The sequence below is a fragment of the Hylobates moloch genome, unplaced genomic scaffold (genome assembly GCF_009828535.3).
Source record: "Hylobates moloch isolate HMO894 unplaced genomic scaffold, HMol_V3 SCAFFOLD_17, whole genome shotgun sequence".
NCBI classification, from domain to species: domain Eukaryota; kingdom Metazoa; phylum Chordata; class Mammalia; order Primates; family Hylobatidae; genus Hylobates; species Hylobates moloch.
In genome coordinates this window covers 42,543,205-42,615,293 of record NW_026652292.1, presented here as the reverse complement: position 1 = coordinate 42,615,293, position 72,089 = coordinate 42,543,205, and positions in this window count along the sequence as shown.

Here is a 72,089-nt window from a genome sequence, read left to right as displayed (position 1 = left end):
GAGGCAGGTAGATTACTTGAGCCCAGGAGTTTGAGACCAGCCTGTGCAACATGGCGAAGACTCATCTTTATTAAAAAAATAGAAAAATGACCAGGCACGGTGGCTCACGACTGTAATCTCAGCACTTTGGGAGGCTGCGGCAGGCAGATCACGAAGTCAGGAGATCGAGACCATCCTAGCTAATACAGTGAAACCCCATCTCTACTAAAAATACAAAAAATTAGCCAGGCTTGGTGGTACATGCCTGTAGTCCCAGCTACTCAGGAGGCTGAGGCAGGAGAACTGCTTCAACCCGGGAGGTGGAGGTTGCAGTCAGCAGAGATTGCACCACTGCACTCCAGCCTGGGCAGCAGACAGAGATTCTGTCTCAAAAAAAAAAAAGAAAAAGAAAAATGAGCCAGGCGTGGTTGCACATGCCTGTAGTCCCAGCTACCTGGAAGCAGGAGGATCACCTGAGCCTAGGAGATGGAGGTTACAGTGAACTGAAATGGCGCCACTATACTCCATCCCAGGCGACAGAGCAAGACCCTGTCTGAAAATAATAATAATAATAATAATAATAATAATAATAATAATGATGATGATGATGAAAGACATGGAGGAAACAAGTGCATATTACTAAGTGAAAGAAGCCAGCCTGAAAACTGACTGGCTGATTTCAACTCTATGACATTCTGGAAATAGTAAAACTATAGAGAGAATTAAAACATCAGTAGTTGCAGGGGGGATGACGGATAAACAGGTGGAGCACAGGGAATTTTTAAGGCAATGAAGCTACTTTGTATACTATAATAGTGGATACATGTCATTAGAAGTTTGTCCAAACCCATGGAGTGTACAACACCAAAGAGTGAGCCCTAATGTAAACTATGGACTCTGGGTAACAATGATGTATCAATATAGCTTCATCAATTGTAGCAAATGTACCCCCCTGGAGGGGGATGTTGACAATGAAGGCTATGCATGTGTGGGAGCAGGGAGGAAATAGGAAGTCTCTATACCCTCCTCTCAATTTTGCTGTGAACCTGAAACTACTCTGAAAAGTTGTCTTTTTTAATGAGAAAGAATTTTTTTACTTTATACACTGTGTTACCTTTTAAAGTCTGATGTTAATTTTTAGTAGCATGAAGTTTTACTTAACACAATTTAGAGTCTTCATTTTACTTAACCAATCAGCACATAAAATGCTATTGACCCTGAAACTGTTCCCTCATTTGGCTTCCAGGACATCACACTGCGTAAGTTTTCCTCCACTGGCCAGTCCTTCTCAATCTTCATTGCTAGTTCTTACTCTCCCAACTTCATCTTGTTGGATGCCACAGGACTCAGTCTCTGGACCTCTTTTCTATCTATACTCTAGCTCATCCAGCCTCACAGCTCTGAATATCATCTTTATGTATTCAAAATAGATGGATATTGTCAGTTATTCCCTACTGTAACAGACCAACTCAGGACTGCTGTTCATTCTTGGTATTAGTCATGCACTAGCACAATCCAATTCAGGCATCATTCATGCCTGAACAAAATAAAGTGCTCTCAGGTACCACCACTAGCCCCCAAAAAGCTCCAATCATTAAAACTACATACGATACCAATTTTTTACAGAAATTTCAATTTGCCAAGAGTGATTTTACTTGTCCTACCCTTTTGGAGGGTAATCTGAGATTTTTTGTTGTTTTTGTTTTTGTTTTGAGACAGAGTTTGGCTGGAGTGCAATGGCACAATCTTGGCTCACTGCAACCTCCACCTCCTGGGGTCAAGTGATTCTCCTGCCTCAACCTCCCAAGTAGCTGGGATTACAGGTGTGCACCACCATGCCTGGATAACGTTTTTGTTTGTTTTTTTTTACTAGAGACAGAGTTTCATCATGTCGATCAGGCTGGTCTCGAACTCCTGACCTCAAGTGATCCCCCTGCCTCAGCCTCCCAAAGTGCTGGGATTACAGGTGTGAGCCACCACACTCAGACAATCTGAGATGTTTAAAGGTAGAAAAGTAGAAAGAGAATTGAATTAGGACAATGCTAATCTATTATGTAATCAAAGGCAGAAAAGTAGAAAGAACACTGAATTTACAAGCCTTTCACTAAATTCTTATCTAGGTGTTACTTTTCCTAGAAAACCACGTCACACCTAAAAATTGCAAATCCAGAATCAGAACTATAACAATTACAGGTGTGTAATAAGTTCAAAAGGGCTTAGAGATGACTTAGCTTGTTTTTTCAAGCTTTTTTGTTTAAATATTAAGCTTCCATATAATAACTCAAGAAAGGAAACCTGATCAAGTTGAACCTCTTGTTTAACAGATAGGGAAACTTACAGCCCAGAAACATTTGCCCATGGATAAAGCTCTCACTGGTAATACCAAGACCAGAAAGTAATTCTCCTGTTCCCTAATTCAATGCTCTTTCTACTTTTCTACCTTTAAACATCTCAGTAAATACTTGTGTGATTAATTTTATGTGTTAACTTGGCTATTCCATGGTACCCACGTTTGGTCAAACATTATTCTAGATGTTTCTGTCCAGATATTTTTTACATGAGATTAACACTTAAATCTGTAGACTCTGAGTAAAGCAGATTACCCTCCAAAAGGGTGGGTTTCATCCAATCAGTTGAAGGCCCTGATGGAGAAAGACTGACCTTTTCAGAAGGGGGAATTCTGCTAGCAGACTGAATTGCAACTCTTCCCTGGATCTCCACCCTACCCCACAGATTTTTGACTTGTCAAGCCTCCACTATCACTTGGGCCAATTTTTAAAAATTTAACAACTCTACCTTTCCCTCTGTCTTCCCACCACTCCCATACACATGTGTACATGTGTGTGCACTGCACACACACACACACACACACACACATTTTTGGTTCTGTTTCTCTGGAGAACCCTAACACAACCTATGTGAGCATCTAGATGAATTTCTGTAATTAATAGGTCAGTAAATGCATTTATTAAGAATGTTAAGAAAGCCTGTGACCAAATATATAGAAATAATATGAATTAGTAGGGGAGGGGGGTGATTGCTAATGGGTAAGACATTTCTTTTTGGGGGTGATATAAATGTTCTAAAATTAGACATTGGTGATAGTTACACAACTCTGTAAAAATACTAAAATCCACTGGATTGTATACTTTGCAAAGGTGAATTTTATGGTCTATGAATTACAGCTTAATAAAGCTATTATATATCGTTGAAAGGAAGGAGGGGAAGGAGGGAGGAAGAAAAGAAGGTAAGAAAGCCAGTCAGCCTATGAAACTAAGAGGCATTATAAATGACAATGAAAAAAATGTCAACTACTTCATAAATTAATATTTATTCTTTCAAAGTCATTGAGTTACACAGGGAACCCCACAGAAATGTTAGAGAATGGAATCAGAAAAAAACAACAAATAGTTGCATATGCCTGATTTTTTTTCTTTTTCTTAAATCAAAGGCAGCAAAGCAGTTAAATAAAACCTGTGACATCTGAGAGATCGACTATAAACTGCATTAAGGAGAAATGTCTCAGTTAACAGTGACATGTGAAACCAAACTACAGAACTAAAATCTTTCATTTGGGATAACTTCAACTGTTTTAAAAATCCTTCCCATACTTAGTCAAATCACAGGAATCATTTCAAACAACAAAAAGTTTCTATTGTATTTACCATATTTGTGCTATTTACAAAGATTAAAATACGTTTATTATGAAATCCTCAATATCTCCCACCCATAATATAGTGTGAACTTAAGTGACAGGCACTCGATATGAAAAACAGATTAAAAAAAAGAATATGATATTAATAGTGCTTCAGTGTACACAGAAGAAGGCAAAGGATAATAGATGTCCCACTAAATTATGATTACATTGAGAAACTCAGTATAGCTAGAACAAATTGTGCATTTGTAGGGATTGGCAAGAAATAAGGCCAAAAAGCTAGGCTGGAATTTGGATAGATAGTCCAAGAGGGCTTTTAATCAGGGGAGCAAAATCATTAGAATTGAGTTTTAGAAAGATATATACAGTGGCTACTAGTGGGACTGTAAACTAGTTCAACCATTGTGGAAGTCAGTGTGGTGACTCCTCAAGGATCTAGAACTAGAAATACCATTTGACGCAGCCATCCCATTACTGGGTATATACCCAAAGGATTATAAAGCATGCTGCTATAAAGACACATGCACACGTATGTTTATTGTGGCACTATTCACAATAGCAAAGACTTGGAACCAACCCAAATGTCCATCAATGATAGACTGGATTAAGAAAATGTGGCACATATACACCATGGAATACTAGGCAGTCATAAAAAAAAGGATGAGTTCATGTCCTTTGTAGGGACACGGATGAAGCTGGAAACCATCATTCTCAGCAAACTATCGCAAGGACAAAAACCAAACACTGCATGTTCTCACTCATAGGTGGGAACTGAACAATGAGAACACCTGGACACAGGAAGGGGAACATCACACAACGGGACCTGTTGTGGGGTGGGGGGAGGGGGGAGGGATAGCATTAGGAGATATACCTAATGCTAAATGACGAGTTAATGGGTGCAGCACACCAGCATGGCACATGTCTACATATGTAACAAACCTGCACATTGTGCACATGTACCCTAGAACTTAAATAATAATAATAATAAAAGAAAGATACAGTGGCAGATACTAAAGGAAGAAAGACTTAAGAGAGGACAATAATTATCTAGGTGAGAAATTATAAAGGCCTGCCATAGGACAGTGACTATGAAATTGAAAAGGAAGGAAAACAGATTGAGACATTTAGAAGATGATTGATTTAAAGATGTCTAGTGCAATGTAGGTACTCAGTATCTTGGAGTAAATAAAAAATACATATATATGGTGGTTAATTGATTTCCATCAGTCCTGAATTAAGTACAATGTCAAAAAGAAAATTTGGAACCACTGGTAAGATATAAGTTCATTAAAAATCACTGAGGAATGTTTCAAATCAATCAAGCAGCTCCGTACGTGAACAGCAAAGGCACGTACATTTGCATTTCCCACAGGATGGGTCACTGTGGTTAGGAGTCGGCACAGCCCTCTTCTTTAAGGATCTGGATTTCTCTCCTACTAACTGGTCTATTGACAGGTAGCAGTTGAAGAGTCATGCAGTGGTTTTAAAACAAGTCTGCAGCCAGGGATGGTGGCTCACGTCTGTAATCCCAGCACTTTGGGAGGCCAAGGCGGGCGGATTACGAGGTCAGGAGATCAAGACCATCCTGGCTAACTAAAAATACAAAAAATTAGCTGGGCGTGGTGGCAGGCGCCTGTAGTCCCAGCTACTCGGGAGGCTGAGGCAGGAGAATGGCGTGAACCCGGGAGGTGGAGCTTGCAGTGAGCCCAGATCGCGCCACTGCACTCCAGCCTGGGCGACAGAGCAAGACTCCGTCTCAAAAAAACAAAACAAAACAAAAATAAAACAAACAAACAAAAAAAACCCAGGTCTGCAAATTCTTCGACACTCTTTCTACCAAAAGTTGGATCCATGTCCCCTGACCCTGAGCAGTCTGTGACTGCCTCCACAAACAGAATGTGGCAGAAGTGGTGCCAGCTTCTAAGGCAGGTCAGAAAACGCCACACAGCTACTGCTATGCACGTACCTATGACTGCTGGGATTCTAGCTACTCTGAGGCCACACACCATGTAGAGAGACCACATCAAGAGAAGACACTTAGAAAACTCCCAGCTGTTTGACTCTTCCCAGGCCAGGTGCTAGACATGTGCATGAAGACCCCAGCCCAAGCCATGGTCTGACTGTAGCTTTGCAAGACAACCCACATGAGAAATGCCTGGCGGAGCCTAGGCAACTCTCACATTTGTGAGCAAAATAAATGATTGTGTCTTTTAAAAACGACTGTTTTAGGGTAGTTTTTCACAAAGCAATATTGATACCAAGGACAGGCCAACCCCTGGAAAAAGAGCAAAACCCTTCCCTGATCCTACAATGGGCTGGGAGATTGGGGAGAGGAGATCAGTTAATGAGAGAGGGAGGTTCCCTCAAACAAATATATTTCCCCCTCCCCCCAAAAAAAAGATTCCAGGAAGAGAAGTAACAACATTCTTGCATTTGTAATTCATATGTTGAGGACTTAATAAACAAGACAGTACTTGTTGGAGATAATTTTAAAGTGAGTGAGAAGGGGAAAAAATTATCAAAGGTTATTTCCCAAGAAATGGAAAAAATTCTCAAGAGTGAGCATTGTCTGGAAATACTTTTCTCACCTAAAACAAAAACTAGTACTGGTGTAAACAGGATGCCAGGTGTGAAGAAAGCAGGCATGATAGAATATTACTTTTACAATTATTTTATTCAAATTTATGTTTTATTCAGATTAAAAACAATCAATATATGAATTCATAATCTATTTCTTGATACATCAGCAATATGGACTTTACCAAAGATCATCTCATTAACTTGAGGAAAAATAAAATAAAACAGGATGAATCCAATTCATAAAAGTTGTGAAGAATCCTGATAGTTTTTTTGACAAGATAGTTTTTTTGACAAGGTAGGGTTCTACCTCATCTGGCTCCAATTCCAGTTGTTCCCACATATCTTTACAAATCATGTTTTCAGCTTTGGTTGCCATTAAAACAAAAGGGTGAAATTGTTGGGAAATAAAAAAATAACATATGTATTGCTATATCAAAGAAATGGCCACAATCTCAACTTAAACCAGTCTTCCCATGAAAATTTACTCAGAAATTCCATGCTTATGAAACAGGGATAATAAAAGTGCTATTTTAAGAGGGTTTCATGAAAATTCAGAATGTTGCGAGCCCTCTATGAGGATGGGCTTACTTATTTAAAAATACTAAGCATCGGGCCAGGCGTGGTGGCTCACGCCTGTAATCCCTGCACTTTGGGAGGCTGAAGAGGGCAGATCACTTAAGGTCAGGAGCTTGAGACCAGCCTGGCCAACATGGGGAAACCCTGTCTCCACCAAAAATAGAAAAATTAGCTGGGTGTGGTGGTGTGTGCCTGTAATCCCAGCTACTTGGGAGGCTGAGGCAGGGGGATCACTTGAACCTGGGAGGCAGAGGTTGCAGTGAGCTGAGACCACATCACTGTACTCCAGCCTGGGCAACAGAGTGAGACTCTGTTTCAAAAAAAAAAAAATTACTTAAATAAAAATTATATATATGCATCAAATTGGACTCTGACATTCATTCCCCACTCCTGTAAAAATAGAACTCCAAAGTTTTAGCTATAGATATAGCTAGCCACCTGAACATTACGTTTCCCAGCCTTCCTTATAATTGGTTATGGCAATATGACAATGTTTTGGCCAAGCAAAGATAAAAAGTGCAGTTTGGCATCTGGGAAGGAGCACATGTGCCCTCCTGGCCGGGATCTCTTTCCTCCTTTTTCCTCCTTCCTCCTGACTGAACACAACAACTGCCCAGACACGGAAGACACATGTTAACTACATCAGTTATCCCTCCACCTCTCCCCAGCTACAGATGGGAAGTAGATACTTATCTTGTTTAAGCCACATAAAAAGAAAAAAAAATTAAAACCAAGCATCAACTATGTGTCAGGCACTGTCCTAGGCAGTTGAGATGTATCAATGAACAAAACAGATGCAAAATCCTGCCCTCATGAAGCCCAATTGCCAACAGCAGACGACAATAAACAAGATATTATAGTAAGTAGATTGTGAAGCTATCAGAAGAAAAAGTAGAGAAGAATCATGCAGTGGCAAGTGTGGGAGATGGCGTAGGGGTTGCAATTTTTAAGTAGTCAGAATACAAGTTGTCAAAAAACTGACATCTGAACACAGATTGGAAGCAAGAGAGTCATCCAGGTGGACATCAGGAGTAAGAACATTCTAGCCACAGGAAGAGTCAAGGAAGGCCTGAAGTGTAAACATATCTGGCATATTACAGCAATAGCAAGGCGATAAGCAACATCATAACAGATGAGCAAGGAAACGGTAGGGGAAAAGGTCAGAAAGGCCGACAGGGTCCAGCTCAGGTAAGGCCTGTAGACAACCACACTCCGAGGTAAGGAGGGAACCACTGCAGGGCGGAGAGCAGATAATGTGATCCACCATACATTTGAAAGAATCACTCTGGCTACTGAAACTAAGCAAAGGGCAGAGAAGCACAGAAGCAGGGACACCTCTGGCTAAGAGGCTATTTGTGACTTAAGTGTTAGCAAAACTTGTCTTTCAGCATGAGAAATTGGGCTTGGATTCAGCTTAACCCAGCTATTACCTCTGTTCCCCTGGAAACCATACAGGCAGAATGTCAGCTATGTTACTAGGCAACACTGCTTATGGTAAAAATGACCCACTGGTAAACTGCGAAGGGACTGGGAGGAACTATAAATACCTGGTGCTGGCCATAGCTTAGGGCTTCTCTTAGTGTGAGGACTCCTGTAATTTGCCATGTGCCTTGTCGGGATCCTGGAAGCTCATGGCTGTCAAGCGAAATAATGACTTGTGGAGGATGGGGCTCCTAAGCCCTGTTATTGATATACTCACTCATGTGAGCCTCAGTGCTCACACCTGGGCTTCACCCAGAAGCAGGCAGTGGCATAGAGAATGCTCTGGCTGTTCTCTTTGTGGACTGCTACAAGCACCCCCACCAAAGAGAAGACCTGGAGCTTCCCTGACGGTAAGCCGTGTTTCCTGTCCCATATCCTCCCAAGTGAATCTGATGTCAAATGTGGTCTGTGGCAATCCATAGGTCTGTCTAGTTGAGCCCTAAGAAACCTCCCTGGGCCAGGCACAGTGGTTCATACCTGTAACCCCAGTACTTTGGGAGGTCAAAGCAGGAGGACCACTTGAGGCCAGAAGTTCAAGAGCAGCCCAGGCAAAATAGCGATGCCCTGTCTTTATAAAAAAAATTTTAAATTAGCCAGGCATGGTAGTATGAACCTATAATCCCAGCTACTCAGGAGGCTAAGGCAAGAGAATCACTTCATCCCAACAGTTCAAGGCTACAGTAAGCTGTGATCATACCACTGCACTCCAGTCTGGTTGACAGAACAAGACTCCGTCTATTAAAAAAAAAAAAAAAAGAAAACGAAAAAAAAGAAAAAAAAGGAAGAGGCTGGCCTTAGCGGCTCACACGTGTAATACTAGCACTCTGTGAGGCCAAGGCGAACAAATCGCTTGAGTCCAGGAGTTCGAGATCAGCCTGGGCAACATGGGGAAACCCCATTTCTACAAAAAATACAAAAATCTGCCAGGCGTGGTGGCAGTACCTGTAGTCCCAGCTACTTGGGAGGCTGAGGCAGGAGCATTGCTTGAGCCTGGGAGGTTGAGGCTGCAGTGAGCTGAGATTACACCACTGCACTCCAGCCTCAGTGACAAAGTCAGATCCCATCTCAAAAAAAATAAATAAATAAAAAAGAAAGAAAAGAAAAATAAAAGTCTCTGGGTAGGCACTGTTCTATTGCAGTAGCCCAGGCAAGCAATGGTAGCAGCTTGGAAGAGGATGCTAGCAGTGCGAATAATAAAAGTAGTAAGACTGTAAATACAATTAAAAGGAGGAGCCTATAGGATCTTCTAAAGAACTGAATGTCGGATGTGAGAGAAAGAGAAAAGTTACAGATAATTGCAAGATTTTTGGCCCAAGCAACTAGAAAGATGAAACGAAAAATTATGGAGAGGGAGCTGGGGATCAAGAGTTCGATTTGACAAGTTAATCTTGAGTTAAGAGTCATTCTTAATTTCACTTTTCCCCCTATGACCCAAGATGGCTACAGCAGCTCCAGTTATCATGAGCTTACATTACTATATCCAAAAGGAGTATACCTTATAAATTCAAGGAAACCAGACTCCCAGCATACTTCCACTGTGTATCACTATACCTGAACCAATCATTGGCAAGGGGAATGGAACTGACTTCAGGCTGAGCAACACTTATAATTGCCCCTTGGGGCTGAGGAACACGTGAAACATACAAGCACTAAATGCCTAGACAAAATTAGCAAAAGAAAGAGAAGAATCACTAATCGGCGCAATATCTGTTAGAAAGGCCAAGGGTATTAGATGGACAATCCACATAGATACTAAAATCATCCCAAATAAAAGAACATCAGTAATAAAGTACAGGTACAAAATAAGATAGGGAATCAGCTTAAAAATGAATGAGAGGAAATGACCTCCCCTCTATTCTATGAAAAAAAAAAAAAAATCTAGACAATTTCTATGAACTTTCACAATGATGAAGATTTAAAATAATTTGAGAGGAATAAAACACGAATTAAGAATCTGACTGAAATCAGAAACTCTCAACTGTGGAAGACAGCACTGTCTGAAAAATTTCCAAAGTAAAATAATTTGGCTTAAACTTATATATCCCAAATAATTAAACAAGTGAGAAGGCAGAATAAAGGCATGTCCAGGACATCATTTTGGGGAGTCCTTTAGTGAAACAAGGATGGAAACCAATGAAGTCTGACAAGAGATACAAAAGAAACAGTGGAAATAATCCAAGAGTAAAATGAAAAAGAAGTCCCAGAATGGCAGCTGTGCAGCAGGAATAGACAATAATTCATCCCATTAAAGCAGAAAACTAGTGAGTTCCATGAAAGGAAAAAAGGAATGGATTATGTTCAAAAGACAGAATAATTAAGAAGCTGGCTTAATGACAGGAATGCATATTCCAATTAAAAATAAAAGACATACAACAGAAAACTGCAGCAGAATGTTGCTGGTTGTAAATCCACAGCCTTCCTCCCTTAGGCCTTGCTAAAGAGATTCAATTTTTTTTTTTTGGTCACCTGATTTCCTAAGCACCTGATTAGGAAAGGCAGCCCCTCCCCCAGACCCATGGGATGAATCCCACAGGTCTGAAGTAATCCTGAAAATCCCATTCTCCTTTGCCAGTGATTGGTTTAAACCAATGAAACATACAGGAAAGTCATCTGGAAGCTTCTTGAAAGACTTTCCTCAATGATAAGATGAGAGATCTGATAGGGGGTGTGGGGGATTTGCCATAAAGACATTATTGGGCAAAAAGTGAATGTGAATATGGACTATATACTGGACAATAGTATTATATCATAGTGGATATGGAGGTGCACCACTCACATCCAAAAGACTCATTGGCAGTTGTGAGGAGGATGGGTAAACTGAGAGCTCTAGCTGTTAGCTTTATTTATGTTGGCATTAGTTTTCAAAAGACTTGCACATTCTCTGGACAGCCTCCAGCTGTCTTATAACTAAGAAAGGTAGTGGTATAGACCAATTTCTGCCCAATGAGAAACTCCTCTAATGAACCATCTTGACTCCGGATCTGCCCCTGGAGCTGGCAGACAAAGTATAATCACAATCTGACAGCCTCATCTGTCCAACCTGCTTCCTCCTTTTACTTTTGTGCAATTGTAATTCTGCCTTGGCATTTGCTTCGACAATTAACAATGAATGTTACATTTCCTGAATTTAATCATCGTTCCATGAATGATCACATTGATAAAGTCCTTTTTCTCTGGTGATATGTGCTGAAGACTTACAGACATCTGTAAGTCTCTCAAAAGATTCACCAAGATAAAAACTCTAGATATACATCTAGTTATATAGGCAAAAAGATAAAGAAAAAAGCAACATGATAAAATGTTTACAACTGATGAATATAGGTGAAGGCTAGACAAGAGTTCGCATTACTATTGTCACAACTTTTCTGTAAGTTTTAAAGTTTTTCAGAAGTATGTTTACAAAAGGGGAAGATCCAGAAGCAGCAGCCCCCACCTTCTTCTATTCCCTTCTTCCTGCCTCTTAGCACAATGTGAGAAACAGATGCTGGGAGCTGCAGCAGCTACTAGCAAGCAGTAAGAGGCGGCCAGGGAAGTCAGGTGATGCAGATCGTTGGAGTCTGTTAATTGCAGTGAAAAACAACCGAAATGATAAGGTGGTTGGGGGGTCAGGGGGGAGTGAGCAGGGCAGAAGGGGAGGAGGAATTATTCAAGAAAGTCATAATTCAAGTGTGGAAAAAAATATGACATGATTTTTAACAACCGACAGATTGCAGGGAAAGAAAATCCATTGACCTTGATAATACGAGATCTTCCTTCTATTGGCACAGGATCATGACATTAAACAAGTAGAGAAGGATGTGCCTAAAACTTACTACTCAGCTCTACAATGAGTATTTACATAAAAAATTCAGGCTCAACATAAAAATAAAGCACCAGTGACTTCAAAGTTACAGAAGTCATGTTTACAAGCCTGTCAGTATAATAGGTACAACCGAGAGAAGTTAGGGGGGAAGGTGGAGAAAAGAAGGATTTCAATTTGAGTCCCTTCACAAGACTAGGAACCTCCTCTGAACATATTCTAGGTGACTCACTTTTTAACTGTTATTGCAATATAATTCATATACCATAAAATTCACCAATTTAATCATCATTTTAATTGGGCTATTTATCTTTTTATTACTGAGTTGTAAGAGTTTTCTCGGTACAAGTCCCTTATTAGATATGATTTGCAAATATTTTCTCCCATTTTCACTTTCTTGGTAGTCTCCCTTTGAAGCACAAAAGTTTTCAATTCTGATGAAATCCAATTTATGTCTAATATTTAATCTTCTGTTGTCTGTGCTTTTGGTGTCTTATTTAAGAAAGCTTTGCCTAACCCAAAGTCACCAAGATTTGCTCATATTTTCTAAGAACTTCATAATTTTAACTTTCTCATTTAGGTCTATGATCCATTTTGTTCATTTTTCTGTATGGTATGAGAAAAGAACCCAAATTCATTCTTTTGTGTGTGGAAATCCAGATGTCTCAGCATCGTTTGTTGAACAGATCACCCCTTTCCCCCACTGAATTGTCTTGGTGCCCTTGCCCAAAAAAAAAGTTTAGTTAAAAAAAATTCAAGGGACCATAAATGTAAAGACTTATTTGTAAACTCTCAATACTATTTAATTAATCTATATGTATTGACACTTTTTAAAAACTAAGGTAAAATCCACTAACCATCTTAAAGTGTGCAATTGAGTGGCATTAAGTACATGCATTACATTTTACAACCAACACTTCTATCTCTTTCCAAAACATTTTCATCACCCCGAAAGGAAACCCCATAAGCATACTACGCAGTCACCATTCTTCCTTGTTGCTGGTAACCACACCACAAATTTGTGTCTCTATGGATTTACTTGTTCTGGATACTTCATATCAATGGCATCATACAATATGTGATTTGTTTTAAAAGGTTCATGTACTTTATAACAGTCAGTACTCCATTTTTATGGCTGAATAATACTCCATTGCATGGATATACCATATTTCGGTTATTTATTCATCAGCTGATGGACATTTGGGTTGTTTCTACATTTTAGCTAATGTAAATAAGGGCTGCTATAAACATTGATGTACAACTGTTTGTTTGAATACCTGTTTTCAATTATCTGGGAGTATATACCTAGGGTAGAATATTTGAGTCATAAGACAATTTCACATTTAACTGAGACACCACCAAACTGTCTTCCACAGCATGTGCGCCACTCTCCATTCCCACAAGCAATGTGTAAGGTTCCAATTTCTCCATATCTTCACTTACACTTGTCATTTTCTGGGTTTTTTTGTTTTTTTTTTGAGATGGAGTCTCACTCTGTTGCCCAGGCTGGATGGAGTGCAGTGGTGTGATCTTGGCTCACTGCAGCCTCTGCCTCAGCCTTCCAAGTCGCTGGGACTACAGACATGAGCCACCACGCCTTGCTAATTTTTGCATTTTTAGTAGAGAAGGGGTTTCACCATGTTGGCCAGGCTGGTCTCAAACTCCTGACCTCAGGTGATCCGCCCACCTTGGCCTCCAAAAGTGCTGGGATTACAGGCGTGAGCCACTGTACCCAGCCCTGAATCGTTTTCAATTGTGACAACTGGAACTGAACACAATACCCTGGGTGTAGCATTGTGTACAGAACCGTGTACATTGCAGAATAATGTAAGACTAGCACTCTCCCTCTTCTTAACCTCCTCCTTCTATTAGTCTAGACTATGATTCTGTGAAGCCATCTGGTAGTCACATTTTATATCCAAATTGAGTTTATTAATTAAAATGTTGAAGTTGTTTATATTCAGTCGCATCTCTCTCACCCTTGTAACTGTGCAGCTGGTTTTTAACCCATGTATGAAACTTCCCATCCAGCTCCACACTAAGTTATCCCATTAGCCATGGCCCACTATTTCACTCAGAAATACTATTTCCATTAAGTTAACCCTAGAAAATTCATTTCATCCAGAAATTTGATACACATAGCCTTAACATTTTCATTCACATCATTACAAAAAATAGACAGTGAATTTCCACACGCCACTAGAAATTTCTCTCCAGTTGTCACCAATTCATTACTCATTAACTTTTGAGGTATGCCTCAACCAATCACATTTCTACCTAATTGTATGGTCATCCAGCCAACATTATTCAGCTGACAGTATCCCCCTTGTCAGAGAGAAACATTGCAAAATCTCCAGCTGAAATCCAGTTATACTGTACCTTATATGTTCTCCTGACCCACACTCTAATAATCCTCTCTAAAAACAAGGCTAACCTAACATAATTATCTTTATTGAGGCCATGTGATACTTTTCTTTAACAATGTAATCAAAGCCAATGTTTTTAGTACATAAAGCACAATGACCTTAGATTAGCTCATACTAGGCTTCGAAATATACTGAGATTTTTATACCAACATTAAAAAAAAAAAAAGTATGTATTACTCAAGGCAACACAAGGAATTATCTCATGCATTCTACTTGAGACTATCAGACAAATGTGTCAATTTATTGCACTTAAGTTTATAATTTGTTTAAATTCTACAAGTCTTTCCTCAACATCAAAATTTCAATTAAAAAAAAAAAAGAGGCCAGGTTTCGTGTCATGCCACCAAATCCCAGCACTTTGGGAGGCCAAGGGAAGAGAACTGATTGAGCCCAGGAATTTGAAAACAGCCTGGGCAACACAGGGAGACCTCATCTCTACTAAAAATGAAAAATTAGCCAGGCGTGGTGGCACATGCCTGTAGTCCCAGCTGCTCAGGAGGCCAAGGCGGGAAGAATTGGTTGAGCTGGGAGATCAAGGCTGCAGTGAGCCAATATTGCACCACCACACTCCAACCTAGGCAACAGAGCAAGACTTTGTCTCAAAAAAAAAAAAAAAAAAAAAAAAAAAGGTTTCCCCCATGTGTTTCCCAAAATACAATTTAATTGGTAAACTTTTGTTTCCAATAATGTAGATTTTATTAAAACCAATTTCTGTAATTCCTTTAAGAGCACATTCCTCACTCAAATCACTCTCACAACACTGTCAGATATCGTTCCAGTCTAAAATGACCTCTGTTTTGCCCTTCCTGTGATACCTACTGTTTCTACCACTCACTCTGACACTAAGCTATCTGCTGTTTGGTATTTGTTGCTTGTTAACTGTCTGATAATTTGCTAACTGTCTGCAATTGGATCCTTCAGAGAAGTGACTCCTCTCATACTATTCTAACTTTACCACAACCAACATAGTGTTTATTAGAAGACATGCACTCAAATACTTACAGTAATTTATATCAAATATAATAAATCCAATAAAGAATTAAAATTGACAGGAGAAGTAGCTCATGCCTGTAATCCCAGCACTTTGGGAGGTGGAGGTGGGAAGTTGGCTTGAGCTCATTAGTTCAAGACCAGCCTAGGCAACACAGTAAGACCCTGTCTCTACAAAAAATTTAAAAAGTCCCCAGGTGTGGTGGCACACACCTGTAGTCCAACCTACTTGGGAGGCTGAAGTGGGAGGACTGCTCAAGCCCAGGAGGTTGAGGCTACAGTGAGCCATGACTGCGCCACTGCACTCCAGCCTGAGCTACGGAGTGAGACTCTGTCTCTAAAGTGAAAAATCATCTGATACCTCCGAAGACATTTAAGGTTGTCTAGTTCATCTGGGTGACTGTAATGTGGTGACTACTAGGGAAAGCAGGCTCAAGCAGAGTACTCCCCAAGACAAGACAGCTCTGTGCATATTCCAAGGTAGTGGGAAAGAAAAAGAAAAAAAGAACTGAAAATGAGAGGTGAAGAAAAATGTAAAAGAAACAGGCTGCTGCATTCCCTTTGAAAACTGGCACAAGACAGGGATGCCCTCTCTCACCACTCCTATTCAACATAGTGTTGGAAGTTCTGGCCAGGGCAGGAGAAGGAAATAAAGGGTATTCAATTAGGAAAAGAGGAAGTCGAATTGTCCCTGTTTGCAGATGACATGACTGTATATTTAGAAAACCTAATGGGTAGGAAGAATCAATATCATGAAAATGGCCATACTGCCCAAGGTAATTTATAGATTCAATGCCATCCCCATCAAGCTACCAAAGACTTTCTTCACAGAACTGGAAAAAACTAAAGTTCATATGGAACCAAAAAAGAGCCCGCATTGCCAAGACAATCCTAAGCCAAAAGAATAAAGCTGGAGGCATCACGCTACCTGACTTCAAACTATACTACAAGGCTACGGTAACCAAAACAGCATGGTACTGGTCCCAAAACAGAGATATAGACCAGTGGAACAGAACAGAGCCCTTAGAAATAATACCACACATCTACAACCATCTGATCTTTGACAAACCTGACAAAAACAAGAAATGGGGAAAGGATTCCCTAGTTAATAAATGGTGCTGGGAAAACTGGCTAACCATATGTAGAAAGCTGAAACTGGATCCCTTCTTTACACCTTACACAAAAATTAATTCAAGATGGATTAAAGACTTAAATGTCAGACCTAAGAGCATAAAAACCCTAGAAGAAAACCTAGGCAATACCATTCAGGACAGGCATGGGCAAGGACTACATTGAAACACCAAAAGCAATGGCAACAAAAGCCAAAATTGAGAAATGGGATCTAATTAAACTAAAGAGCTTCTGCACAGCAAAGGAAACTACCATCAGAGTGAACAGGCAACCTATGAAATGGGAGAAAATTTTTGCAATCTACCCATCTGACAAAGGGCTAATATCCAGAATCTACAAATAACTTAAACAAACTTACAAGAAAAAATCAAACAACCCCATCAAAAAGTGGGTGAAGGATATGAACAGACACTTCTCAAAAGAAGACATTTATGCAGCCAACAGACACATGGAAAAATGCTCATCATCACTGGCCATCAGAGAAATACAAATCAAAACCACAGTGAGATACCATCTCACACCAGTTGGAATGGCGATCATTAAAAAGTCAGGAAACAACAGGTGCTGGAGAGGATGTGGAGAAATAGGAATACTTTTACAGTGTTGGCGGGACTGTAAAGTAGTTCAACCATTGTGGAAGTCAGTGTGGCGATTCCTCAAGGATCTAGAACTAGAAATACCATTTGACCCGGCCATCCCGTTACTGGGTATATACCCAAAGGATTATAAATCATGCCACTATACACATGAACACATATGTTTATTGCGGCACTATTCACAATAGCAAAGACTTGGAACCAACCCAAATGTCCATCAATGATGGACTGGAGAAAGAAAATGTGGCACATATACACCATGGAATACTATGCAGCCATAAAAAGGATGAGTTCATGTCCTTTGTAGGGACATGGATGAAGCTGGAAACCATCATTCTCAGCAAACTATCACAAGAACAGAAAACCAAACACCACATGTTCTCACACATAGGTGGGAATTGAAAAATGAAAACACCTGGACACAGGGTGGGGAACATCACACACCAGGGCCTGTCATGGTGTTGGGGGAGGGGGGGAGAATAGCATTAGGAGATATACCTAATGCAAATGATGAGTTAATGGGTGCAGCACACTAACATGGCACATGTATACATATGTAACAAACCTGCATGTTGTGCACATGTACCATAGAACTTAAAGTATAATAATAAAAAAAAAGAAAGAAAGAAACAGGCTTCTGGGGCTCAAGTGAAAAGAACATGGACACCTTTTTCTCTCAAAAAGGAAAACTAGATGTGTTGTAGCAGACAAGGGTTAAGGTTAGCAGGTTGTGTTAAGAAATAAAATGTTTATTTAGCTACCAATATGTACGTTGTAGGTACTATACCAGTTTCCCATTGCTGCTGTAAAAATGTACTACAAATGTAGTGGCTTTAAACAGCACACATGTATTATCTTACAGTTCTGGAGGTCGGAAGTCCAAAACAGGTCTCGCAGCTAAATTCAAGATGTCAGCAGCTAAGAATCCGTTTTCTTGGCTTTAGAAGTTGAGAGGCTGCCCACTGCCTTCACTCAGGGATGCCTGCCTGATTTTTTGAATTTATTTTTTTAAGATGAGGGCTCACTGTGTTGCCCAGGCTGGTCTCAGACTCCTGGGCTCAAATGATCCTCCCGCCTCAGCCTCCCAAAGTGCTGGGATTCCAGGTGTGAGCACCCCGCGTCTGGTCTTGCTGGTTCTGACTCTTCTGCTTCCACTTTTCAGGACCCCTGTGATGACATTAGGCCCAGCCAGTTATCCAGGCTAACCTCCCTATTACAAGGTCAGCTGATTAGCAACTTTAATTCCATCCGGTGCCTTCATTCCTTCTGCCATGGAACATAACATGCACAGGTTCTAGGGATTAGGGTGTGGACATCTTTGGAGGGCTCCTATTCTGCCTAGCACAAGCACTATGTTATGTGCATCCTTTACATTTTATTTGATCCTCACAACTCTAAAGGAATTTTTTTTTCTCATTTTATATATGTAGAATCTAAGGCTACCTATGGTATTTTTGGAGACTTTGAATAACTTGACCTGAAGTACAACAGAACCAAGATTCAGAGACTCCACCCTTCATCCGTCTATTTCTGAAGCCCTCACTTTTTTTCTTTTCTGAGACAGAGTCTCACTCTGTGGCCCAGGCTGGAGTGCAGTAGTGCAATCTCAGCTCACTGCAACCCTCTGCCTCCTGGGTTCAAAAGATTCTCGTGCCACAACCTCCCAATTATGGCATGTGTATTAATTTTTGCTTTATATTCTAATTGTTCTTTGCTGTTATATAGAAATAAAATTCACTTTACATTGATTTTATAATCCTGTGACCTTGCTAAATTCACTTATTTGTTCTAATCATTTTTTCTAGATTCTGAAGAATTTATCTTAGGGTTGTCTATACACATTATTATATCGTCTGCAAATAAAGAGTTTTACTTCTTCTTTTCCAATTCACATGCCTTGTGTTTTGTTTGTTTGTTTTGTTTTGTTTGCCTTATTGCAAGCACTAGAACCTCCAGGGCAATGTTGAATACTTTTAGAATAACCTTGTCTTATTCTTGACCTTAGGGAAAATGTTGTCATTCATCATTAAGTATGATGTTAACAGTAGATTTGTTTGTTTATTTATTTATTTAGAGACAGACTCTAGCTCTGTCGCCCAGGCTGGAGTGCAATGGTGCAATCTCAGCTCATTACAACCTCCGCCTCCTGGATTCAAGTGATTCTTATGCCTCAGCCTCTCGAGTAGCTGGGACTACAGTCGTGCACAACCATGGCAGGCTAATTTTTTTATTTTTAGTAGAGACAGGGGTTTCGCCATGTTGACCAGGCTGGTCTAGAACTCCTGGCCTCAAGTGATCCACCCGCCTCAGCCTCCCAAAGTGCTGGGATTACAGGCACGAGCCACCGCCCCCGGCCACCCTCACTACTCTCTATTATTACTCTGTATGTTTGTGTGTGTGTTGAAGTAAAGAGGAAATATACAAAAAGTAAGGATCTTCTTGTTTTCTACTTCAACCAAAACCACTTTCTCCTTCTGTCTCCTTAAATTTGAGATCTCTGTGCATAATTTTGTTTGAAAAAAAAATTTTACATTTCTACTTTTCACCATGCTATATTCCATGTAGGCTTTGGTGAATGAGAAGAGACTATATATTAAGAAACAAGGGTAAAATTATATGAAAAGGTGACACAGATGTGACTATCCAACATATTTATATAAAATCATGGGTGCATAATGATGTTACACCAACGATTGATTATAATTGGTCCCACAAGATTATAATGAAGCTGAAAACTTCCTATAGCCTAGTGACACTGTAGCCATAGTAACGTGGAAAGGCAATGCACTACTCATGCGTCTGAGGTGATGCTGATATAAACAAACCTCTGCACTGCCAGTCATATAAAAGTGTCCAGTAATATCCTAGGCCCTCAGATTCACTTCGCCACTCACTTACTGACTCACCCAGAACAACTTCTACTCCTGTACACTCCATTCATAAGTGCCCTATGTAGGTTTTTTAATCTTTTATGCCCTATGTCTACTGTACTTTTCTTTGTTTAGATACAAGAAAGTATCTAAACATAGAAAAGTATCTAAACGAGTAAGTATCTAAACATAGAAATACTTATTTGTTACAATTGCCTACAGTGTTCAGCACAGTAACATGTTGTAAAGGTTTGTAGCCTAGGAGCAAGAGACTATATCGTACAGCCTAGATGTGTAGCAGGCTGCACCATCTTGGTTTTGAGTAAGTACATTCTATGATGTTCACACAGTGACAAAAGTCACTAAGGACACATTTCTCAGAATGTATCCCCATTGTTAGGCGTATGGCTACATCTCTACCCAAAGTGATGATAGGAGGTGGGGCCTTCAGGAAGTAATTAGGTTACAGCATAGATTCCTCACGAATAGGATTAGCGCCCAGGAGAGCTCTCTTTCCACCAAATGAGGATGCACAGAGAAGCCCAAAGTCAGCAACCTGGAGGAGGGTCCTCACCAGCATCCAACCATGCTGCCATGCAGATCTCAGACTTCCAGCTGACAGAACTATGAGAAATTAATTTCTATTGTTTATGAACTATCAAGTCTAAGGTACTTCATTATTGCAGCCAGAGCTGACGAAGACCTTCCCCAAAGTGTAATATATTGGCTTAGAGATTATGAACATTTTAATATATCTTGACACATACAGCCTATTGTTTTGCAGGATCCCATCAACCATATGTGAATGTATTAATATCCTTCTTAAAAAAATGATTACTGGGGTAATATAACTGACTCCAAGTGTCTCTTCTCCTCTAATAATGAACTCTTGTGTTGCTTCTTGGCCTGTTCCTAAACACTTGGGTAACAGTAAATTATATTTTTAATGTCCCTAAGGAAAGGTTACAGACACAGGATGGAAATCAGGGAGGGTATGTGACAGATGGCAGAAGCTTTGGTGTTGAAGTGATTGGCAAATGTCTTTGATGTTAACTTATACCTCTAAAGGAGCCATTTTTCATCTTTCCTGTGTCCTGGGCCCTGCTCTGAGAATCTGATGAAAACCACAAACCTCTCACTGGAAAAATGCACATGAACACACACTAAAATTTTTCATACAACTTATTTTATTGGATTTTAAATTGATCACCATCACAGACCATATAGAACCAGTCTTCGCAAGGATTTTTGCATGTCTCATTTTTAGTTTTGTGCCAGAAGTTGCTCCATCCAGGAATAAAATCCAAAGTATACAATAAAACAAATCAAACTTTAATTATTTTCAACAAAAAATATATCAAAATAATGATGACTCTAGCTATATGACTTCTGGCATAAAAGCATGGTTCTAGGAAAAGACCCAACCTTTTATACTATTCTCCAGGGAAAGCTAGGAAAAATGCAGGTGTTAAACAGAGACAAGGCTCAGGTCCTAACAGTAAAGAAAGAATTATGTTGACTGAATTTAATGACTTTCCCCAAACATGGCCGGGCGCGGTGGCTCACGCTTGTAATCCCAGCACTTTGGGAGGCCGAGGCGGGTGGATCACGAGGTCAGGAGATCGAGACCACAGTGAAACCCCGTCTCTACTAAAAAAAACTACAAAAAAATTAGCCGGGCGTGGTGGCGGGCGCCTGTAGTCCCAGCTACTCGGAGAGGCTGAGGCAGGAGAATGGCGTGAACCCGGGAGGCGGAGCTTGCAGTGAGCCGAGATTGAGCCACCGCACTCCAGCCTGGGTGACAGAGCGAGACTCCGTCTCAAAAAAAAAAAAAAAAAAAAAAGACTTTCCCCAAACAACAACATTTTATATTTGTAAAGATTTGTAACAACAACAACAAAAAATATGGTTTCAGAAATTGAGAGATTTTGGATAAATTTAAATACTTGGCGGCCAGGCAAGGTGGCTCATGCCTATAATTCCAAGCACTTTGAGAGGCTGAGGCAGGAGGATTGCTTGAGGCCAAGAGTTCGAGACCAGGCTGGGCAGCTTGGCAAGACCCTGTCTCCAAAAAAATTTAAAACTTAGCTGGACATGATGACATGCAACTGTAGTCCCAGCTACTCGGGAGGCTGAGGCAGGAGGATCGCTTGATCCCAGGAGTTCCAGGCTGCAGTGAGCTATGTTCATACCACTGTACTCCAACCTGGATGACAGAGTGAGACCTTGTCTCTTAAAAAAAAACTTGGAAAAAAAAAGTCATACCAGACCTATGTTCCTAATACTTAATCATTCAAAATGTATTAAATTCAAAGTGGAGTACATGTACTCCTTAAAAGTAAGATGATCAAGGCAATGAGTAAAGAAAACACTAGAGGATTACATGTATTTGTTATCTTAAAGTTAAAATTTGAGCTTTACTAAGGCCATATATGACAAGCTCACAGCAAAGGTCATACTAAACACTGAAAAGCTTAAAGATTTTCCTTTAAGATCAGCCAAGAAAAGGGTACCCACTCTTACTACTTCCACTTGACATGTACTAGAAGTCCATATGGGAAAGGCTGAAGTAAAACTGTATCTGTTTTTAAATTATATAATCTTATATATAGGAAACCCTAAAGATTCTACAAAAAAACAATTAAACTAACAAATAAATTCAGGTCGGACTTTGTGGCTCACACCTGTAATCCCAGCACTTCGGGAGTATGAGGCGGGCGGCTCACCTGAGGTGAGGCATTCCAGATCAGCCTGGTCAATATGGTGAAACCCCATCTCTACTAAAAATATAAAAATTAAGCCAGGAATGGTGGCAGGTGCCTGTAATCCCAGCTACTCGGGAGGCTGAGGCAGGAGAATAACTTGAACACAGGAAGCGAAGGTTATAGTGAGCTGAGATTGCGCCACTTAACTCCAGCCTGTGTGACAGAGCAAGACTCCATCTCAAAAATAAATAAATAAATTAATTAATTAATTAAATTCAGTTAAATTGCAGGATACAAAATCAACAGACATAAACTAATTGAAGCCAGGCACGGTGGCTCACACCTGTAATCCAAGGACTTTAGGAGGTCAAGGCAGGAGGATTGCTTGAGTTCAGGAGTTCAAGACAAGCCTGGTGCAACAAAGTGAGACCTTGTCTCTACAAAAAATCAAAAGGTTAGCCAGGTATGATGGTGTGTGCCTATGGTCCCAGCTACGTGGGAGGCTGACACAGGAGGATCACTTGAGCCCAGAAGGTCAAGGCTCCAGTGAACCATGCTCATGCTACTGTGCTCCAGCCTGAACACCAAAGCGAGACAAAAAAAAAAGAAAGAAAAGAAAAAACATTAACTGCATTTCTTTTTTTTTTTGAGACGGAGTCTCGCTCTGACACCCAGGCTGGAGTGCAGTGGCGCAATCTTGGCTCGCTGCAAGCTCCGCCTCCTGGGTTCACGCCATTCTCCTGCCTCAGCCGCCAGAGTAGCTGGGACTACAGGCGCCCGTCACCACGCCTGGCCAATTTTTTGCATTTTTTAGTAGAGACGGGGTTTCACCATGTTAGCCAGGTTGGCCTCGATCTCCTGACCTCGTGATCCGCCTGCCTCGGCCTCCCAAAGTGCTGGGATTACAGGCGTGAGCCACCGCTCCCGGCCATTAATTGCATTTCTATACACTAACAATGAACTATCTGTAAAAGAAAACAATCCTGTTTACAACAACATCAAGAATAATAAAATACTTACGAAGAAATTTAAACAAAGAAAGGATAGAGCTGTACATGAAAGAAATTGAAGATGACACCATTACATAGAAAAATATCCCATGTTCGTGAACTGAAAGAATATTATTTTGTAAAAACGTTCATTCTGCCGGGCGCGGTGGCTCACGCCTGTAATCCCAGCACTTTGGGAGGCCGAGGCGGGTGGATCACGAGGTCAGGAGATCGAGACCATCCTGGCTAACACGATGAAACCTCGTCTCTACTAAAAAATGCAAAAAATTGGCCAGGCGTGGTGACGGGCGCCTGTAGTCCCAGCTACTCGGGAGGCTGAGGCAGGAGAATGGCGTGAACCCGGGAGGCGGAGCTTGCAGTGAGCTGAGATTGCGCCACTGCACTCCAGCCTGGGGGAGAAAGCGAGGCTCCGTCTCAAAAAAAAAAAACAAAAAAAAAAGTCCATACTACTCAAAGCTATCTATAGATTTGGGGCAATCCCTATCAAAATTCCAATGGCATTTTTCACAGAAATAGGAAAACTGATTTTTTTTCCCCCGAGATGGAGTCTTGCTGGGTTGCCCAGTCTGGAGTGCAGTGGCACCATCTCGGCTCACTGTGACCTCCACCTCCCAGGTTCAAGCAATTCTCCTGCCTCAGCTTCCCAAGTAGCTGGGATTACAGGCGCACACCACCATGCCCAGCTAATTTTTGTATTTTTAGTAGAGACGGGGTTTCACCATGTTGGCCAAGCTGCTCTTGAACTCCTGACCTAGTGATCCCCCCACCTCGGCCTCCCAAAGTGCTGAGATTACAGGCATGAGCCACCATGCCCAGCAGGAAAAGGATTTCTAAAATTCATATGGAACCACAAAGGGCCCCAAATGCTAAAGCAATCTTGACCAAAAACAACAAAACTGAAGGTATTACACTTCCTGATTTTGAACCACATTACAAAGCTATACCAATCAAAGCAGTAAAGGATTGGCATAAAAACAGATAGAGACCAATAGAACAAAATAGAGAACTCAGAAATAAATCCATAAATATACAGTAAACTAATTTTCAACAAAGGTGCCAAAAATGTACAAGGGGGAAACGACAGTCTCCTCAATAATGGTTTGGGAAAACTGGATAGTCACATGCAGAAGAATGAAATTGGATCCTTATATTACACATACACATATATCAATTCAAAATGGATTAAAGACTTAAACATAAGACCTGAAACCATAAAACTACTAGAAAAAGCATAGGGGGAAAGCTCCATGACATTGGTCTTGGCAATGATTTTTTTTTGGATTTGACACCAAAAGCAAAGGCAACAATGCAAAACAAGTGGGACTATGTCAAACTAACAAGTTTTTGCACAACTAAGGAAACAACAAAATGAAAAGATGACCTACAAAATAGGAGAAAATATTTACAAACCATATATCCAAAAAGAGGTTAATTTTCAGAATATATAAGGAATTCATAAACTCAATAACAACAGTAAAAAAGCCCAATTTAAAAATGGGCAAGGTACAGAATAGGTATTTTTCCAAAGGAAGACATACAAACAGGCCAATAGGTATATAAAAAGGTGTTCAATATCACTAAACATCAGGGAAATGCAAATCAAAACCACAATGAGGTATCTCACATCCAGAATGGCTAGTATCAAACTATAACAAGCGTTGGTGAGGATGTGAAGAAAAGGGAATGTTTGCATACGCTGGTGGGAATGTAAATTGGTACAGTCATCTTGGAAAACAGTATGGAGGTTCCTCAAAAAATTAAAAATATAACTGCCAAATGATCCAGCAATTTCACTACTGGGTATATACCCAAAGTAAATAATACCACAATCTCAGAGAGATATCTGTACTCCCATGTTCATTGTGGCGTTATTCACAATAGCCATAATGGGCTGTTGTGAGTTCGGTTTGTGAGGAACTACACACGATGGCTACAATCTCTGTTCCCTGAGAAGCTGCAGGGGCTAGTCAGAGTCCACACTCCTGAGACTTTTACCTTTCTTCAAGACACAAATAAAAGAGGTCAGATGACAGCTGTTTCCTTAACAGCCAGGCCCCAGGAATCAGTGACTTTCGGGGACATGCTGTTACATTTCACTAAGCAGAATGGGCCAGCCTGATGCCTACTCAGAGGATCTTGTGCAGGGATGTGATGCAGGAGGGCTCTGAGGCTGTTGACCTTCCCAATATAACCCACTTCCAACCAGCTCCAATCTCTCAGCTAGAGCAAGGCAAACAGCCATGATCCACCCAGCCATGGGGCGCCCTGAGTAGGAGGAACCCAGAGCAGACTCACAGGATGCATCTCAAAACCAAGATTTACCTACTCAACTGAAACAATATCACATACAACACAATTTAAAATTCCTCAAAATAATCAGTGCTAGGAAGTCAGAACAAAGGCTTCATTCTTTTTTCTTTTTTTTGTAAAGGCATTCATCAAGTAGTACAAAGGCTTAATTCTTTATACCTTTAAATACCAGTTTTCAAAGTAAGGAGTTGATTTAAGAGTCACCTTAAATGATGTCAAATAAGCATTTTCTTCTGTAGATTCATGGATTTCCATAGATTTAATGTTTTCAATTCATTAAAATTATGAATTTTGATGTTAAAAAACAAATGAATGGATAAAAAATATATATCTATATATTTTATATACAGTATATATAAAATATATATTGTATTATATAATAAATAATATATATCCACTGTATTAGTCTGTTCTCACACTGCTAGAAGACCTGAGACTGGGTAATTTATAGAGAAGAGATACTTAAGGCTTATAATTTTGCAAGCTGTACAGGTTTCTGCTTCCGGGTAAGCCTTAGGAAACTTACAATCATGGCAGAAGGTGAAGAGGAAGCACGCACCGCCTTCGCATGGCCAGCAGGAAAGAGAGAGGGAAGGGGGATGTGCTACACACTTTCAAACGACAACAGCCAGATCTTCTGAGAACTTGCTCACTATCACAAGAAGAGCAAGGGGGAAATCTGACCCCATGATCCAATCACCTCCCACCAAGTCCCTCCCCCAACACTGGGGATTACAATTCTACATGAGATTTGGGTAGGGACACAGAGCCAAACCATATCATGCACACACACACAACAGAGTATTATTCAGCCTTAAAAAAGAACATCCTGCCATTTGCAACCACGTAGATGAACCTGGAGGACATCAGGCTAAATGAAATAAATCAAACACAGAAAGACGAATACTGCATGATCTCACTAATATATGGAATCTAAAATTTAAAAAGCCAAACTCAGAGTAACAGAGTAGAATGGTGGTTGCCGGAACCGGTGGGTAGGAGAAAAGGGGAAATATTGGTGAAAGGGTACAAACTTTTAGTTTATAAGATGAGTAAGTTCTGAAAACCTAATGTACAGCATGGGTTTTCTCATCTTGGGTGGTGGGAAGCAGTGTGGTAGTGATGGCAGCAGCAGAGGCTTCTTCATCCGACTTCCTAATCCTGAATTGCAGCTACGGGTCCATTCTCCGGTCTGTAGAGTTATCCAGAGGCAAGGACGGCAACAGCACAAGCTCTGGATTCCAGCACAGCCCCAGCAGTGCCCTCAGAGCTCCCCTTGTGGGTAACCTCTGATTGATTTGGAGTCAAATGTGGCAGTCCACCCTAAAACTGCTGCTTGGCCCTTCTAATAATTCGGTAAGCACCTAATACCTTGCATTAAACCTCTTCTAGTTTAAAATACTCAAGGGGGTTTCTTTTCCTGACACTGAATACAGTGTAAAGGTTTCCTAAAGGAAAGATGGCAGTTGCACACCCTGAGGGATGGCTTGTGATGTCCTCTCATTTGTTCCCTTCCAGCATACTGCAACACACTGCAGCTTACAGGTGCCCAACTAAGTAGATTTGCAGATCTCATCTGAATTATGATAGCACTCACAAACGGACAAATGGATTCTTAAAAGATTTTTACAAAGGACAGATTACGCATAATATTAATAAATCAAAATACAAGCAAGCAGAACGAAAATGGTGGCACTGGCAGTTGCCCTGTTACCAATATTAGTGCTTTATCAAAAATTATAAGGTAAAAAAGTGATTATTTTGTAAAACATAAAACTTTCAGAAGAAAACAGAGGCGAAAATCTTCAGGACCTAGGACTGGGTGAAGAGTCCATAGACTTGACATAAAAAGTACAATTCAGCCGGTTGCAGTAGCTCACACCTGTAATCCCAGCACTCTGGAAGACCAAGGCAGGTGGATTACAAGGTCAGGAGTTTCAGACAAGCCTGACCAACATGGTGAAACCCTGTCTCTACTAAAAATACAAAAATTAGCCGGGTGTGGTGGCAGGCACCTGTAATCCCAGCTACTCAGAAGGCTGGGGCAGGAGAATCACATGAACCCAGGAGGCGGAGGTTGAGTGCACCATTGCACTCCAGCCTGGGTGACACAGCGAGACTCTGTCTCAAAAAAAAAAAAAAAAAAGGTACAATTCATAGAACAAAAAATTTGATTAAATGCATTATATGGCTCGGCACAGCTCACGCCTGTAATCCCAACACTTTGCAAGGCTGAGGCAGGAAGACTGCTTGAGGCCAGGAGTTCAAGACCAGCCTGGACAACACAGTGAGGCCCTGTCTCTCCCAAAAACAAAAACAAAATTAGCTGGGCATGGTGGTGGTGCAGGCCTGTAGTCTCAGCTACTCTGGAGGCTGAGGTGGGAGGATCACTTGACAGGTGGTAGAGGTTGGAGTGAACCATGATTGCACCACTGCACTCCAGCCTGAGTAACAGAATGAGACCCTGTCTCAAAAAAAATAACAGATGGACTATATGAGAATGCAAACGTTCTGTTCTATGAAAGATCTATTAAGAGGATAAAAAGACAAGCTTCAGATGCAGAGAAAATGTTTACATACCACATAACTGGCAAAGAACTTCTATCTAGAATATATAAAGAATCCTCAAAACTCTACAATAAAAAACAATCCCATTTGCCCCTTAGGGAAACAGTTACTTTAGGGAAAGGCATATTAAAACCACAACATTATCAATACAATACTATTAGAACAGTTAAAATGTAAAATAATGATAATATGAAATGCTGGAGAGGATATAGAGAAACTTTCATATGGCTGAAATGGAACTTTCCATATATTGCTGGTGAAAACATACGGCCACCTTGGAAAACAGTCTGGTAGTTTCTTACAAAACTAAACATACACTTACAATATGACCCAGCAATTGTACTCTTGGTCATTTATCCCAGAGAAATGAAAACCTAAAAACTGTACATAAATATTCCCAGCAGCTTTTTAGTTAAATGCCAAAACCTGGAAATAGCTCTTATGTTCTTCAGCAGGTAAAGAGTTAAACTATGTACTCTGCTACGTTCATACAATAAATACTACTCAGCAATAAGAAGAAATAAGCTATTGCATGAGACAGGTTGGGTGGTTTTCTAGGACTTTATACTGAGTGAAAAAGTCAATCGCAAAAGGTTACATACAGTATGATTCCATTTATGATATATTCTCAAAATGACAGAGTAAAAAGAGAATTAGTGGCTGCCAGTAAATACGGAAAAGGAGGTAGGAGGGAACCTTGAGCTTCATGAGGGAGTTTCTTGGCAGTGGTAGGACAGTTCTATATCTTGACTGTGGTGGGGGCAGTTATACAAATCTACCTGTACATACACATATAAAGGCATCTACAAAAATTTGATCAAATTGCATAGAACTGTACACACGCATATACATATAAATGAGCACATTAAAAAACATGAAATCTGAATATTAACAATATTGTATCAGTTTCCTAGTTAACATTATTAATATGTTATCTTATGTAAGATGTTACAACTGGGAGAAGCTGAATGAAGGTGACACAGGACTCCCTGTACTATTCTCACAACTTCCCATGAGTCTATAAATACTTCAAAATTTAAAAAAAAATGTTTAAGTGATGACATTCAATCACATTTTTCTTATTTTACAAATTACTAATATTTTAAGTAGGATCAAAAACATGGAACTAATATATTTTAAATTATTTGAAAATGTTTTTCATCCTTATCACATTTTTTTTGTTAATGTCTTTTTTTTTTTTTTTTTTTTTTTGAGACAGAGTTTCACTCTTGTTGCCCAGTCTGGAGTGCAATGGCGCAATCTCGGCTCACCGCAACCTCCACCTCCCGGGTTCAAGCAATTCTCCTGCCTCAGCCTCCTGAGTAGCTTGGATTACAGGCATGCGCTACCACGCCTGGCTAATTTTGTATTTTTAGTAGAGATGGGGTTTCTCCATGTTGGTCGAGCTGGTCTCGAACTCCCAACCTCAGGTGATCTGCCTGCCTCAGCCTCCCAAAGTGCTAGAATTACAGGTGTGAGCCACCACGCCCGGGTAATGTCTTATTATAAACATAATTTATAGTATATAGTTTACAATAAATAAGCATACACATATTGGGAATGAAGACTCGATTTTTTATACTGCTGAAATAAAATTTTTGCAGACCTCTGTTACAGAGGCTACAAAATTCCAAGCTACTATCCATCCCTTAAAATTTTTACCTTGGGAAGAACATTAGAACAGGAAAAATGTTAGAACAGGAAAAATACTAAACTAAGAATCAAAGCACAGTTCTTTTTTTGTTTGTTTTTTGTTATTTCCTTTCAAATCTACACCTGCAGAAAAAGAACAATTCTAAACAAGTCACAATCTCATTCTCATCTATAAAATACAGAAATTCTACTGTATCATTCCTAAGGACATCCTAGCTCCAAAAACATTAACTCTAAGGCAGGAAAAGGTGAAACAATGAAAAATTGCATGACAAACTGTGACTAGTATTTATTGAAAGTATATTAAGGGTTCAATAGTATCAGGAATATTACATACAAGATATGGTCTAAATTGTATCAACACAAATATAGAAAAACGCATCTATAAAGATAATTTTACCTCAAAGAAAACAGACTAAGATCCAGTTTAAACAAAAATATTTAGGTAACAGACACATCTGGCTATTTTATAAGCAATTTCATAGTGCTTTAAGACTTTTAATATCTGCTCTTTGAATTATACTGTAACAAACAATATACCAGTACATCTAAGTATCCTAGTATACATGCTTAGGGTTTTGATGGTTCTTACAAGAAGTAGACTAGCAAGTCATTCTAACAGGAAAAACAGTTCTTCTCCATCCACTTGAGTTAGACTTAACAAGACAATTTTTAGAGGTTTATTATTCAGAGGAAGTTAAACATCCACAAGGTAGTATCTACCATCCTGTTATACCATCCTTGGCTACCCAGAAGCATCACTTGGCCAAAACAGAGTCAAAAACCAGAAAAAGAGCATGAGTCCTCTAAGCAGTAAAAAACAACAAGTCCCTAGCACTAAAGCTCCATGCACGGAGTCTTCTGGTTCCTCACGCAGAAGAACATGCTGTCATTTTTATCCACCATTCAGCAAGTACTGTATCGGGTTCTGTTCCCACAGCACACTGCAAACATCAAATTATAAAGAGGAGAGTACTATGGGCAGGCATAATGAGAGCAAATAAAGAGCAACAGTTAACAATAAAGTAATAAGCAAATCAACCCCTAAAAGCAGACACAATTTAGAAAGGAATGGTTTCACCAACACACAAACAAAATATGATTGTCTGTACCTTGCTGGCTGAGGACACTAATTGGCTAAAGTTCCTTTTGCAAATAAATTGTTGTGAGTTCACTGACATCCCAGACATACGAATGTCACTAACTCTATTGACTATTTAATAAGTAAGGTGGTAAGTATTAATAATGTATATGTACAATCTTTTAAGGTGGAAGGCTGCAGGTTATATTTTGAGAATTTTCTGTAATTGTTTCCATTAACTATACTTTATACTTTTACAGGCTAGCAAGTCTTTGTCTTTTTAAGATTATTTTGAATGACTATTTTTGATAGTCATTCACTTGATAGTCACATGAGACCTGCCAGTAAAAGGCAACAGTGAGCCGTGATTGCACCACTGCACTCCAGCCTGGGCAACAGGGCAAGACTCTGTGTCAAAAAAATAAATAAATACCTCTCTAAACTTGGATCTACATACATCAAGGGATGATGTACTTGAATCTACTCATAGTATTTATACACATTGAGAGGGATCGAGTTACATAGGAATGTACATTTATTAAGATGTACATTTGGCTGGGCACGGTGGCTCACACCTGTAATCCCAGCACTTTGGGAGGCCGAGGCGGGCGGATCACGAGGTCAGGAGATCGAGACCATCCTGGCTAACACGGTGAAACCCCGTCTCTACTAAAAATACAAAAAATTACCCGGGCGTGGTGGTGGGCGCCTGTAGTCCCAGCTATGTGGGAGGCTGAGGCAGGAGAATGGCGTGAACCCCGGGGGGCGGAGCCTGCAGTGAGCAGAGATCGCGCCACTGCATTCCAGCCTGGGTGAAAGGGCAAGACTCCATCTCAAAAAAAAAAAAAAAAAAAAAGATGTACATTCACCAAACTAATATTTTTTAACCAGTATTATAGACAGCATAACCCATCTTAAGTTTTAAAATGGAAAAATAAAATTACAAATTATCTTTCCAGCATTCTTTACTATTGAACTAAATTAAATCACATCTGAAGCTTATCCTGAAATGAAGAGACCTACCAAAACAAAAAAAAAAAAAAAAAAGAACAAAACAAGAATTCTGAGAAGTGGAAATACTACACTGAAATCCATTCAGGCAACAAAGAACACGTGAGTGGTTTATATCCTAAAAAGCAAGGCTGCACTGCAGTAAGTAAACAAACTAATGTTCCTTTTTCATCAACTTTCAGATGCTCTTAACAACAACAACACTTTAACCTTTCTGAGGTATGGATGCTGAAATAGAGGTGCATCTTACAACTACTGTCATCCAACAGCAGGATGCAGTTGGTGAAAACATTCGGTTGATTCCTCCTGGAAAGATCAAGGAAGCACCAGCATCAAAGTGTCTTATGTTTGATCAAAAATAGTCACTCAAAATAGTCTTAAAAAGACAAAGAAATGATCAGAAGCCTGTAAAAGTATAATCAACAGAGACAACTACAGAAAATTCTCAAAATGTAAACTGCATCCTCCTACCTTAAAAGATGGTACATATAAATTACTTATCACACTACTCAGCAAGTAGTCAACAGATTTAGCTATTATTATTATAAGATGCAAGATAAAGACTAGCAGAGCTGATGAAAATATCTGTGAATATAGTGATCAGCCAATCAATAAGCACTTATTAAGGGTCCACCAAGTCACTAGCAATATGCAAGAATAATGAAAATCCATCATGATCAAACTGCGAAGCACTATTTTTTTAACCAGTAAGGGGCAAATGTCACATCACATTCATCAACGATTAGAACTAAGTACTTTTAACTTCCTTTAAAGTATTGCCCTTTGAGTCCAGTCTGCAGAACTTGAAACCTAAATTGTTTACTTGAAAAGAGTCATCAAATGATTATGTCAGTATAAGTGTTACCAGAATGAGTCTAATGATTTTCATAGGGAAAAAAAAATTTTCCTATTATCCTCCAGGCTTAGGTAGAATAATGATGGGTTAAATTTTCTCTTAAAACCTTTCTATGGTGGCTCACACCTGTAATCCCAGCACTTTGGGAGGCCAAGGCAGGCGGATAGCTTCAGCCTAAGAGTTCAAGATCAGCCTAGGCAACATGGCAAGATCCTCTTTCTACAAAAAAAATAGCTGGGTGTGGTGGCACATGCCTGTGGTTCCAGCTACTCAGGGGGCTGAGGTGAGAGGATCACTTGAGCCCAGCCAGTAGAGGCTACAGTGAGCTGTGATTGCGCCACTACACTCCAGCCTGGGAAACAGAGTGAGACTCTGTATCAAATAAATACATAAATAAGTACCTTTCTAAACTTGGAGCTACCCACATCAAGGAATGATGTACTTGAATCTATTCACAGTACTTATACACATTGAGAGGGATCAAGTTACACACGAATGTACATTTAATAAAATGTTATTTTTTATTTATATAGAATGTCCAAAATAGGCAAATGTATAAACAAAGAATATAGATCAGTGGTTGCCTAGGGCTGGGGATGGGATGAAAAAGTTCTAAAATTAATTGAGGTTATGGTACACAACTCTGAAATAGACTAAAAACCACTGAATAGTACATTTTTAATAGGTAAATTATATGGCATATGAATTATATTTCAAAAAAGCTGTCACTTTAAAATTTTAACTCTTCACAAAACTTAACAAATCAAAACTGCTGCATTATGGTCAAATTCCACAGGACCTACTACCCCTCTGTCAGATATTATTCCTGGCCCAGTTGACTCCATCACTGACAGTGTTACATGGTCCCTTTCTTAACACTCCAATCTTTCCCCCACAAATATAAAGACTGAATGGGAAAAGGAGGGTGGTAGGGGGGTCTACTTTGTTAAAGTTAAAAATATTTCACACTGAATTTTAATACAAATAATTTTTTTTTTTTTTTTTTTTTTTTTTTTTTTTTAAGAGACGGACTCTTGCCCTGTCACCTAGGCTGGAGCACAGTTGCGTGATCTCGGCTCACTGCAACTTCCGCCTCCTGGGTTCAAGCGATTCTCTTGCCTCAGACTCCAGAGTACCTGGGACTACAGGCGTGTGCCACCACACCTGGCTAATTTTTTTGTATTTTAAGTAGAGACAGGGTTTCACTATGTTGGCCAGGGTGGTCTCGAACTCCTATCCTCAGTGATCCGCCCACCTTGGTCTCCGAGGGTGCCGGGATTACAGGCGTGAGCCACCGTGTCCAGCCAATGACTTTTCAAAATAATATTTTTCATAACAAAGAGCACAAATCCTGGTAAAGACATCTATTTATTATAGCATTTTGAGCTTAAAAGAATGTATTACTACTATGTCAGCAAAATATGAGTTATTTGCTAGGATACCAATGTAGTCTCATAATGATATTCTTTGAAATGCATGATACCTATAAAGTACAAGGAAAGACACAACCACTTTTGCAGAATTTCAGAAATATTTTGCCCCACAGGAACAGCAGTATTTGCAATCCCAAAAACAATTCTAAGCTAACAAGTTTAATTCAAGAGGTTCCATGGACCTTAACCCACCTCCTGCGGAAGACCAGGTTTGTGTGCTAGGCTATTTTGGAAGAGGCTATGCAGAATAAACAAATGAGTGAATAATAAGTTCACCAAAGGATGCACTTCATCTAAGCTACCTTTAATCCTCATGTTCCACTCCGCACTGGTCTATTTAAGGTTCCGGCTCAGAGGAGCTCATAACTTGTGACAGATACAAACTTAATCTTACCCTCAATGCCTAGCATGGTACACACTATAGATGCAGTTCTCAAAAGTCTGCTAAATGAAAGATTTTTTTTCAGCTGATTAGGCCGCCTGGCTGCTTACAGCTGGGTTTTCTATTTAGGATCCTCTGGAAACCCTTTCTGCCCTCTGGGGTAGCTTAAAGAAGCACGTGGAACAACAGACTCTTCTCACCTACTTCACCAGCCCTAACTGAAGCCCCCTTTTTATAATTAGCAACTTAACATTTGAGTGATTCCACCATGAACAAATCTACATTTCTCCTTGGGCTACTATGAGGAGTGCCCGCTGAGAGTCTCAAAGCAATTCTTAATCCTCTCTCGAGGAGAAGAATAATAAGAAATAAGAAGAAATTAAAGTGTGTACTCCAAAAATATTCTGGGGTAAAGGCAGATAAACTGTTCAGGCACACGGGTTTTGATCAATTTTTGCAGAGTATGAAGTCTACATTTTGAACACAAACATCCTAGTGGCAGCCTTGTATCCTAAGAAAAGGTAAAAGGAACCAGAATTACTAGGCCTGGAGAAATAATTTTTAAAGATAAGTATATAAAAAATGATTAGTTTTCTCCACTCCCAATAAACATAATTTACTAACTAAAATTTGCAAGCATGAGAGGCAGTTTAAGACAGTCCTATACAGAGGTTAAAAAAAAAAAGAAAAAGAAAAAAAGGAAAAAAAAAAACTGAAAGAACAACCATTAACAATGTTACAATGTGATAGGAGCAGTGTTATGTGACACTTTTCGTTTCTTTTTCTTTTTTTTTTTTTTTTTTTTTTAAATAGAGTCAGAGTCTCCCTACGTTGCCCATACTGCTCTTTAACTCCTGGGCTCAAGCCATCTTCCTGCCTCAGCCTCCCAAAGTGCTGGGATTACAGGCATGAGCCACCATGCCCAGCCACTTTTAATTTTGAAATTATGCATTTCTTTCATATTAATATTTTACAACAAGCATGTGAAACTTTGATAAGGAAAAACTGTTTCTCCTTTAAACACAAATACACACTTTCCCCCAAATAAAACTAAATTTAAACTTCTTTACAGTAAGTGATTTTCTAGAATACTGGTGGGCTATCAGAACTGCCCAAGAACTTTAGGCAACAGTAAAAATATAAGGGCTCTAATTTCTGTTAATTTTAGCAAACTCCACAATCTAATAAAAGAAATATACACATAGCCATACTGTAAGTCAGACCATGGCTTGTACTGTAGGAGGATTTTACAGGAGCAAAAACAAAGAACAATCACCTGGGATTAGGAGAACAGAGGAAGAGCTTGCAGACAAGGTGACATCTGAGCAGGGCCAGATAGATGATCCCTCTCACTATGTAACAATAGTTGAAATTCAGAGCACATACTCTGTCTCCCCAAAATATTTTATACATAAAAATAGCTCTAGTAGACAACATATACCCAGTTTACCTCCAAAACTACTTTATTAAAAAATGTATTTAAAAATATATTTTCTAAAATCTGCTAAAGCCATGAAAACTTGTCCACTTCAATCATTTCAGTTACATGAATCCTGTGTCACTGTTACTTTGTACTTGTTACTGCACTGACATACCCACTGTCTTTTTCCTAAGAATCGTAATTTTGTACCTTCTCATTAAACTGTATACATGTGATTTGCTGGCTCTGGCTCTAATTTTAAAAAAAAAAAAAAAAAAAAAACTATTGAGAGCAAGACTGTCATCCAGTTCTACTTTATCTCCAGAAATACTCTGTCATCGGTTTCTACTTTACATAATACCCTTTAAATAAAAGTATACTCAACAGATGTTATTGACAGATAAAACCTAGTTCTGAATAATTGTGACAATGTGTTCACCATCACAAAAGATGTCTGTGGAACAGATTTTATAAACAAATCACAATTTTGTACACAGAACAAAGAACCTCTAGATTGACATATCTTCCCCCAACAGTAAGCCAATTGCTGGCCTTTAGTATAAAATGTTCAGAAAGGTGTTTAATTTAAAAAATTAAATAACTCAAGCGGCCTTTACAGGACATTATCTTTTTCTGTCACAAAGACCTAAAATAATACATTTATTGGGTACTAAAAAGGTCCGAGGTGATACAGTGAACCTGCACAGAAATGGAGGATAATTCTAGCTCCCAAGGATCTCAAGAAACAGTTCATAACTCAAGAAATGTGTGCATATAAAACAATGTGTTTAAAACAATGTAGAAGCACAAAAGAGGAAAAAGTCTTTTTCAGGAAATACAGTCTAGATATTTCAAAGATAATTATTTCTGAATGTTTTATTTATATGTGCTCTTCTAAAAGTTGAGAAATTCTTTTATTGTTTAAATAAATTGGTAAGTAAACAAGGACAGACATTTAAAAACTTGGTTTAACCGTCTACTTTTTATTATGAAATGGGAAGGAAGATTATGCCTAGCTGCTTGCCTGACATTCTTATCACAGGAATGGATCAAAGAAAAAAAACAGAAAAGAAGGAGTATTAGGTGAAACAATGCCAGATACCATCAAGATTACTACAAACGGCCAAGCACGGTGGCTCAGCCTGTAATCCCAGCACTTTGAGAAGCCAAAGCAGAAGGATCGCTTGAGGCCAGGAGTTGGAGACCAGCCGTCTATACAAAAAATTAAAAAGTGAGACCACTATCTCTACAAAAAATAAAAAGTTTAGCTAGGCGCAGTCGTGCCCACCTGTAGTCCCGGCTACTACGGAGCCTGGGGTGGGAGGATCACTTGAACCCAAAGAATTTGTTTTTGTGTGTCTTTATTTCCTAAATTCTGTGAGAAGAATAGATTTTTCTTTCAAACATTATCTGATATTGGCTTCCAATTTCCCAAGTAGTTTCTCTATTGTTACTGCTGAGCCTGTGAATTTACAATGTTCCACATCACTCGGAAGTTACTAGACAGTAAATTAATCGATGAACACTTTAAAAAGTTGGACTGCTTTAATTAAAAAAAAAAAAAAAACTGGGTCACATGTTCCAACAGAATTCCCTCTTTTAGAGAACTAATTTTACAAAATAATTCAGAGTGGAAGAAAAGACACGATGGAATGCTATTTTTGATAATGAGTAGCAGAAAAAAGACCAGAGAATAACACACCCACTGCTACTTTGTTTATACGGTTGTAACTTGCACATGCAAGTACTCTACAAAGTATTGCACAAGAAGAAACTGTCAAAAATGAATGCTTATGAAAACATTCTTCACTAAGGCCTCTAACAAGGAATGTGCTATCTCTGATTTCCTCAGCAAGTATTGACAGGTTAAGCAGAGTGATAACGCTCAAGATGAAAAGACGTCTTATACTAATTTTATCAATAGTAAAAGCTGTTGGTACTAATTATAATGCCTATAAATTCAGTAGCAGAATCAACTTTACAGACGATATCTCCTAGGCATTTTATAAAACCAACTTTATTTCCATCAAAACCCTTCCCCCCCTCCCCCAATCCGATAGACCCTGGCAACCTGTCTTGCTGTGTCTTTTTTCCCCTACCCTTCCAAAAGAACCCCAGCCAGTGAATCGAGGTAATATTTTCCTCAGTTCAAAGGTAAGGGCAAATTCAGCTCCATTAAGAACTCTTGCTCCTCACCAGCGCACACCCTAATCCCCCCACCCTTTTCTTTTTCTTTTCAAATCTTGGCCTAGGAAAGCTTAATTCTCCCATATCATTGCAAATCCACAAAAATGCGATTTTAGGTGGCGAGGGACTAAACTAGGATGGCAGGAAAGACCGGCAGCAATCAATCATTTCGCCCTAGAAACCAGCCTCTCCAGAACGCAGGAAACCAGGCTATGCCCAAAGAACCTGCCGCCCGGAAGCAACAACTTCCATCAAACGGCAAAGAAAAGTTACTAAGAAGAGCTCAGCGCCCAGGCACCCTGCCCGGTGCCGAGGCTGAGAGCAGCAAGCACTCTACAGGCCGAGTCAGCTCGCGGGCGGTGTCCGCGGTGTCCGCAGGGCTGGCCCCGGCTCCGGAAGGCTCCGGGTCCCGGGGTGCGCCAACGGCCCGGGGCGGCGCGGGCACAGCGCCCGCACCCCTCCCCAGGGCCGCGAATAGTGGGCGGAGAGACCAGAGCAGGGGAAAAGGCGGACAATGCCCGGTTGGGCTGGCGCGCTCCGCCGGTCCCCGCCAGCCCTGCCCGCCGGGGCCCGCCAGCCGCCGCGCTAAGTGTGCTCCTCAGCGCTCCCTTCCCAGCCGGGGCGGCGGAGCCGTGGTCGCCGGTCTTCCTCCACCTCTGCCGCCGCCTTCCCTCCCGCGGGGCGGCTCCCGCGAGTCGGTGGCGAGGTGGCGCGCGACCAGAGCAGGACGCGCGTGAAGGCGGCGCGCGAGGGGGACCCGGGCGCGCGCGAGAAGGGCCAGGCACGGGAGGGGAAGGGGACGCGCGGGAGAGCCGGGCGCGCGGCGCTCCCCGCGGAACGGCCGGAGCTCGGGCGGGCTTTCGGTTGAGGCTGGGGTTACGCCGCAGTTTGGTGTCCGTTACGAGCGCCGGCCCGGGCCGCGCCGCTTGCCAGCCATCCTGGACCGCCTCCCCTCGGCGCCCACCAGGAAGGACAGCTGGCGAGGGCCGACGACCTGGTCTCCTGCCCAGGCTGGGCTGCCGGCGGCGGGCATCCCGGCGCCTGCCCGGGAGCTGGAAGAGAAAGTAAAATGAAGCGCCTTTCCCCAGTCAACACCTACCGGTCCCCAGTCCTAGTACAGCTGCCTCGCTCCTCCAGCGCCGCCGGTCCCCGCCCTCGGGCCCCGGGCTCCGTTCTCTTGACAATGGCGCGTCCCCTTTAAGGAATAATCCGATCGGAACCGATCTGTGGTTAAACCTCCCTCCGACGTTGATTTTAACCGGATTTCTCTCTCGCTCTCTCCCAGAGCCCGACGGGCGCCCGGCTGTGCTGCGAGCTCTTCCCACCCCTTCCCTGCCCCGCCCACCCCCTGGCCATCCTGATTGGCGAGAAACACTACAACAGGAACAGCAGTCCTCGCCTTCCACTGGCCTGGCCAGCCGCCGCTCAAAGTTGCTCCCACCTTCTCCCCGCCCCTTTTCCCGGGTTGGTCCTCCCTCTAATCATTCTCTGCCCTAGCCTCTAACGTCGCTTTGGAGTACTGGCAGTCAAGACTCATCCTCCCGCCTCCGGAAAGCGAACTTTATTTTTATTGGTGAAAGGACATCTTCCTGTACACTTGATTGGGCAAGGAAAGAGCTAGTCTGCACGCCCCCTACCATTATTACTCTCCCTCTACGGGCTTGAGAAACACAGCCGCAAAGTCCTCCCCGTTTTGCCTTCTAGGAGCGACTTTCCCTTTAAATGTTGTTAGGGGTCGAGGACAAACTCATATCCTATATTGAGGAAAGCTGGAAAGGGACAAGAGAAAAATTCAAAATTTTCTCCCGATGAGTAATGTATCCAGAGCTGGCGCCCGGATCCTGCGGAAACTTATCCAATGATCCAGAGAATGGAATGGTTAGAATTGAGTTAGAATACCTGAAAGTCCAGTGCTAATTCCTCCTGAGATTTACTCAACAAGTTTCATCCACTGTCCGCTCTACTCATACCATTGATTGCACTGGCATTTTGCCACCCGGAAGAGCTTTAATCAAGTTATCTGCAAACCTGGAGGTTTCCTTGCTTGTCTCGCAATTGTTCATTTAGAAAATCATTTCCATTACAAGTTCCGTTTAAGTCACGTCCTCTGTGACGTTCCGGCGTTTCCACGAGACCTGTTACTTTTTTGAAAAAATTAAGTAGATGGTACCCTTATGCCATCCTCAAAGTGTAGGACTTCGTTCCCCCTTGCTAGAACTGTAGGAAAAACACCCCAGGTCAGTTGAACTCAAGAGGGTACCATAAGGCTGTTTCTTGAACGACTGAGGTGCCTCTCAGGAGAAAACGCGTCTGTGTAAGGGAAAGAGGGAGTCTGATACCAGAAGCTTGACCATGGAGCAGAACCTCACGCATTGAAAAGAGAAGGAATTATGGGGAAGCCTAGTGCGGGGTCTGCGTTAGAGTTTCCCCAGTTTCCCACGGGAGCTGTAAGAACTAAAAGGTTTATTTCCACTAAAATTGAGTACAGGTATAGCTTCCGTACCCATCTAAGAATGTTAGGGGAAAATGGTTGTGTGTTCTCTCCCTCTTTGCCAATGAACCTTGGAAGACTGTGTACCCCGGGGGCTTTAGTACATTTGCAGTGATACCCCCAGTAGAATCTAATGGTGCCAAGGAAGTGTCAGTGCTCAGCAGCACCCTAGAAAAGGGGCTCGATGATGACAGAGAAGGGTAAGTAAACATCAGTAGTTGGTAGTCCATAGGACTTTTCCCCAAGTACAAGTGAAAAATTTCATGAGGATTCCCAAAAATATGAAAGAGCAGGAAACAAAAGGGAACGTTGCAGAAAGGTGGTTTAGGTGTCACTAGTGGGGGCAACAGACAATGAACTATCTAGGTTGCATTTATCTGGCCTTCACAGATACACACATCCTCCCAATTAAGTCCCTGTAACTAAATCCCTATGCTTAGCCTATTCTGATTTTACTGTATAATAAAACTGCAGCCAAGCCAAACTAGTACTTCTGGGTTACTCGCTTACCACTCTCAAACTTTGAGACTGCTTCTGGGTTCTAATATTCTACATTAGAATATAAGAAGAAGAAGATTCTATGTACTGATACCTAGTATGATCTTTTGGAGATAAAGATATCCAGCATTTCAGGCATGTACACACCTGCAGCTTTTGTTCAAGGTCTAAGTGATGTTTTCAGGTTCTTTCTAAAACACCTGCCCTATGGTATCCAGCTTGTTACTACCCTCTTTTGCTGCACTAGCAGACTGGGCGTATAAACTAGGTAAGGCAGTCTACAGTAACCTCTAGATTCTCTTACTTGTATTGAAACAACTATGCTGAGATCATCACCTTTCAAGTATAATTTGTGTTATTCTTTTCTCTAAATATTTCATATTTGCCCACAATAGGACCATTTATCACTTTTTAGCCCACACATGCAACTTCCTGGTACTAATACTCCTACTGATATTTCACAGCAAAGAAGAATTTAAAAATCTACAAACCTGGAGCCTACAATGTACAGGTTATTCTTAAGAATGTTCAGTGTTGATGAACACAGCCCCAGTTCTAACCCTGGAGAATTTTACAAGTTGTACTTTTTCATTCAGACAGACTTTATCTCCCTACCTTAGTTTCCCATTCTAAGCCCAATCCTCACTCTTTAAAAAAAGAATATTTCTCGGCTGGGTGCAGTGGCTCACGCCTGTAATCCCAGCACTTTGGGAGGCCAAGGCAGGTGGATGACTTGAGGCCAGGAGTTCAAGACCAGCCTGGGCAACATGGTGAAGTCCCGTCTCTGCAAAAAATACAAAAATTAGCCAGCGGGGGTGGTCACAGGCCTGTAATCCCAGCTACTGGGGAGGCTGAGGCAGGAGAATCACTTGAACCCGAAAGGCGGAGGTTGCAGTGAGCCAAGATTGCACCACTGTACTCCAGCCTGGGCGACAGAGTCTCACTCTGTCACACACACACACACACACACACACACACGCCCTTCTCCAATGTGCTAATGCAAATAAAGCTTTTTAAATTATTGCACATAGATGTTCGTTAAAGTCTTTTAAATGGTGAAATACCTCCAGGCACCGTGGCTCGCACTGTGCCAGTAATCTCAGCACTTTGGGAGGCCGAGGCAGGCAGATCACCTCAGGTCAGGAGTTCAAGACCAGCCTGGCCAACATGGTGAAACCTCGTCTTTACTAAAAATGCAAAAATTAGCCAGGTGTGGTGGCGCATGCCTGTAATCCCAGCTACTCGGGAGGTTGAGGCAGGAGAATGGCTTGAACCCAAGAGGCGGAGGTTGCAGTGAGCTGAGATCGCACCACTGCACGCCAGCCTGGATGGCATAGCAAGACTCCATGTCAAAAATAAAAAATAGAAAAAAGTGAAATATGTTATGATCACTATTTCCCTGTTTATATGCAAACGTACCCCTCAAAGAGGTACCATAGTTTAACCAGTACTTATTTTTCCTCTGAAAAATTATGCTACCATTCCTATTGGAAATTCTTTCCAGTTCATCACACATTTACATAGCGACTATTATGTGTTAAGAATAGTGAGAAAATGGGGGCCACGTGCAGTGGCTCACACCTGTATTCCCACCACTGGGAGGCTGAGGCAGGTAAATCACTTGAGCTCAGGAGTTTGAGACCAGGCTGACCAACATGGTGAAAACCCATCTCTACTAAAAATACAAAATTAGCTGGGCGTGGTGGTGCGTGCCTGTAATCCCAGCTACTTGGGAGGCTGAGGCAGGAGAATCGCTTGAACCTGGGAGGAGGAGGTTGCAGTGAGCTGAGATGTTGCCATTGCACTCCAGCCTAGGCAACAAGAGTGAAACTCCGTCTAAAAAAAAAAAAAAAAAAAAAAAAAAGGAATAGGGAGAAAATGAATATGTATCCATTCTCCAGAGAGTATCATCATGAATCTCCACCTATAAGGGGCACAGTTTTTACCCTTTATTTCCTTCAAAGCTCTTGTGTGGAGACTGTATTCACCAGAGATTTTTCTATAGTAAAATTTTTAAAATCCAGAGCATGGTGTGGTGGTGCACATCTGTAATCTCAGCTAGTGGGGAGGCTGAGATGGGAAGATTGCTTTGAGCCCAGAAGTTCAAGGCCAGCCTGGGCAACATAGCAAGATTCTTTTTTTTTTTTTTTTTTCAAAAAAAATCCAACAATAGAAGCTGTCAACCCAAATCACTTCCCTGTCCCATTAATATTGATGAGAATGAGTTAAAAGAAAATAAGTACACAGTAGTTTGATTTAATGAAAAAACTTCAGGAAATATTTCCGCAGTCTCCTAGGTCTCCTAGAGGAGGTCCAAGTCCTTCACTCTCTAAAGTTAAATGTGTTGCTTTGTAAAATGAGAACTGATATTCATTGAGTATGTCACTGAAAGGTCTGCAATTATCAGTAAAAAATTCAATTGTGTTCGGTATATTTCACCCTACTGGGTAGAAAGTGGATATTAATACATTTTTAGAAAGCTTTCCAATTATCTCTTGCTTAAAACCCTTTAGAGATTTCTCTAGGCACATTCTGAATATAAACACCGCAGCAAAACATACATGTCTCTTTATAATCTGACTATAGGCTTCCTCTCAAATTTCTTCCCTGACCACTCCCTCGTTTGACACTGGAAGTGTCTGCTCTCTCAATATCAACTATCACGTTCTTTCAAGCTTCAGTGCCATTCCCTTTGTGTAGAATAGCCTTCCCCTCTTTGCTCATCTGAAGGACACTTCAATCCATCCATCAAATTGATGACCCAATCAGAAGCATTGCCCTCTTTATGCAGTCTTCTCTGGTTGCACTCCCTTCCTTGACTTAATTATTCTTTGTGCTACTTTTCTACTACATATATACTATTTTGTTATAGGTATCACATTGAATACAGAACTTAAATGTTTCTTTTCCTGTCTTTTGTACTAGTTTGGTTTGTTCTCAAGAGCAAAGCCAGGATTATGTATCATCGCATGGGCATCATTTAGTATGATGACTGGCATAAGTGAGGCTTTCAGTAAAGCATGTCAAATTGAGCTGAATGAGCACAGATGAAACCAAAAAGTTAACCTACAATGTGAAAGTCTAATTAACCACAAGATCATTCTAGGAGCATTCTAATTACTTGATATTTTATTGCAAATCTACCTTATCAATTAGTAAAGATCACTGGTTCTCAGACTTTTTTATTTCATGAACTGATAAAATTTCCAAGGAATTTTTAGGAGCTGACATAAGCTTATCAACTTTTTAATTTTTCTGAGTAAGGTATAAAAATAAATATAAATAAAACTTCTATCTATTCTCATCATTAATTCATAAAATAAGAATGTTTTAAAACCAGACCAGGTGTGGGGGCTCATGCTTGTAATCCCAACACTTTGGAAGGCCAAGGGCAGGCAGATCACTTTGGCCAGGAGTTCAAGATCAGCCTGGGCAAAATAGCAAGACCCTATTTCCACAAAAAAACAATAATCAAAAAATTAGCTTGGTGTGGTGGTGCATGACTGTAGTCCCAGTTACTCAGGAGGCCAGGGCAGGAAGATAAGCCTAGGAGTTCAAGGTTACAGTGAACTATCATTGAACCATTGCACTCTAGCCTGGGTGGCAGAGTGCAACCTTGTCTTAAGGAAAAAAAAAATACTTGGAAGGCTGAGGTGGGAGAATTGCTTGAGCCCAGAGGTTGAGGCTACAGTAAGCAGAGATCAAACCACTGTACTCCAGCCTGGGCAACAGGGCAAGACCCTGTCTCTAAAAAAAATTAAAAAATTAAAATGGGGAAGATTATAACATCAGAATGAAAGTTCTTGAATTAAATAAACTTAACATTATGAAAACTTGCACAGACCTCTAGTTGTGTCTAGAATCCTCTTTGCACTTTACCAGTACTTGATCAGGTGCTTCTTTGCAACTTTTTTTTTTTTTTTTTTTTTTTGAGACAGAGTCTTGCTCTGTTGCCCAGGCTGAAGTGCAGTGGTGAGATCTTGGCTCACTGCAACCTCCACTTCCCGGGTTCAAGAGATTCTCCTGCCTCAGCGTCCTGAGTAGCTGGGACTACAGGCTTGCACCACCACGCCCGGCTAATTTTTGTATTTTTAGTAGAGGTGGGGTTTCACCATGTTGGTCAGGCTGGTCTCAAACTCCTGAGCTCAAGTGATCCACCCACGTCGGCCTCCCAAAACACTGGGATTATAGGCATGAGCCACCGCACCCAGCCTCTTTGCATCTATTTTAAAGGATGGTTTAGAAATTAGAATATTCCTCGCCAGGTGTGTTGGCTCATGCCTGTAATCCCAGTACTTTGAGAGGCTGAAGCAGGTGGATCATTTGAGGTTAGGAGTTCAAGAACAGCCTGGCCAACATGGTGAAATCCCGTCTCTACTAAAAACACAAAAATTAGCAGGACATGGTGAAGCAAGCCTGTAGTCCCAGCTACTTGGGAGGCTGAGGTAGGAGAATCGATTGAACTGGGGAGGCAGAAGTTGCAGTGAGCCAAAATCACGCCACTGTACTCTAGCCTGGGCAACAGAGTGAGAAGTAAAAGGCACTGTATAAATAAAGACACCTATATTCAGTTTAACCCTCTTTGTCTACCTATTACTAAAAATACCTTTGAATTCAGGACCCAACAGCATATAAAGTGGTTTTCAGATTAGACTTTTTAATTATTTGGAGGAATGAATAGTTCATCTGTCACTGCTCTTTTTCTTTCTTTCTTCTTCTTTTTTTTTTTTTTGGCTTTGGGATAGGGTCTTTTGATGTTGCCCAGGCTGATCTAAAACTCTTGGCCTCAAGTGATCCTCCTGCCTTGGTCTCTTTGAGTAGCTGGTATTACAAGCACAAGTCACTGAGCTCAGCTAGTCTGCCACTGTTTGAATGGTTATCTGGTACTACGGTGAAATCATTTTGAAACTATATTAAAATCTGTTAGATTTATGTGTGCTTTAAAGTATTGCTCTAGTAAGTATGAATTTCTAACTTTAAAAGATGACAGAAAGCAGTTTTTAATCTGTTCCTAGTTTATGAGTTGACAGAAAAAAGATGGAAAAAAGTAGATACTCTATTTAAATGTATCGCCACTACCTATCAACTCATTATCCCATTTGAAAAAGAATTCATGGATTATCCAAAGAACTGGGAAATTTTTTGGTTGGGAGGTAAATCAGTTACATGAGCATACTGCTGACAAAGGAGTATGCCATATGACTGATCTCTGTTGGGGGGCTTCTGTCTGTTGATAGAGAAGCAGAAAAACAAAGGACAAAGGAAACCCTCATTAATTAATCTTACCAACTAAGCCAAATAAATGCACCACTTGTTTCTGCAACAGAAGCAAACTGTTGACAACTGAGAAAAGCCACCTGCAGGTGCTTTTGAACACAAGCTGCCCCAGAGACCCAAAATACTATTGTCTAACACAGGGGTCAGCAAACTTTCTCTGTTAAGAGCCAGATAGTAAATACTTTTGGCTTTGCAGGCCATATGGTCTCTGTTACAACTACTCAACTCTGCTGCTGTAGCCTGAAAGTGGCCAAAGACAATATCTTATAAATTAATATGTAGGGTTATGTTCCAATAAACTTTATTTATGGACACTGAAATTGAATTTTTTTCCATTTTCATGTGTCAAGAAATATCACGATTCTTTTGATTTTTTTTCAACCATTAAGAAATGTAGAAACCATTCTTAGCTTGCCAGCCATAGAAAAACAGACGGCGGACTGGATTTGGCCCATGAACTGTAGTGTGAGGCCTTCTGATTTAATGTAACTCAAATTCCTTTTTAAAAAACAATTTTTTTTTTAGTTGAGTACCTAATATGTGTCAGGCGCTATGCTAGGCCTGGGAGTATAATGGTTAGTAAGATAGACATGGTCCCTGTCCTCGTGGAGCTTATGGTATAAGAATTAGAACTATAATAAATGGCTCTGAGGTAAAAGTACAGAGGGTCTACACTATGAATTGTAATGTAGACCAGGCAATCTAGAAAGGCTTCCCTGAGGAAGAATTCTTTGACAAGGACTGAAAAATTAGTGAAGTGGGAGATGGGAAAGAGGAAGGTATTTCAGGCAGAAGGCACAGCATGTGCAGCACTCTGGTGGCACTGAAATAAGGCCTGTGTGCCTGGAAAGTGCAAAGTGAAGGGGAGGGAGGGAAGCAGTGAAGTTGGAGAAGCAGATAAAAGCAAAGACTTCAGCACCTAATAGGTCTGTATTCAGAGTAGTAGAAAGCCATTGAAAGCTTAATATCAGGGCCATGACATGTTCAGATTTATGTTTTATTTTTATTTTATTTTATTTTTCAGAAAGATGGTCTAGCTCTGTCACACAAGCTGGAGTGCAGAGGAACAGTCATAACTCACTGCAGCCTCAAACTCCTGGGCTCAAGGAATCCTCCCACCTCAGCCTCCTGAGTTAGCTCGGACTATAGGCACACACAACCACACCCAGCTAATTTTAAAATTTTTTGTAAAGATGAGATCCCACTGTGTTCCCCAGACTGCTCTTGAACTCCTGGGCTCAAATGATCCTCCTACCTCAGCCTCCCAAAGTGCTGGGTTATAGGTGTGAGCCACCGCGCCTAGTCTGCATTTTTATTTTTCTTAATGTTTTTATGAGACGAAATCTCACTATATTGCCTGGGCTGGTCTCAAACTCCTGGGTTCAAGCCACCCCTCCTGCCTCAGCCTTCCGAGTAGCTGGGATTACAGGCACATGCCACACACTCGGCTCAGATTTGCATTTTTAAAAGATCACTAGCTACAGTGTGAAGAATGGATTAGTGAGGAGGCAAGAGTGGTGATTACAATAGTCAAAGGCCTCTAGACCCTAGATGCTTAGACCTCTAGACTCTGCACTCTAGACTCTAGGCCCCCGAGTCCAACACTAGTATTTTACCTATGCCAGTTACTGTTCTAATGCTTTAAATATACCAATTCACTGAAAGTTCACAATTCCATAGATAGGAACTATTATCCACTACTTTGCAGAGGATGAAACTTAACTACAGGCTGCCTTTCAATTTTTTTCCCTTAGTACAGCCCCAGTTGCCTCTCGTTTAAAGAATTATGGGAAATAATTGCAGAAGAAAGATAAGAGTGAAGTAGAAAGAGAGGCAGAAAGAAATAAAGAAGATGTATTCTATGAAACCACAGCCTTGGTTCAGATCCTAGTCTCTTTTCCAAGAAATTATATTGTTTACCGGGAAGGAGGCTCAAATTCAACAAGGTAGCTGCCTTGGGTATCAGAAGACACCCTTATGAAAGTACAGATGCTCCTTGATTTATGATGTGGTTACATCCCAATAACCCATCGTACATTGAAAATACCATAAATAGAAAATGCATTTAATACTCCCAATTTACCAAACATCATAGCCTAGCATACCTTAAACATGCTCAGAGTACTTACATTAGCCTACAATTGGGCAAAATCACCTAACACAAAGCCTACTTTATAAAAAAAAAAAAAAAGGGTTGAATATATCATGTAATTTATTGAATATTATACTGAAATTTAAAAACAGAATGGTTGTATTGGTACTTGAAGTACAGTTTCTAGTGAATGCCTATTGCTAGTGAAGTTGAAAAGTCATAAATTGAACCATTAATATTCAAGGACTATCTGTAGTCCCTGCAAAAATATACCCAATGCAATACACAGGACATAATTACCCTAGAACAGTACACTCTGTTTATCCAAGATTCAAATTGAACTGAGTGTCCTGTATTTTATCTGGAAGTAGTAAGGAAACACATTCCTTCCCATATTCCTAGATGCAAGCTGGAGACACCTGGCCCCTTAAGATTTAGAAAATCAGCCTGAGTGTGTACCTTAAACAACTCTAAAAGCCCTCTGGAGGATTTTTGTGAATTGCCAGGGCAAGAATGTGGGACTGAGGAATTATGTTTTCACTTTTGCCTCCAGGCTTATTCTCTCTCTCTTCAGGACTCACTTCTGAGACTCTTCCAATCAACGTACAGAAACACTGTAAGTGTGGCCGATTTCACAGTAGAGCTAGGAGTTGAAGAGAGCTGTCACATCAGGCATAGCCTGGAAAACAACTCAAAGTAGGATTTTATTTTTATTTTTATTTTTTTTGAGACAGGGTCTTGATCTGTCGCCCAGGCTGGAATGCAGCGACATGATCGCAGGTCACTGCAACCTCGACCTCCCAGGCTCAAGCCATGCTCCCTCCTCAGCCTCCCTAGTAGCTAGGATTACAGGAGCGTGCCACCAAGCCCAGCTAATTGTTTAATTTTTTTGTAGAGATGGGAGTCCCCCTTTGTGCCCAGGCTGGCTCTTAAACTCCTGGGCTCAAGTGATCTTCCCACCTTGGCCTCCCAAAGTGCTGGGATTACAGGCATGAGCTGCTGTCCAGGTAGGATTTAACATACCCTCTTCTTTAGAGTCCTTTCAGCCACCTGGCACCAATGGTTTCTTATGGTCCTCTGCCATAACCTCTGGGTCATGCTCACTCTGTTGACACACCTTTTCCCTCCTCTGTCATCTTCTGAACATTCTCTCAGTAGCCAAAAATGTCTCTCCTCCTAGAGAACAAATTCCTAAACTAAACATTTTGACTTCCTCTCTCAAGTTTTGCAACCAGCTGATAGCCAAGACCTCAGGGTCTTAATCATTTATTGAGACATTCTTCCAAATAAAAACAGTTTGAAATTCTTGCTGAAAAGAATTCTGATGCCAGCAGTTAAGACAATAATATTTTTTATTAAATTATTGCAATGGCATCATTTTTGCCAGCATGCAGGAGAAAGAAGGATCTCTCTTTCAGTTGTATCCAATGGGGCCCAGGTGAGCTAGTTACATCATCATTCTCCTGGAGGAAATTCAATTGCTTTTTGCCCTGTGACTAGGTACAATAAAAGTTCAGGAAAAAGTCTAACGGGCAGCATTTTGGATTCCATTATAGATTCTGGATAAGCCTGTTTGTTTATCTTTCTGCCTTTAAATCTAATTCAGAATTAAAGCTCATTATACTTTTTAAGGTAAAGAAAGAAAGTTTTGGTAAATATGCCATAATTGGGTATAGCTGAAACATCGTGTGATCTTTTTAGAAAAAAAAGAATGAAAGGTACTGTTAGGTAATTATATGGTTTGGCTGTGTCCCTACCCAAGTTTTGTCTTGAATTGTAGCTTCTATAATTCCCACATGTGTGGGAGGGGCCCGGTGGGAGATAATTGAATAATGGATTCCCCCATTTTGTTTCCCCCATACTGTTCTCATGGTAGTGAATAAGTCTCACAAGATCTGATGATTTTATAAGGGGTTTCCCCTCTCAGTTGGCTCTCATTCTCTCTTGTCTGCCACCGTGTAAGACTTGCCTTTCACCTTCCACCATGATTGTGAGGCCTCCCCAGCCACATGGAACTGTGAGTCTATTAAACCTCTTTTTGTTTATAAATTACCCAGTCTCAGGTATGTCTTTATCAGCAGCATGAAAAGAGACTAATACAGGTAAACTCAGGTAACAGTGAGGAGGAAAGAGGAGGCAGGAAGATGTGAAGAAGTTGGGCTCTGTGGGACCAGAGGCTTGGCTCAGACCCTAGTCCATGATCTTTTCCAACGTTTATCTTCTAAATCTAGCTTTACTCATCAGCACTTTCCAGGTAGCTCCTAGGTATTGCAAAAGCCACATAAAGGTATACAGACATAGTGATCTTGCTAGTCAATTAGCATAATAACTCAACAAAGATTCATAAATAATATATCTGTGATGTCACCTATCATAGATATAGTGAAAAAGATAATTTGGTCATCCAGATACTCCTCTTAAAAACAGCTTTGCCATAATTATCTGAAAATTATTAATAATAGATTCATCCATTGAGTAGTGTTTGGGTCCTTTTTCATTTGTTTGAACCATTCAAATAAAAGCCTTAATGTTTTACTATCTTTCTGCAAGTGTAAATCCTGCCTGAATTTTAGGCCAGACTTTGGGAAAACATGTATGTATGATACTAATTTATTAATTATGTAAATGATAAGCAGATTAGTAATAAAGTAGCCACACTGGTAAAATGATAATAGAGAAGTCATTTTTTCCTGATTTTTATCACACCAGAAATTTTTTATCTGCTACATGTAATAAAGGGCCAACATACTAAAACAAACTAGAAAAAAGAAAATCCTCTTACAGTAAATTAGCCTTTTAACATAGAAAAAAATAACTGAACAATAATATTGTTCACAATAACTGAACAATAATCTAAATTGTCCTTCAAAGAGACACCTTACCTTTAAATCTAATTCAGAATTAAAGCTGATTACACTTTTCAAGATAAAGAAAGAAGGTTTTGGTAAACATGCCATAATTTGTTACAGCTGAAAGCATCACTTGATCTTTTTAGAAAAAAAAAAAGGAGAAGAATGAAAGGTGCTATTAGGTAAACTCAGGTAACAGTGAAGAGGAAAGAGGAGGCAGGAGGATATGTTACTAGAGAATTTTGCTCTTTCTCTCAATCAATGAAGCAATGTAAATCTTTATCTGTGAGGGTTCCCTGCCCCCTGCCCCCCAACACAGGAAAATTGTCAACTTTGCATGCCTCAGTATTTTGGCAGGTCACATTTTCCATAGACTAGACGAGTTTTACAAACCATATGTAGATATCTGGTGGCTGTTGTGAAATCCCACTTAACACAATTTAGTATTTTGGATCTATTTATAGAAGTTCTGCTATGTGAACATTTTTAGCCTGTACGATGTCAGCCTGGTAATTTTCATGCAAGTAAGAAAACAATTTGTTCTAGCCTCCAAAATGGTACTGACATCAAAAATGTCCTTGATATTGGGGAGCTTATGACTGAAGAATTTCCACAAAATCAGTAAAAATGGTAGCAATAGCACTTAAGTGGCAGTGCCAGTGAGACAGCAGTAACTCATGGCCAAGATAGCAGAGGCAGAGGTCACTGTTGAGTGATTGTGAGAGAGAAAGTATCTGGGTTTCAAGTTCATCTCTCTCTCCCTGGATATGAAAGTTTTTCTTCTTCTTTTTTTTTTTTTTGGAGACAAATTCTTTTCACTCTGTCACCCAGGCTGCAGTGCAATGGCGCAATCTCGGCTCACTGCAACGGCGCAATCTCGGCTCACTGCAACCTCTGCCTCCCTGGTTCAAGTGATTCTCGTGCCCTTAGCCTCCTGAGTAGCTGGGATTACAGGTGCCTGCCACCACGCCCAGCTAATTTTTGTATTTTTAGTAGAGATGGGATTTCCCCATGTTGGTCAGTCTGATCTCGAGCTCCTGAGCTCAGGTAATCCGCCCACCTTGGCCTTCCAAAGTGCTGGAATTACAGGCATAAGCCACCGTGCCCATCTGTAGATGATGGTTCTGCCAGTCTCAGAGAATCTGGGTGGTTGTTGTGGTTATTTGTTGATTTGTTTGCTTTAATGACAATTACATTACAGACCCCAAGCCGTTTTTCCAGTGCCATCTCCCACTATTCTCTGATATTTTAATCAAACTGGCCCATATATTATTCCCCAGATTTCTTCACTGCCCTTGCCTACATCACAGAGAAAGCTCTCAGGAGACTGCTGTCTAAGAAAGTTAACAGAAATTTGGAGAAAGCAAGAATATAATATTTTATCTTTGGCATTCTGGTTCAGACATCATTGTTGCACGTTTGAATAATGTCAGTCCAGTCCATTGAGAGCAGCTGGGGAGATAGAGCAGTCTGGCTGTATCCCCTGCGAGTGGCCCTAAGAAACCTGTAAGTGAAGGCTGGGAGTGGTGGCTCACGCCTGTAATCCCAGCACTTTTGGAGGCTGATGGGCGTGGATCGCCTGAGGCCAGAAGTTCGAGACCAGCCTGGCCAACATGGTGAAACCCTGTCTCTACTAAAAATACAAAAATTATCCAGGTGAGGTGGTGGATGCCAGTATTCCCAGTTACTCGGGAGGCTGAGGCAGGAGAATTGCTTGAACCCAGGAGGCGGAGGTTGCAGTGAGCTGAGATCACGCCACTGCACTCCAGTCTGGGTGACAGACTCTGTCTCAAAAGAAACCTGTTAATGAATCTGAGGCAGGTGAGACTAGGACAGACAACAGAGTCCTCTTAATGTATTTGGTATCTATCAATGGGCAGGCCCGGGGGGGCACAAACTATTATCAGTATTTATGGACCACATATAAGCATCCTTAAGGATTCTGGAAATGACAGAGGTCTAAAGGTCATCTTGGAATTCATTTTAAAGCCAACACATAATGAATTAGAGATGTCCAGAATCACCAAAAAGAGACAGAATGGCTCCCAATCCTACACAACTTGTCAGGAATGGATAATATGTGCCATTGTATCTAAAAAGATATGCATGTCCATCAGAATGGGAATGGTTAGCTACAGAGGTATACAAATAGGAGAGTCATAGAAAATTGCTGGCAGCCTTTATTCAAGCCCTTATGGAGAGAGGATGCCATGATTGAAGGCCTCAGTTTGTCAGTCCCAGTGGTAAGAACGTTATTATTACATGTGCTTTACATGTGTTCACTTGCTGACTTCTTAAAAATATCATGTAGTGCTGTATTGGTCAAGGTGCCTTTTTTTTTTTTTTTTTTTTTTTGAGACAGAATCTTGCTCTGTTGCCCAGGCTGGAGTGCAGTGGCATGATCTTGGCTCACTGCAACCTCCGATTCCCAGGTTCAAGCAATTCTCGTGCCTCAGCCTCCCAAACAGCTGAGATTACAGGCACACACCATCGCGACTGTCTAATTTTTGTATTTTTAGTAGACACAGGGTTTCACCGCATTGGCCAGGCTGATCTCGAATTCCTGACCTCAAGTGATCCACCCGCCTCGGCCTCCCTCACGCTGGGATTACAGGCATGAGCCACCACGCTTGGCTGGTCAAGGTTCTTCTGTTGCAAATGAGAAAAGCCAACCCTGACTAGCTAAAGCAAGAAGGGAAGCTTTGGGAGAGGACACAGGGACTTCTTAAGATAGGAGAAGGCTGCTGAGCCTCAGAAGGGCCTGGAATAGGGAGGTGGCAGGCATACTCCAGGCTCTCTCACCGGTGTTTATGGTCCCAGTCTCTGCTTCTCTGGGCAAGCCTGCTTCCTTTCCCTCTCCCATTTTTCTGCAGACCCAGACTCAACTAACTCTGGCCGCACGTGAACAGGCATCATTAACTCCACAGAGGCAGCCTCCAATCCCAAGTTTACATGACTTCATTCAAGCAAACAAACCAAACTGGATATAATCTCTGGGTCTAAATTGCAAATTCCTATGAAAGAGAACCTGATTGGCCCTACCTAAATAAGGAGTCCACCCCTTATTTATTTCCCTGTGAACAGTGGTACAAGGTCACAATATAAAAATAGGGTTACTAGAGGCCCACATAGAGGGAGGAAGTGAGAAAGGCAGGGAAAGTGGTTATTATTAGAGAAGTAAACCAGTGTGTCCTGTGAAGACATCCCAAAAAGTATCTAGTACAGGTAGGGACTATTTTTTTTTTTTTTTTTTGAGATGGAGTCTCACTCTGTTACCCAGGCTGGAGTGCAGTGTGGCACAATCTCGGTTCACTGCAACCTCCACCTCCCGGGCTCAAGCCATTCTTCTGCCTCAGCCTACCAAGTAGCTGGGACTACAGGCATGCATCACCACACCTGGCTAACTTTTATATTTTTAGTAGAGACGGGGTTTCACCATGTTGGCCAGGCTGGTCTCAAACTCCTGACCTCAAGTGATCCGCCCACCTTGGCCTCCCAAAGTGCTGGGATTACTGGTGTGAGCCAGTCCAGATTGGTGGGACTATTATTATCCCCACTTTACAGAAAGAAAATGAAGGCATTCAGAGCTAAGTAACTTGCCCAAGGCCACAGAGCTAGTCAGTGGCAGACTCAGGATCTAAAATCAAGTCTGTCTGAGCCCTAGTCTTCATGCTACAATGCGTCTCCAAATTTCTGCTCACCAGGCAACCTTCTTAGTTAATATGGCTTTTTATAAAGGTCTACCTACAAGCATGAACTGATTATACAAACTTCATATATTCCAATTGCTATAATCATTATAGTTCTCATTATAAAGTAATAAATTGGCATTCTGGTTTATACACCATTATTACAAGTTTGGATAATGCCAGTCCAGTTCTAAGGAGTGGATCTCTTCTTAGTATGTTGACAACATTGGATTCCAGAGCCTGTAAGGCTATGCTAAGGCTGAAATTTAATGGTTGTAAATTTCACCATCATGGCCATTGTTGAAGGTCTCAGCCTTAGCTTTACAGGAGTAACGTATGCTCCTAGGAAGTTTCTTAAAGGACTGTTGCTGGACTTTGTGACATGACAATACCTTTCTTCATGAAACATTTTGATTTCTACAAAGATTAGATCTTTTTTACTATTAGCTCCTAAACCAAAAAAGCTAGGTTTCTGTCTGCCTCCTTAGCAATTTCCATTTTCCATTCACTTGCTCATTCCACAATTATTTTTAGTGCCAATTATATGCAAAGCAATGTGGTAGGTACCGTGAATGCAGCAAACAACACAAGGACAGTCTCTGCCCTCAGGTTGTTTATTGCCTAATCTAGCTTAGAATTTGAGGCAAGTTGAATTTCTCCTAACAGGTTTTGAGAGGAGAATGAGAATAAAGGGAAGAGAGAAGAAAGGGAAAAAGTGATTTGTGGGCATTTTTCCATAGGAGGAATGAAGAAAAAGGGAGTAGAGAAGAAATAGAACCTTGGGTTTATTAAAAAATAACACAGAGATAGATTTCACGAATGCTTATTAATATATTAATCATGACAGCAATATCTTCCTTCTCACATCACACCAGAAAAAAAAAAAAGAAGTGCATTGTGACATGAATAACCCAAATCAAGGTGGACTTGGCTGAAGAGCAACTAGCGTCAGCAACAACCAAAGTACTATATGATTATGAGTCTTCTGAGATGTCCATGGAGTTCATTGTCTCATCACCTTAACAATCAACCCACAAATATATATGAGATTATAAATGCAATTTGCCTTAACTGATAGATTAAATTGGGCTTTAGCATGCTTAATTAACCAAAACACTGTGAAGTTTTTGGTTAAACTTTCCTAAATTTTTAAATTTTTCTAAAAGCAAAATCAGATTTTTTTACAAGCCTTGTTTTTCCTCTGTGACAGGAACAAGCTTGGCATGTTCAAAGAAAAGCAGTAAAAGAGGGAGAGTTATAAGGATGAGGTCAGAGAGGTGGGTCAAAACATTAGGGCCTTGTAAACATGGGCAAAGACTGGGCGTGAGCTGAGTACAATGGTTCAGGCCTGTAATCCCAGCATTTTGGGAGGACAAGGCAGGAGGAATGCTTGAGCCCAGGAGTTTGAGACCAGCCTGGACAACAAAGTGAGACCCTATCTCTACAAAAAATAGAAAAAATTATCCAGGTGTGGTGATGCGTGCCTGTGGGCCCAGACACTCAGGAGGGTGGAGTGAGAGGATCATTTGAGCCCTAGGTGGTTGAGGATAAAGTGAGCTATGATGATGCCATTGCATTCCAGCCTGAGAGACAGAGCACAATCCTGTCTCAAAAAGAAAGAGAAAAAAAGAAAGAAAGAAAGAAGGAGAAGAAGGGGGAGAGAGAGAGAGGGAGGGAGGGAGGAAGGAAGGAAGGAAGGAAGGAAGGAAGGAAGGAAGGAAGGAATTAAGGAAAAGACAGAAGAGAAAGAAGAAAGAAAGAAAAGAAAAGAAAGAAAGAAAGAAAGAAAGAAAGAAAGAAAGAAAAGGAAGGAAAAGAAAGAAAAGAAAAGAAAGGCTTTAGAAGGAGGGACCAGTGAAGTAGAAAAAGCAAGAAGAGTAGAGACCCTGGAAGCCAAGTAAAGATATGTTTAAGGAGGGAATGAACGATTGTCAAATCAAATGCTGTTAAGAGGCCAAGCCAGATGAGAACTGACACATGACTGCTGGATTTAGCAAGATAGAGGTCACTGGTGGAATTTTTTTTTTTTTAGAGACAGGGTCTTGTTATGTTGCCGAGGCTGAGCCTTGACCTCCTGAGCTCAAGTAATCCTCTCATACTCAAGTAGCTAGAATGACAGGGATGAGCCATTGTGCCCAGCTTGCTGTTGAATCTGGATGAGAGTAGGCTTGGAGAAATAGTCCATTCCAGCTTTCTAGGGTAATGCTGGAATGGAGTAGTTAGGATGCTGTAATACTGGAAAAGAAGTGAATCAAGTTGAAAATGCAAGGTGACAAAGTAAAGACAGTAAAAATAGACATTTTGAATGGACTATTTCTATAAAAGGAAGTAGGAAAACATGCCACATTTGAAGAAAGTTGTGCCACATAGTTGAAAAAAGATGAGGACACTAGAGAGAATTTATATCCTACTGTATTACATATCATGCTGTATGCTATGTGGATATACTGCATAGCGAAGTCTGGGCTTTTAGTGTAACCATCACCCAAATAGTGTACACTGTACACTTTATGTAATTTTTCATCCCCCACTCCCTCCCACTCTTTCACCCTTCTGAGTCTCCATTGTCTATTATTTCACTCTCTTTGTCCATGTGAACACATTATTGATCATAAGAGTATAGGATTCTAGAAGTCAAGCTTTTTGTTTTTGCCCATTAGGTCATGAAAAATAAAAAAGAAAAATAAATAAACAATATTTTGGGGGTGATATAGTGATATGGTAATAATACATTCTCATTTATCAAGGTATGTGACCATGATGGTGTTTTGCTGAAATGGAGTGGAGGACACTAATATTGGAAATGAGAAGTCCACACGTGGTGGCTCACACCTGTAATCTCAGCACTTTGGGAGGCTGAGGCGGGAGGATTGCTTGAGCTCAGGAGTTTGAGACCAGCCTGGGCAACAAAGTGAGGCTCTGTCTCTACAAAAAATAGAAAAAATTAGCTGGGTGTGGTGGTGTATACCTGTGGCCTCAGCTACTCAGGGGGCTGAGGTAAGAGGGTCACTTGAGCCTAGGAGGTCAAGGCTGCAGTGTGCTGTGATCATACCACTGTACTCCAGCCTGGGTGACAGAGAACACCCTGTGAAAGAAAGAAAGAGAGAAGGAGAGAGAGAGAGGGGAGAGAGAAAAGGGGAGAAAGAAAAAAGAGAAAGAGAAGGAAGGAAGGAAGGAGAAAGGAAGGGAAGGGAAGGGAACGGAGGAAGGAAGGAAGGAGAGGGAAGATTAAGGAACTGAGAGGGTAGGGTGTTTACAAGGATTATTTTTTTGTGGATGCTAAAGTCACCAATCATAGAACATGGGATAGTGATGGACAGAGAGAGAGAAAACTAGATGCTAAAATCTTTGTTGAATAAGCAAGAGTTAGTAAGTGGCTGGTAGATGACTCAATAAAGAAGAATAGTGGTCTGTTGACATGTGCTTCAAAAAAGTTAAGGGGTTTTGTTTATTTTGTTTTCTTTTGTTCTATTTTTAGGGAGGAGGAATCATAAAAATACCTAAAAGCACGACAAGAAACAAGGATATCACCTCTAGGTCCTATGAAAATGGGATGTAGGAGAAAACATAGTGACCACTGAGAGAGCTGAGAATGTAGTTTCTTCAAAGGTGAGTCAAACTTCAGTTAGAGAAAGAGGAACCAGGAATTCCAAAGCACACAGTGGAAGAATTTGGTTGGGGAGGAGTGGGAAATTGGCTCAGATCCATGAAAATACTAAACTGTCTGAATGATAATGAATGAAACAGCTGGTTTGGACTTCTGTTTGCCCTGAAGTTTACATTTGGCATAATGGTATTAATTCTGGTGGTCACCTAAGACAAGGTGAGTATCAGTCTTCCTTTCTTAAAAAATTACATGTGGCCGGGTGCGGTGGCTCATGCCTGTAATCCCAGCACTTTGGGAGGCCGAGGCGGGCGAATCATGAGGTCAAGAGAGCGAGACCAACCTGGTAAACATGGTGAAACCCCGTCTCTACTAAAAATACAAAAATTAGCTGGGCATGGTGGTGCACACTTGTAGTCCCAGCTACTCAGGAGGCTGAGGCAGGAGAATCGCTTGAACCTGGGAGGCGGAGGTTGCAGTCAGCCAAGATCGTGCCATTGCACTCCAGCCTGGTGACAGAGTGGGACTGAGTCTCAAAAAAAAAAAAAAAAAACCACACAAAAACAACACAAACAACATGTTTCTTTCTTCTTTGGTTCATATTACATGGGTTTACAGCTATAAAAGACAAATGTAAGCATACTTTCTTTATTTTTATTTTTATATAGATTAAAGGGGTACAAGTGCAGTTTCGCTATATGGATATATTGCATAGTGAAGTCTGGGCTTTTAGTGTAACCATCACCCGAATAGTGTACACTGTACACATTACGTAATTTTCATCCCCCACTCCCTCCCACCCTTTCACCCTTCCGAGTCTCCATTGTCTATTATTTCACTCTCTATGTCCATGTGAACACATTATTTAGCTCTCACAAGTGAGAACATGTGGTATTTGACTTTCTAAGTTATTTCACTTAAGATAATGGCCTCCAGTTCCTCCTATGTTGCTGCAAAAGGTGTGAATTCAATCTTTTATCTGGCTGAGTGGTATTCCATGGTGTATATGTATCACATTTTCTTTATCTAATCTTTTTTTGTTTTGTTTTGTTTTTTGAGATGGAGTCTTGCTCAGTCACCCAGGCTGGAGTGCAGTGGCACAATCTCAGCTCACTGCAACCTCTGCCTCCCAGCTTCAAGCGATTTTCCTGCCTCAGCCTCCTGAGTAGCTGGGATTACAGGTGTCCACCACCACGCCAGGCTAATTTTTTGTATTTTTAGTAGAGACGGGGTTTCACCATGTTGGCCAGGCTGGTCCAAACTCCTGACCTCAGGTGATCCACCCACCTTGGCCTCCCAAAGTGCTAGGATTACAGGTGTGAGCCACTGCGCCTGGCCTAATCCTAGCATTTTGGGAGGCTGAAGCGAGGGGATCACTTGAGGCCAGGAGTTTGAGATCAGCATAGGCAACATAGGGAGACACCCCATCTCTACAAAAACAATCTCTACAAAAACATTAAAAAATTAGCCAGATGTGGTTGCACACACTTGCAGTCCCAGCTACACCAGAGGCTGAGGTGGGAGGATTGCTTGAGTCGAGGATTTTGAGGCTGCAGTGTGCCATGATCACGCCACTGTACCCTAGCCTGGGTGACAAAGCAAGACCCTGCCTCTAAAAAAAGAAAAAAATAGAAAAAAAGAATTGCTATTATATTATTTTCTTTTTGGCAGTTGCAATATTAATTCCTAATGTAACTGTTAAACACTTATTAACATTCACCATTTATCTGGATATAGTTTAAAAATTCAAAGCAGCTCAGAGCAAATGAAATTAGCAACAGTTTTAAACAAAACCAAACCGAGTGAAAATTTACAGGCTGCTAAGTGTTTATCCAACAATGAACTGTGCTAGACTACAGTTCAAAGAATTGAAACTCAAGTCCCAACAAGCTAAAAGCTATTAAAAGTATAAGTATAACAGCCTTTTACCCACCCTCCAATACTCTTAACATAAATTAATGACACAGAATGATATTTGAAACAATGCTTGTTTTATTTTAACATTTCAAGTCCAAGGTGTTAACGTTTATTACTGGAGTTTGGAATGCCCAGATGGCTGCACTAGGAAACTGATCAAACATCCGAGTCTTGTTAGAATGCTACATACGGTTAATACATAGCCCCAGCTTTGTACCTGGTTTCCTAGCACTTAGTAGGAGAGAGAGGCAGGTGGCAGCCTTGCCAGCTGTGTGGCCTTCCCTTCTATCCTGCTAAAAGTGGTATGATAGTAGGGAGAGGGCTGATTTTACCAGCGCAGGTGGTCCATGCAATTTTAAAATACACTATTATTATAATGATTTTGAGTAAGTCTTAATGAAGGCTAAATTCAAAGTATAGTGGAGAGATAGATGACAAAGATTTGATTAAAAGGATTTAAAAACCAGAACAGTTCCATAAAAGTGTGAAATAGATGGCTCTTTGTGCTCAATCTTTTCCATCTTTATAACTTCACCTATGTGCATTGTATAGTCATTACTCCCCTTGAGAAAAGCCTCCTTTCCAGATCTTTTTCCTCCTCAAGTCCTTTCCCAAAGCGGCTGCCAAAATCAACTTCCTCTGTTGCCATTCTGACAATGTCACTCCCTTCCTAAAATTCCCTTTAATGGCCTCTTGGTTTTTGTGTGAGAGGCAGACTTCTTGCACTGCCTTTAGGACAAACACACTATTTATTTATTTAAGGCTCAGATTTATTTAAGGCTCCTGCCTATTTTTACAAATCCACATGTCGTTTCCCTCTGTATGTAGACTGATTACCTTTCAATGCTTTGACTTCTTTATGGTCATTAATGTTTAGATTGTAAATATTTTCTCCAGTTTTGGCCAATAAGAGTTCCCTATTTTACTGCTATCTTCCTTGCTCATCTCTATCCCAGTGCAAATCTACACACACTAAAAACCTCTGAAGCTATTCTCCCGAAATTTGATTATTTTTGAAGAACTACACAAGAAATCATGCACTAAAAAATTTTGTCTGATTAAAAACTAAACAACATCAAAAACAAAGTACTTTTAAAGGATAAAAATAATATTGTGGAATTTCCTTAAGGCGTGAAAAGACCTTTCAAAATGAGTCACACGGCTGGGTGTGGTGGCTCACGCCTGTAATCCCATCACTTTGGGAGGCCGAAGCAGGCAGATCACCTGAGGTCAGGAGTTCAAAACCAGCCTGGCCAACATGGTGGGACCCCATCTCTACTAAAAAAAATACAAAAATTAGCTGGGCGTGGTGGCAGATGCCTGTAATCCCAGCTACTTGGGAGGCTGAGACAGGAGAATTGCTTGAACCTGGGAGGCAGAGGTTGCAGGGAGCCAAGATTGTGCCATTGAACTTCAGCCTGGGTGACAAGAGTGAAACTTCGTATCAAATAAATAAATAAATAAATAAGTCAGTCACAGGAAAAAATATCTAATGTTATGATCATGAGCAACTTCTAGGAAAAGGTTCTCCGGATTCTGAAACACACTGATGCTATGTTCTTTTTTTCATCTTTTTTTTTTTCTTTTTAACCTAGAAAACCTGAATTCAAGACCCACCTTGGTTATTTGCAAATTGTGTGATTTTTGTCATTTAATGTCTTCAAGCATCAGCTTCTTGTTGGTAAAGCGGAAATAACAACATCTGTATGGGCTTGTTGGACAATTCAATGGCATTTGTAAAGTAAAAAGCGCTGTACGAATACAAGAGATTATTATTACTTCCTTCAAGTGTTTTCTTTTGACTGTGAACTTTCCCAGGATTTCCCTTCTCATACATTTTTATTTATTTTTATTTTTTAGAAACAAAGTCTCTCTCAAAGGCTGGAGTGCAGTCATGCTGTAATAGCTCCCTGCAGCCTCCCTGCAGGAGGGCTCAAGCGCTCCTCCTGCCTCAGCCCCTGGAGGAGCCAGGACTGCAGGTGTGCACCACCATGCCTGGCTCATTTTTTATTCTTTATTTTATACTGGTGGGAGTCTCACGATGTTGTCCAGGCTGGTCTCGCATTCCTGGCTTCAAGTAGTCCTCTTGCCTCAGCCTCCCAAAGTCCTGGAATTAGAGGCATGACCCACCCCACCTGCCCCCACACATTTTTATCTGGGTGTAAATCTAGTAGTGCTGTTACAGACCTACCATCTAAATGGGAAGTTGTGCTAAAGCTGTCTGAGATACTGATATTATTGCTAACATTTTTTTCTCTCAATCATTGTATTTTATAGGAAACCAGACATACTAATTTCATTTTTTCATTATCATTTTAAAAATATAGAAAGCTTATAGGAGACAGTAAAATGCATTGGTAACTTCACCATCTGCCCCCCCACCACTCCCCAAAAAAACCCAACTATTAAAATTTTGGTGTGTTTTTTTCATATTTTTTCCAGGCACCTTAAATGAATTATCTAATTTATTCTTCAAAACAACCTTGTGACCTAGGTGCATTACCATGTTCTACTTTTCACAGAAGAAAAAAAAATCAGTTCAGAGACGTGAACTTGCTGAAAGTCATATAGGTCAGGTGATCAGGTTAGGAGTTGAGTCCTGGCCACCTGATGCTAGAGTCCTTACTGTTAAGCACTTGGTTATTTTACCTTTATTCTATCTACAATGCTGTAATTCCATTGTGCCACTTGTGCACCACTTTTTCATTTACCATAAATAGTGATCATTTTACTATGCTATTACGTATTCATTTAAAACATGAATTTTAATAGTCTTCGTTGCATGGATGTCATTCTTTAATTACTCACCTATTATGAGATACTTAAGTTATTTCCATTTTTTCACTGTCATATTCACTTTTAAAGTGATAATTATATATATGTTCAATATAAAAAAAGTTTAAATAAGAAAATATATAGAAAGCAAAAATCCCCTGTATGCCATTCTCCAAAGAGAAACTCCATCCTCTCTCTCTCTCTCTCTCTCTCTGTTTTTGAGTTGAACACGCAAAACAGTTTAGTATATATTCTTCCAGGATTATTATTTTTATTTTATTTAATTACAAAATGTTTTTACCTTAATTTTTTGGGGTGCATACTAGGTACAATTTTTATTTTCTTTTTTGACAAAAAAATGAATTCATCTATATGTGTCTTGCATCTCACCTTTTTCATAGACACGTGTATTTCATAGACACCTTTTCATGTTGGTCTATGTATTAATCAGGACTCTTTATAGCAAAAATTAGACGTCAGTTCAAACTATATTAGATTAAACAAGGATTTCTTTTCTGCAAAGTCCAGAGGTATATCTGTACCCCATGTGCAGCTGGATCCAACTATTCTAAAGATAGCATCAAGAAACCTCTCTCTTCCCTTCTGGTCTCTGCTTTCCTCCGTAGTGACTTCCTTCCCAGGCAGGCACCAACAGTTGAGCAATCCCAGTGGAAGCAGTATGCCTTTTGCCAATTCTTTCAGCTCAAATCTCAGTGTGGACGAGAGCCTAGCTTGAGTCGTGAGCCCATAGCTAGAACTAAGGGGTGGAATCAGCCTCATCATCACCACACTAACTGAAAGTGAGGAATGCTTTGTTTTCTAAAAGAAAATCAAGGCATTGCTACCAAAAGAAGGAAGAGAGCTGTCTGGGAAGCTGCAACAATAAGCATTTGCTATGGTACATAACGATCTGCTTATGATGTGAGCTAGTTGTTTTTGGCAATTGGATTATAGTTTAGTTCAACTATTCTTTTTAGAGATGGGGTCTTGCTCTATTGCCCAAGCTGGAGTATAGTGGTGTGATTGTAGCCCACTGCAAATAAATATGGAGGAAGTGACAGCGTGTGACCTCTGACACTAGGTCGTAAGGGCATTGCAGCTTCCTCCTCTCTTTCTGAAATCAGTCACTCTGCAGAAGCTTGATGCCTGTTCATGAGGACACTCAACCAGCACTAAGGAGATGAACTGAGGTCTCTGCTAGCAATCATGTCAGTAAGCTGCCTTGGAAGTGGATACTGCAGCCCCAAGGGAGCCTTCAGATGACTGTAACCCCAGCCTACCTCTTGATCACAGCCTGGTAAGAGACCCTGAGCCAGAACCACACACCTAACCCACTCCCAAATTTCTGAGCCACAAAAACTGTGAGATAATAAATGTATGTTGTTTTGAGCTGCTAAATCTTGGAATATTTTATTACACAGCAATGGATAACTAATACAGGGACTATACAGATGGTAAGCAATTTGAATCCTTTTTTGGTCAATTCTGTAACTTACTTTGGATAAACGTGAAAAAAGACATAAGATTTTTGATGTGGTAATAATCCCAGCTACTCAGGGGAGGATCACTTGAGCTCGGGAGTTTAAGACTGCAGTGAGCTGTGATTGCGCCATTGTACTCCAGCCTGGGTGACAGAGCAAGACCCCCATCTCTTAAAAAAAAAAAAAAATTATCAGAAATCTCTCTTGTCCCTTTTATGCAAATTTTCCTTTGTATTCTATATTCTAGTCTGTTTAGTTAACAGTTGTTTAGAAAAAAAAGATTTTTAATGCTGAGCAATTTTATTTTTGTATTTTAGGGGTATATGAATTATACAGTTATATGCTGGCTGTATAAATTAATGATCTCTAGAAAAGATAATATTTATACTCTGTTTTCTAAAATTAAAGCCATCTCAATTTTCTTCTTTCAGTTTCATGTCTGGCTTCTTTAGTATTTGTCATTTAAATTTGGAAAAACAGGTCGGGCATGGTGGTGGCTCAAGCCTGTAATCCCAACACTTTGGGAGGCCGAGGCAGGCAAGTCACCTGAGGTCAGAAGTTCAAGACCAGCCTGGCCAACATGGTGAAACCCCATCTCTACTAAAAATACAAAAATTAGCCATGCACGGTGGCAGGCGCCTGTAGTCCCAGCTACTAGGGAGGCTGAGGCAGGAGAATCGCTTGAACCCGGGAGGCGGAGGTTGCAGTGAGCCGAGATCACGCCCCTGTGCTCCAGCCTGGGTGACAGTGACACTCTGTCTCAATAAATAAATAAATAAATTTGGAAAAACATTTTAAAGAAAATATTCTAGTTTTTTGCTTTGATTAGAACACCTTTTTGGACAACTTTGGAAAAGGACTTTGCATTTTGTTAGTTTTCATTCTTTTCCTAAATCACTTTTATGATTTTTTTTTCTTTTTCTCTTTTCTACTCAGGAACACTCTACCTTTTTCTTTAAATTTATAAAGAATGTTTAAAACTCATTTCAAATTCTGGATTTTTAAAATTAGACCACAGATACACAGAATAAGATTGATTTGGCTCGTCACACTGTGGTTGATAGCACAGAATTATCACTGCCTTTGCCCTTTTAAATTAACTTTTTTTTTCTTTTTTTTCAGACGGAGTCTTGCTCTGTTGCCAGGCTGGAGTGTAGTGGAGCAATCTTGGCTCATTGAAACCTCTGCCTCCCGGGTGCAAGCGATTCTCCTGCCTCAGCCTCCCGAGTAGCTGGGACTACAGGTGCGTTCCACCATGCCCAGCTAATTTTTGTATTTTTAGTAGAGATGGGATTTCACCATGTTGGCCAGGATGGTCTTGATCTCTTGACCTTGTGATCCACCCACCTTGGCCTCCTGAAGTGCTGGGATTACAGGCATGAGCAACCCAGTCCAGCTTTCTTTTCTTTCTTTTTTGAGGTAGGATCTCACTCTGTTGCCCAGGCTGCAGTGCAGTGGTGCCATCATAGCTCACCGCAGCCTCAAACTCCTGGGCTCAAGCGATTCTCCTGCCTCAGCCTCTGGGGTAGCTGGGACCACAGGCACACACCACCAACAGGTGGCTATATTTTTCAATTTTTTTGTAGAGACAGAGTCTCGATATGTTACCCATGCTGGTCTCAAACTTGTAGCCTCAAGTGATCCTCCCGCCTCAACCTCCTGAGTAGCTGGGACTACAGTGCTTATGAATTTGTTTAAAATGCAGATTCTGATCGAGCAGGTCTGAGTGGGAGCTCAGGAGCAGTTCAGGTTCATAGCGAGCTACGATTGAGCCATTGCACTGCAGCCTGGGTGAAGGGCAAGATCCTGTCTCAAAAAAAAAAAAAAAAAAATCCGAGAGGCACTGATCTAGAGCATGGACTAGATCTAAATCCTAGATCTACTACTTATTAGCAATATGAACTTCAGTAAATTACATGCCACCCTTGTATCTCAACTTCCTCATCTATAGAGTGAGGATAATAGTACCAAGTATCTATCAGGTTGTTATAAGGATTCATATTATATTGCTCTAAAGTGTTTAGAACAGTACCTGACTCATACTAAGTGTGTAATAAATGTTAGGCACTGATATTAATTCCCTTTCTTGACTTTTTTTTAAAAGTATGTTTCTTGATCTCTTCTTTCCATCATTTTAATCACTGGTTTCCAGTTGCAGGCTGGCCCAAGCAAAATCAACTAAGAGCACTTAAAAATTTAGATTCCTCCTTCTCATCTCTGATGATTCTGCTTCAGTAGATATGGGGAGGCACTCCAGAGAATCTGTATTTTTAAAAACTTCCCAAGGTGATTTGATGCTCAAAGCCACTGCTTCAAACGTGGGTGTTTCCCAGGGTTCATTTCACTCTTTTGCTACTATGACATCAACTTCATCTATGGCCTGATGTCTCTAGCCCGGATGTTTTCCTGAGCCCCAGATCGGCACTGTCACTTTGTATCAGAATAATTTTACATGTATCATTTTATTTGGTTCTCAAAATAGGAGGTGGATACTATTAAAATACTATTTTTACAAACAAGGGGACCTAAGCACACTCAGTGTCATAGAGCTAGTATCTCCAGACCAATACATCCAACTGTTCACTACAGCTCTCCACTTGGGTATTCTGCTATGTTTTGTGTATACTCTCTCCAAAACCCAGGTGTTGCAAATGTGATGATATTAAGACATGGGTCTAGCCAAGTGCAGTGGCTCAAGCCTGTAAGCCCAGCACTTTGGGAGGCCAAGGCAGGAGGATCACTTTAGCCCAGGAGTTCAAGACCAGACTGGACCAGGTGGTGAAACCTCATCTCTACAAAAAATACAAAAAAATTAGCTGGGTGTGGTGGCATGCATCTGTAATCCCAGCTACTCAGGAAGCTGAGGTGGTTCAATTACCTGAGCCTGAGAGTTTGAGGCTACAGTGAATGGTGATTGCACCACTGCACTCCAGCCTGGGTGACAGGGTGAGACCTTATTTCCAAAAAACAAAAAACAAAAAACACACACAAAAAAGGAAAAAGATGGTGCCTCAAGGGATAACCCCTTGAGGGCTGCTCCCTTATTAATGGGATTAAGGACCTTACAGAAGAGGCATTGCAGCATTTGGCTGGCTTGCCCTAACCCATTCCTCCACATGAAAACATAGTGTCCCTCCCCTCTGAAGAATGCAGCCCTCACCATAAAATTGAACCTGCTGGTGCATTGATCTTGGACTTCCCAGCCTCCAGAACTATAAGATATAAATTTCTGTTTTTGGTAAATTACCCAGCCTGTGGTATTCTGTTATAGCAGCACAAAGAAATTAAGACAATTGTAAACTCAGCACATCCACCACTCAGCTGATATACTTCTCTCCCTCAATCAAATTTTTCTCCCTCTAGTATTCTCTATGGCAGTCAGAGGTTCTACCACCCAGTACTGTTACCAAACCTGAGAGTCATTCTTGTCCTCTTCCTCTTTAACAACCCTCCTTGGTTGGTAACCACGTCTTTTTGATTATGTGTTTTTATTATTTCTTAAATCTGTTCACCTGTCTTCATCACCACTTCAACTATCTTAGTTCAAGCCTTCATTCTTTTTCCTTGTATTACTAAAACGGCCTTAGTTAATATAGCTGTTCTCCTTTGCTTTAATTTAATCTGTTACCTACACAGCTCATAGTGATTTTTCTACAATTCAAACCTTATTTTATTTCCTTTTCCTTGTTTAAAATCCATCTATGGCTTCCCTGTTGCCTTCAAGATAAAAATGTAAAGGCCAGGCGCGGTGGCTCACACCTGTAATCCCAGCACTTTGGGAGGCCGAGGTGGGCGGATCACCTGAGGTCAGGAGTTTGCGACCAGCCTGGCCAACGTGGCAAAACCCCATCTCTACTACAAACACAAAAAAATTAACTGGGAGCGGTGGTGGGCGCCGATAATCCCAGCTACTTAGGGAGGCTGAGGCAGGGAGTATTGCTTGAACCCAGCAGGTGGAGGTTGCAGTGAGTCAAGATTGTGCCACTGCACTCTAGCCTGGGTGAGATTCCGTCTCAAAATAAATAAATAAATAAATAAAAATAAATAAAGTTAAAATGTAAAATCCCAATTATGACATTTGAGGCCCTTCATGATATGGCCTCTGTCTACCTTATCAGCTCTTATCACCTTCTCTCTGACACTTTATTCTCTAGCTACTACTAATAACATTTGTAGGATGCCCAAGTACCCCACTCTTTCACCCGTTGGTGCATATGCTGCACTTTCCGCCCTAAGCACCCATTCCTTTGTTCTTCCCTTGGCTAACTAATTGCGGTCTCTCAAAATCACCTTTCCCAGAAAGTTTGCCCTGCTATGTTTTCCTCTAATGACCTAGGCTCCCTTTAATCACAGTAGTGACTTATTGCATTATAAATTGCAGACTTAAGTACTTAACTATATGGGTTCCAAAATCAGACTGTATGGATTTGAATCCTAGTATCACTGGTTACTACCTCTGTGACATTGAGTGTGCTTCTTAATTTCAGTGCTTTGGTCCCCTTGTTGGTAAAATATTATTTAATAGTATCCACCTCTTATTTTGAGAACTAAATGAAATGATACATATAACATTCTTAGAACAGTGCCTGGTGCTTGAGAAATATTAGATATTGTTATTATCTCTGCCAAAAATATCTAGATTTTTAGGAGCAGAGTGCGTTAGCTTTTTAGGAACTCTGTGTGTGTGTGCGTGTTTAAGAGATGAGATCTTGCTACATTGTCCAGGCAGACCTCGAACTTCCAGGGCTCAAGGGATTCTCTTAGCTGTCCCTGGCATATGATATAATTTATTTATTTATTTAGTCTTTTAAGAAATATTAATTGAGCACCCCAGTGTCAGGCACTGTTCTAGGCACTAGGCATGCATCAGGGAAAAAAATTAAAATCCTGCCTCATGGTGCCAAGGAATAAGTAAAACAAGAGGTTAGATTGTAGTAAATGCTACCGAAGTGGTGAAAAAAAGGCAGGAAATAGAAGGGGGATAGGAAATGTCTGCAGTGGGTAGTGATTGAGGATGGGAGAAAAAGAAGAGAGGAGTTGCAATTTTCTTTTTTCTTTCTTTCTTTTTTTTTTTTTTTTGAGATGGAGTCTCACTCTGTCACCCAGGCTGGAGTGCAGTGGCATGATCCTCTCACCTCAGCCTTAGAAGTAGTTGGGACCACAGGCACACAACACCATGTCTGGCTAATTTTTTGTGTTTTTAATAGAGACAGAGTTTTGCCATGTTGTCCAGGCTGGTCTCAAACTCTTGAGCTCAGGCCATCCATCCGCCTTGGACTCCCAAAGTGCTGGCATTACAGGTGTGAACCATTGCACCTGGCCTGATCCCTTCTCCTTAGCTCTCCCACTACCACCTTGATTCACATCATCATGATCTCTTGCCTAGCTTATTGCAGAAGTCCCCTCACTGGCCTCCAGGTCTTGCTTCACTTTACTCTTAACACAGTAGCCAGAGTGATCTTGTTAAAATCCAAGTCAGATAGCCACTCCTTTACTCAGACCCTCCAAATGGCTTCCCATTTCTCCAATAAAAGCCAAAGTCTTTACAATGGCATAGGAGGCCCTGCAGTCTTTCTCTTCCTTTCCTCCAGACCTTATACTCCACCATTCTTTCCCTCATTAATTACACTCCTGCAGCACTGCTCTTGTATTTTCTCAAACATGCCAAGCAGGTACCCATCTTAGGCTCTATGTAATTGCTCTCAGATCTCTGCATGATACAATTCACCATTACTGAGCCTGGGAGGTGGAGGCTCCAGTGAGCCAAGATCGTGCCACTGCACTACAGTCTGGGTGGCAGAGTGAGATCCTGTCTCAAAATAATAATAATAATAATAATAATAATGAGAAGGGATCAGATTATGGATATACTTTGAAAATAAATCCAGTAGGAGTCACAAAGAAATTTTATGTAGAGTGAGGAAGAGTCAAGGATGCCTCCACAGATTTCAGTCAAATTAAATGGAAAGAGGAATAGCCTTCAAATGAGATGAAGAAGATGAGAAAGACTGAAAAGAAGTTTCTTTTTTTTTTTTCTGTTGTGGTGTCAAAGACCAGGAATTTGGTTTGAGGTATGTAAAGTTTGAGATGCAAATTAGATACAGGTAGGCAGACATATGTGTCTGAAGTTCCAGAGAGAGGTCTATACTAGAAAACTAAATTTGGGGCTGGGCACAGTGGCTCATACCTGTAATCCCAGCACTTTAGGAGGCTGAGGCGGGTGGATCATTGAGGTCAGGAGTTCAAGACCAGCCTGGCCAAGGGTGAAACCCTATCTCTACTAAAAATACAAAAAAATTAGCCAGGCTTGGTGATGCATGCCTGTATTCCCAGCTACTTGGGAGGCTGAGGCAGGAGAATAGCTTGAACCCAGGAGGTGGAGATTGCAGTGAGCCGAAATCATGCCACTGCACTCTAGTCTGGGCAACAGAGTGAGACTTGGTCTCAAAAAAAAAAAAAAAAGAAAAAGAAAACTAAATTTGGCATTTATCATATGGTATTTAAAGCCTTGAAACCAGAGGTTACCAAGAAAGTGACTACCGAGATGTCCAAGGTCTGTCTGAGTCAAAGTGCACCCCAAAATTTGGAAATCAGAAAGACAAGAAAGAACCAGCAAAGGAAACTGAAAAAGACTGGTCAGTTAGATAGAGGGAAAAAAGAAAAGGGGGCCAAATTTTGGAACAAGAGAAGAGAATAAAGGAGTGATTGACTGTGTC